At 45.8% G+C, this 72089-nt stretch overlaps 2 protein-coding genes and 1 long non-coding RNA gene across 3 annotated transcripts in view; 1 reads left to right on the forward strand and 2 right to left on the reverse strand.

Moving 5' to 3' along the window:
- Positions 1 to 4671: 4671 nt before the first annotated feature.
- On the reverse strand, positions 4672 to 47070 carry tspan33a (tetraspanin 33a). The gene is made up of 8 exons (XM_073066851.1): positions 46780 to 47070; positions 33754 to 33811; positions 30744 to 30871; positions 29257 to 29331; positions 17816 to 17911; positions 15276 to 15401; positions 13239 to 13400; positions 4672 to 5989 (listed from the first exon to the last, which is right to left on the reverse strand). The coding sequence occupies exons 1-8, from the start codon at positions 46867 to 46869 to the stop codon at positions 5888 to 5890; spliced, it is 837 nt and encodes a 278-aa protein (XP_072922952.1). The 5' UTR covers positions 46870 to 47070; the 3' UTR covers positions 4672 to 5887.
- Positions 47071 to 47078: 8 nt separating this feature from the next.
- On the forward strand, positions 47079 to 57244 carry LOC140738874 (uncharacterized). The gene is made up of 3 exons (XR_012101471.1): positions 47079 to 47579; positions 47706 to 47794; positions 56926 to 57244. It is a non-coding gene; the product is annotated as an uncharacterized lncRNA (long non-coding RNA).
- A 5471-nt stretch (positions 57245 to 62715) lies between these two features.
- Positions 62716 to 72089, reverse strand: part of LOC140738875 (legumain-like) — a 12821-nt gene continuing 3447 nt past the window's right edge. Inside the window, exons 2-5 of the mRNA XM_073066852.1 lie at positions 70998 to 71138; positions 67113 to 67283; positions 65211 to 65278; positions 62716 to 64597 (exon numbers count right to left, since the gene is read on the reverse strand). Of these exons, the coding sequence (XP_072922953.1) occupies positions 64552 to 64597; positions 65211 to 65278; positions 67113 to 67283; positions 70998 to 71123 (411 nt within the window). The 5' untranslated portion in view covers positions 71124 to 71138 and the 3' untranslated portion in view covers positions 62716 to 64551. The remainder of the gene's footprint in view (positions 64598 to 65210; positions 65279 to 67112; positions 67284 to 70997; positions 71139 to 72089) is intronic.

The following is a 72089-nucleotide window of genomic DNA, read 5'->3' on the forward strand; positions in this document are numbered from 1 at the left end:
ACAATGCAATCTCCTCATTCCAGATACCAGTCTGTCCTCAAACCTAATTTTACACCAGATCTTGAGCTATTTGGACAGGTGATCGGAACGCAATTGAAGATACGGGTTTTAGGAATTGACTTGAAGTATAGAGACAGTGATTTAGAGCACAAAAATCAGATCAAAGGAAGATGGAAAAGTGAGGAGGTCTGTTCATGGATGGATGGATGAAGTTACAGAAACAAAGAGGAATGAGGACATGGACAACATTGAGGAAGAATTTTCTTGGATTGATTGAATGTAGATCAGAGGACAAGGGATGTTCAGGACTTTTGGTGTTCATCAAGACACAGGCAGCAGAAAAATCCTGAGCCAGCCCTTTCTCCAGTTTCTCCTCACTGTATTGGGAGTTAAGATTCATAAAGTGAGCCCGAGCCTCAAGAATCTCAGTCACAGATCACTCAGTCTATCCAGTACACAGCCAACACATCACCCTGATATCCTCGGACATACCCAATATAAATGGATAAGGTCCATTATTTGCTTTGAACGGTTCTTAAAACAGAAGCTATCCAGTTCATAGGAATGTAAAAAGATGCACAGAAGTTTGCCATTTGATCCATCACGCCTGTGCCAACTTTCTGTATCCCACTTCAAAGTAAATTATATTATCAGCATACATATATGTCACCATGTACAATCCTGAGATTCATTTACTCAGCAAATCTATAGAATAGGAGCTGTAACAGGATCAATGAAAGATCACACAGAGTGCAGAAGACAATAAACCGTGCAAATGCAAATATAAATGAATAGCAATAAATGCTGAGAACATGAGATAATAGGATAAAGAGTCCTTAAAGTGAGATCACTGGTTGTGGGAACATCTCAATGGATGGGTAAGTGAGTGTAGTTAGCCTCTTTTGTTCAAGAGCCTGATGGCTGAGGTGTTGTAACTATTCTTGAACCTGACGTCCTTAATCCTTTTGCCTGACAATGGCAGAGAGAAGAGAGCATGGCCTGGGTGGTGAGGATCTCTGATGATGGATGCTGCTTTCCTACAACAGTGTTTCATGTCGATGTGCTCAGTGGTGGTGAGGGTTTCACCCGTGAGGCACTGGGCTGAATCTACTAACATCCTCCCCGTCTCCTTCTCCTTTTTTTCTTTAAACGTCCCTCTCCCTTCCTCCCCCCACTGTAGGTTATCAGTTTTAGACCTCACCTCCTGACTCTTTGAGCAATTATATTAAACTTTCCAGTTGGTGTCACACCATGACATATTTTCATCAATTTGAAAGCCTTTAAGTCTCCCCAACGCCCCTCCTAAACCCATGTTGTTCTAGATTAGGTATAGCCAGAATTTAATGAAAGAAACAGTATTACTCGGTAAGCAATAACTCTCCTGCTAACCAGGACATATATGTCAAACTCAAGGCCCGCGGGCCAAATCCGGCCCGCGGTGGAATTATCTTTGGCCCGCAAGATAATATCTAATTACTATTAAAGCTGGCCCCAGTAATCGAAGTGCCTATGGCGTATGATATGGCTAATGCTGAGTTTATTCAGGTACCAGGTTTTCAGGGTTTTTAGTGTTTATTCGGCAGTCTTGCTCGGCAGTCTTCTTCATAAGAAACGGAATTTGTAAAGTGAAACACTTTGTAGTTATAGCAGAGACTGAGACACATGAGAGCAGGCTGAAAAAATGGAGGCAACGAAAGCTGCGTTCGCACGCCTCCAACTGATCCGGCCCGCATGAAGCTGCATTTTGCTCAATCCGGCCCGTGACCTAAAATGAGTTTGACACCCCTGAACCAGGATGAGCTTAGTGATGTCTTCTGTGATGGGTCAGTACAGAGCCGAGTCCACAAGGGAGTACAGACCGCCGCCAGAGTTTCTCCAGGAGGGGAAAGCAGACATGTTCCTGCTGAGTTACACATGCCACCTGCCCCTCCTGTGAAAGAGTTTGTGGACCCCATTTGCCTCTGCACCCCCAGAAACTGATCTGAAGGAAATCATCTTGAATCTCAGGAAATTGCCTAGGAAGCAGCAGTGGCTAAATACAATCACACCCAGGAACTCCTTGGATTTGACCTGGAATTTTCAATAAGTTTCCAGGGAGTTTGGGAGTCCTCCGATTTGCTCCCACCACAAGCAGAAAGGTCCCCAAAGATTCTGCAGTTCCCTGGCTGCCTTGTACACTCTGAAAACCCAAAACACATCGGAGGCAGGAGAGAAGATTCCCCATGAGCTGCACTTGTACGTTCAGCAGGTATGAAAAATGTTTGTTTTAATTGTGCTTTGTGCATTCTGTCCTTCATATTAGGGTAAAGAATGGAGTCGCATTAAATCAACACGATCATTCTACAACAGGGATTGGGTGGTAATGCAACACATGGGCCCAGCCCAGGTCTGGCCCTGTTTACTTTGCTTCATTCTGGAGGGAAAAAGTTGCCAGCTCCTCCCACCTTGTCCCATCTGACTCCAGTTAAGTGATGGAATCAGATGAGTGGAGGTGACTGTAACTGGCAGCCTAGACTCTCACTCTTGTTCTCTGCTATTTTATCCAAAGATCACAACACAAATATATCCTGGGAGAATGCAGAAGTGGAGAAGTGAAATCTCATCTTCATGGGCAGTATAAAAATTATGATCGCCATTTCTGTCGGCTCCAGCTCAGAAGGTCGAAAAGAAATTGCAGTTGGTGGCATTCATCGGTTCTTGTTATTCGTCTCCACACCCCGTGGTGCATCAGGAGACAAACTTGCCATTCCTTTAGCATTTTGTCTTGTTTCTTTGTGTATGAGGTCAAGTTGCCTGCTCAGCGCTCGAACCAGCATGGATGGAAAGTGTGTGCGGAGCCGGCCGGATTCGAACCCGATACCACTCGCCTCGAAGTCCGGTGCGGATGCTGCCTCACCACTAGCCGGCTATTCATTCAAGGCAAGGCTTAGCGTAGCAAATTCTGAGCTATTTTAAGCAAGGCTTTAAAACTGATTAATGTATACAAGCTGGCCTGAAAGTAATTTATATTTTAACATTCCAGGAAAGAGCTTGGAAGTAAAGTTACCACCTCCACAAGGAAGTGGAGCTCACATCTCAGAATATCCACACACACTTGCATTTGCCCAGATTATTTACCCAGCATTCCAATAACCTCATTTGCCAGTCAATGGAGGTACTATATAATTAGTCTCAGGATTAGCAGAGAGTAAACACTTTTCGGTACCAAAACACCACAGGCAAGAGTTACACTTGTGGGGGTGGCAGATTTCCATAGCCAGGGGAGATTATTTACTGTGTTGTAATTCTATCACGTTGCCTTCCTGACAAGGTTGGTGGGCGGGGAACTCTGCACTGACGTCAATGGGGAACTGCAGACTGTTGCCATGCTCCCACCATCCCCACCCCCACCCCATCTCCCCATGTATAAGATTGTTCAGTGTCTGGAGATGCAGTTCCAGCTTTCTTCCTGCCTCTCTCTCTCTCTCTCTCCCTGTTCAAAATAGGGGAGCAAATGGGGAGGGAAGAGCCAAGACTAAAACATTTTAGGACAGGACTTTGAATTCAAGCTGACAGCAATAAACAAGTGGAGCACTCGTGTCTGCTGGGAGTGCCCGCCTTGGCAAGTCTTTGGGACCACACACAGACAGGGCCTCCACCCTCAGTCCCTGTGCAGACAGGCAGACTTGTATATTTAATTGCCAGTTCATCTCCTGCAATATCCATCATGGAAAAAGAGACACATTTAAACAAGAGCTTGTTTGAAATATTTTGTGGTGTGTGGAGCAGCCTGCCAACAGATAAACAGAGGCCTGTTTTTAAACATGTAGGAAGCCGGGGCCTGGCTGATCTTTGACCTCCCACCCAGCCTTTCAGCTTTTCATCTGGTTATCAACGCAACAATCACCTTTGTTCCAACACTCTCCAGTAACAATTGGTTGAGAGAGGGGTGGGGAGGGGGCTACCATCTCAAAACTAGCAGTGGGTGGAGTCTGATCACTTTAGGAAAGATGTGGATTTTTTTTAAGGGGACTTTAATTTATAAACGGGGATAGGCTCCCGTCTCCAAATTTTAAACTCTCCACTTTCAACAGAGACTCCTTTATTTATTTATTTGGAGATACGTCACAGTAACAGGCCCTTCCAGCCCATGCCGCTCATTTACACCTCCGTGACCAATTAACATCCTAACCCACAAGTCTTTGAAACGAGAGTCTCTTGAGGAAACCCAAGCTGTCATAGGGAGGATGTGTAAACTCCTTACAGTGGTGGAACTGACGTTGTAATAACCGCTACGTTACCATGTGTCCCCACCTCAGCTTCTGAACGGGAAGCAGCTAACCGAGCTGTCCAGCAGTCCCGGGGAGGGGAGCTACTGTGCAGTGGCTGACCATGTGACTGTCACAGGTAGGTTTTGTTAATGACCTTGCCCACACTCCCCACCCCCAATCCCTCACACTACTCTAGGCCTTTTTGGTATCTCCTCACACGAGCTTGGACAGTGAGCTGACCTTTGATATCCGCCTGACTTCCCTACAATCTGTGGCTGAGGAGAACGGTATCTGGGAAGGTATTACCCATCAGCCCTTTAAAATGAACCAAGGCCCAGGGATAATCATGGGCCCTGGTGTTACAGCCTGTGACCTGCTTACAGAATCATTTGTAGAACAAATTTGCTGAAGAACACTTCACCACAGGTTAATGTTATTTTTATTAAAAGACAAAAAATATCATTTACCAAAAAAATTACATTAGACATTAAGATTATATCCCAACATGTGCACATACATATTAACAAGACTCTTCAAAACATCAACTGTATATCACCAAGTACTTTCCTCTCTACAGTTAGAGGGTGGCCAGAAAGCACAATGGCCTTGAACCAAACCACCTTTGATCGGTATCTCTTGAGCAACACACACAGAAAATGCTGGAGGAAGTCTGCAAGTTAGGCAGCAACTATGGAGCGTAATAACCAGTCAACGTTTTGGGCCAAGACCTTGCATCATACATCCTGACGAAGGGTCTCAGCCCGAAACATTGACGGCTTGTTTCCCTTCACAGTTGCTGCCTGACCAGCTGAGCTCCTCCAGCATCTGCAGAATCGCTTGTGTCTTTGATGGGTAAAGATTGTTTTCATTTATCTAGAAATACAATGCAGAACAGGCCCTTCCGAACCCTCGAGCTATGCCGCCCTGCAGCCCTGACAACCCTGACCCAACCACAGGACAATTTTCAATGATCATTAACCTACCAGGTTCGTCTTTGGACTGTGGGCGGAATGCGGAGAACCCGGGGGAAAACCCTGCATTCCACAGGGAGGACGTACAAACTCCTTATAGAGGCTCGGGGTGAACTCTGAAATTCAACACCACTAGCTGTTATAGCTGTTGCACTAACTGCTACACTACGTGGCTGGGAATCCCCCACAGTGACATTAGCTGTTCCCATCCCACATCGTCCTACTTCCATCAACAGGACAGTAAACGAGAGCAACACTAATGAACGGGTTAACAGGAACAGACGACTGACTGCAACAAGCAACGGGAACTGATAAACCCAACTGTAACAGATGAAAGTTCACCAAGAACTGAACGAGAAGAGAAATGCGACTGTATCGCGGTTAGATGGGACACCGTGCTTCATACTTGGAGCAGAGAGACACCAGCACAGAACCACAGGTATTGCAAAACAGGCAGGTTTATCTCACAGCAGATGGGATGGGATGATCCATTTAAAACTGAGTTCAAAGCACCTGCACATCCAGTGGACAAAACACATGCAACCCACTGAGAACAGAGTGGCAATCTGTCGATCCCGATGGACCGCAGTCTTGTCTGAGCAATTATATTCATCCAAACTCGGGGCAGCGAAGCCTCTCCACTCTGAGGGGACGGAGACAGTGTGTTCAGTACCAGGGGTCTGCTCTGTGCTGGCAGTTGTACTTCTGGAGCTCAATCTGATCTTTGATCTGATTGATGAGGATCTGGGAGAGCAGAATTCCCACCAGCTGGAAGCAGCAGCCAAGGAGAGAAGAGAAAGAAACAGATAAACAGATTTGTACAGAGTCCACACCACTCAAAGCAGCTTGGCTGTGGCTCACTCGTATCTACAAACCCATTGATGGATTCAAATCCTAAGCACGTTATTTATTTATCGAGCACCAGCACAGAATATGCTCTTCTGCTTCTTTGCCCAGCAATCCCCGATTTAACCCTAGCCTAATCACAAGACAACATATAACAAACAATTAACCTACTAACCGGAAGAAATCAGAGCACCCGGAGAAAACCCACACATTCTATGGGGAGGATGTACGGGTTCCTTACAGATGACATTGGAACTGTACTCTGAACTCTGAGGCTCTAATCTGTAATAGCGTCACGCTAATCACTACGTTATAACAGGGTGCAATAATAACAGGGTTGTTGTGATGGGGGATTTTAATTTCCCCAATATTGATTGGCATCTTCCTGGAGCAAGGGGTTTAGACGGGGTGGAGTTTGTTAGGTGTGTTCAGGGAGGTTTCCTGACACAATATGTAGATAAGCCTACAAGAGGAGAGGCTGTACTTGATCTGATATTGGGAAATGAACCTGGTCAGGTGTCAGATCTCTCAGTGGGAGAGCATTTTGGAGATAGTGATCACAATTCTATCTCCTTTACCATAGCATTGGAGAGGAATAGGAACAGACAAGTCAGGAAAGCATTTAATTGGCGTAAGGGGAGATATGAAGCTATCAGACAGGAACTTGAAGGTACAAATTGCGAGCGGATGGTCTCAGGGAAATGTACAGCAGATATGTGGCAAACGTTCAGGGGATATTTGCATGGAGTTCTGTATAAGTAGGTTCCAATGAGACAAGGGGACAGGACGGTAAGGTACAGGAACCGTGGTGTACAAAGGCTATTAAAAAGCTAGTCAAGAAGAAAAGCTTACGAAAGGTTCAAACATTAGGTAGTGATAGAGATCTAGAAAATTATAAGGCCAGCAGGAAGGAATTTAAGAATGAAATTAGGAGAGCCAGAAGGGGATGTGAGAAGGCCTTGGCAGGCAGAATTAAGGAAAACCCCAAGGCATTCTACAAGTACATGAAGAGCAAGAGGATAAGACGTGAGAGAACAGAACCAATCAAGTGTGACAGTGGGAAAGTGTGTATGGAACCAAAGGAGATGGCAGAGGTACTTAATGAATACTTTGCTTTAGTATTCACTATGAAAAAGGATCTTGGCGATTGTAGGGATGACTACAGCAGATTGAAAAGTTTGAGCACATAGACATTAAAAAAGAGGATGTGCTGGAGCTTTTGGAAAGTATCAAGTTGGATGTCACCAGGACCCGGCAAGATATACCCCAGGATACTGTGGGAAGTGAGGGAGGAGATTGCTGAGCCTCTGGTGATGATCTTTGCATCATCAATGGGGATGGGAGAGGTTCCGGAGGATTGGAGGATTGCGGATGTTGTTCCCTTATTCAAGAAAGGGAGTAGAGATAGCCCAGGAAATTATAGACCAGTGAGTCTTACTTCAGTGGTTGGTAAGTTGATGGGGAAGATCCTGAGAGGCAGGATTTATGAACATTTGGAGAGGCATAATCTGATTAGGAAATTCCACGTGACTTTGTCAAAAGCAGGTCTTTCCATTACGAGCCTGATTGAATTTTTTGAGGATTTGACTAAACACAATGATGAAGGTAGAGCCGTAGATGTAGTGTATATGGATTTCAGCAAGGCATTTGATAAGGTACCCATGCAAGGCTTATTGAGAAAGTAAGCAGGCATGGGATCCAAGGGGACCTTGCTTTGTGTATCCAGAACTGGTTTGCCCACAGAAGGCAAAGAGTGGTTGTAAATGTGTCATATTCTGCATAGAGGTCGGTGACCAGTGGTGTGCCTCAGGGATCTGTTCCGGGACCCCTTCTCTTTGTGATTTTTATAAATGACCTAGATGAGGAAGTGGAGGGATGGGTTAGTAAATTTGCTGATGACACAAAGGTTGCGGGTGTTGTAGATAGTGTAGAGGGCTGTCAGAGGTTACAGCGGGACATCAATAGAATGCAAAACTGCCCTGAGAAGTGGCAGATGGAGTTCAACCCAGATAAGTGTGCAGTGGTTCATTTTGGTTGGTCAAATATGATGGCAGAATATAGTATTAATGGTAAGACTCTTGGCAGTGTGGACGATCAGAGGGATCTTGGGGTCCGAGTCCATAGGACACTCAAAGCTGCTGCGCAGGTTGACTCTGTGGTTAAGAAAGCGTAGGGTGTATTGGCCTTCATCAATCATGGAATTGAATTTAGGAGCCGAGAGGTAATGTTGCAGCTATATAGCACCCTGGTCAGACCCCACTTGGAGTACTGTGCTCAGTTCTGGTCATCTCACTACAGGAAGGATGTGGAAACCACAGAAAAGGTGCAGAGGAGATTTACAAGGATGTTGTCTGGATTGGGGAGCATGCCTTATGAGAATAGGTTGAGTGAACTTGGCCTTTTCTCTTTGGAGAGACAGAGGATGAGAGGTGACCTGAAAGAGATATTAGATGATGAGAGGCATTTATCATGTGGATAGTCAGAGGCTTTTTCCCAGGCCTGAAATGGCTAGCACAAGAGGGCACAATTTTAAGGTGCTGGGGAGTAGGTACAGAGGAGATGTCAGGGGTAAGTTTTTTACTCAGAGAGTGGTGAGTGTGTGGAATGGGATGCCAGCAACAGTGGTGGAGGCGGATACGATAGGGTCTTTTAAGAGACTTTTGGATAGGTACATGGAGCTTAGAAAAATAGAGGGCTATGGGTAACCCTAGGTCATTTCTAAAGTAAGTACGTGTTCAGCACAGCATAGTGGGCCGAAGGGCCTGTATTGTGCTGTAGGGTTTCTATGTTCTATGTTATCATGGTGCCCTCTGTTCTCCTAGGTGTGGCACTGCCATGCCAGGGTGCTTAGGCTCTGTTTGAACTCCTGAGTGGTACAATTTTGTGTAGCAGAAGTTCTCACTGGTGTCCTGGCCAGTATTTAATATTTAACCAATAACACTCTCCTAGTTGCTGTTTCCAGGACCTTGCTGGATACAACTTAGGTGCCAAATTTTTCTTATTGCACAACAACTGACCATTTTATAAGCTCTTGATTATAAAGCTGTTTGAGACATTGCAAGTTGAAGGATGTTTTATAAATGAAAATTAATGTATCGTTAAACTTCCAAGAGGACCACGACCTTGGTGTTGGGTTTGGAGGCTTGCGTGCCCCAGTGACCCAGAGATCTATGTTGGCTGGAATCAGGGTATGGTGCTTTGACTCTTGGTAGGGTCACCCACGCCAAACAGGTAGAGGCCAGACTCAGAGTGGCCCACCAGTCCTCCAGGTTTGGGGTTCAGCTCAGGACCAACAACCGTAACCAGTCAAGAAAAAAAGATTGTTGTGGAAACAGCAAAGAAGACTCCTTTTACATCTGTGTGTAATGATATGGACAGACAGAGATGGAGAACCTTCATTGCTGCCCTAAACACCAGCGACGTAAGGGCAGTAAGACCTTTCAATATGAAAGATTGAAAGTTTATTCATCACGTACATCCAAACATACAGTGAAATACATCATTTGCATCGATGACCACACAGCTGGGTCCAGCCTGCAAGTGTCACAATAACTCCTTAATGCAACTCTAAGCGTATGCCTTCGGCATGTAAGGACAGTCTGGAGCACCCGGTGAAAACCCACTCAGTCATGGGGAGAACCTACAAACTCCTTACAGACCCCACTTGATGATCAATTACGCTGTAAAGCCATTGCACTAGCTGCCACATTACTCTGCCATCCCTGGCACTGTTGTCTCCCCAACCTCGCTATAGATGGCCAATTCCTTGCGGAGGGCTGCTGGGTAATTTCCTGTTCATTCTGCACCCATCACTGCTACTGAACGTTTGGGCTGGCATCGCTTTTCCCCACCTACCCGCTGACCCCTATGCCAAACTTGCTCCTTTTAAGCAGCCAATGCCACCCCAAACGCAGCCAGCATTTCCAGCAGTGGGGCTGGAGAGGCACGAGAGTGAAGGAAAGGGAAAAGAAAGCAAAGCGCCCATGGTGAGGAACCTGAACAGCAACATTTGCCCTGAAAATACTCCACCACACGATTAATGTTAACTTTCTGAAGAGACCAAAATATTTCACTTAATAAATGTCATAAGGAAAGATTTCCCAATTAAGAATTGAGATAAGTTTTGAGGACTTTACTTCCACAGACTAAGCTTGTGGTCTTGACTTTAGACAAAACTTAATCACTCAGTTACATGGTAATAACCCTAAAAATGAATTTCAAAAATTCTGTATTAAAAATGTTCCTTCATAATGATGAAACCCAAGAATAATATCATCCATGAACATTGTTTTGGATATGTGGATCTTGCACAAAGGCTATGGGCCAATTGTATTTATTCAAGAGATTATACAAGTCAGTGATGTTACCTGGTGGGTGGGAGAAGGTTCCAGAAATAAAATTTGGATCAGCAAGAACATGGATAACAACAGACAACTATGAATGTAGTGTGTTATCTGCTCTTTGCTCTTGACTATAGAAACTGAAGGTGGGACACTTGCCTCAATATTTTTGTAACACCCTGGAAAAGGTTTCACTGTTAACTTAACAGTTTTGCTGTAGAAGCAGTGTTTGGGTTATGGTTAGAGATAATGGGTGCTGTCCAATCAGGGGAGCGGGTTTTATTGTGCTCCTGACTCTGGTGTGAGCTGGGCTCTTTGTTCGGCAGGAAATGGAGAGAGAAGATGGTGGGAAGAACCGGTTGTAGGGTTCGACCTGGTGGGGGACCGTGATTTGAGGTTGACTGAGGATCAGTGAATATGACTTTTGGAAGAGTTTAGATCCAAATTGTGCACATTTGACTGTTTAATCATAAAGGGACCTTTTTGCTTTTTTCTTTTTCTTTACTAGCCCTTTAGTTCCGTTAACATACATAAATATAATTTCTTTAATCATATGCAGTGTGCTGTCTATTATTTCATAACAGGGTAGCAAATTACACGGCATCAACACAAACCGGGGTTTGGGGTGGGAGGGCCATCTCAATCTCACAGACTTGGCGGGACCGGAGTGTGTACACCCTAGACTTGCGCAGCCCAAGTAAACTGAGAGTTAGTTTTGTTTTTAACTAACACAAACACCAGTCCCACTCCCATCAGGGAGGAGGCTAACTAGCATCCACACCAGGACCACCAGACTCAAAAACAGTTACTTTTATCAAGCAGTAAGACTCATCAACACTCCCACCCACTAACACTCCCCTCTATACCCCCTGCCACCACTACTTTATCATTTCCTGTCAGAGTCACCTTAAGTACAGACATGCCTGAGCCTAGAGTCACTTTATGGACATCATACATATATAAATTATCTCATATGTTTCTATTTATTGTTTTTATTATTCTGTTCTTCATCTTTTGTATTTTTTTTGTACTACGTCAGATCCTGAGTAAGTCAGGGGATTGTTTTTTGTTTTTTTTTAAAAACTTTTTTTATTGTGTTTTCAAATAGTTACAGAATAAAAGTGTGTGAAAAAGAAAATATGTGTTACCCATCCCCCTTCCTCTTAACCCCTCCCCCTAACATCCCTATTGAAAAAAAAGAAGAAAGAAAAAAAGAAAGAAAGAAAAAAAAGGAATGCCTGGATATCGGAAGATCCCCACATGCTCCACGGAGTTCATAATAACTTTAGTATATATATTTATTTCTTTCCCCAAGTAACCAATTATTTCATCTTCGGAGCACCTATATATTTAATCCTATCTTTTGTAAATAAGGGCGCCAAATTTTCAAAAATGTTTCATATTTATCTCTTAAATTATAAGTAATTTTTTCAAGTGGAATACAGCTATAAATTTCATCCTTCCAACGATCTATACTTAAATATGTATCCGATTTCCAAGTCACTGCAATAGCTTTTTTGGCTACTGCCAATGCAATTTTTATAAATTCTTTCTGATATTTATTCAATTTGGATATCGGTTTTATCCCTTCAATATCACCTAGTAAAAGTAATATTGGATTATGTGGAAGTTGTATTCCAATATTTTGTTCCAATAAAACTCTTAAATTTGTCCAAAAAGGTTGAATTTTAGAACAAGACCAAGTAGAATGTAAAAAAGTACCAATTTCTTGGTTACATCGGAAACACTGATCAGATAAATTTGGGTTTAATTTATTTATTTTTTGTGGTGTAATATATAATTGATGTAAAAAATTGTATTGCACTAATCTTAACCGGACATCTATTGTATTTGTCATACTCTCAAGACATAGTCTTGACCAATTTTTTTCTTCAATTTTAATATTCAAATCACTTTCCCATTTTTGTCTTGACTTATGGACTCCTTGTTTAATTGCCTGTTTTTGAATCAAATTATACATACAAGAGATAAATTTTTTAATCTTTCCTTTTTGAATTAAAGTTTCTATTTCATTGGATTTCGGTAATAACATTGTTTGACCTAATTTTTCTCTTAAATAAGCCCTTAGTTGAAAGTAACAAAAAAGAGTGTTGTTTGATACTTTATATTTATTCTTTAATTGATCAAATGACATTAATATACCTCCTTCAAAACAATCTCCTATATATCTAATCCCTTTTTGAAACCAGTAATATAAAAGTTGATTATCCATTGTAAAAGGAAAGTCAGGGGATTGTTGAGCAGCTCCAAGCGCTCGAAGGGCCTATCTGCACTCCATCTCAATAAATAAAAATAAATTATTTTGTTCTCCTTTACATGTGTGTACTGGAAATCACGTTAAACCATCTGGAATCTGTTGTTAAACGACGACAACTGAGAAGAAAAACGCAGAACTGAACCAAAAAGAAGCCTTAAGTTTAGAATTTTGTGTGAGGTAGGGAGGGGTGATCTGAGGAATTTATTTGATAAATGGAGTTGGTAACAGGAAATTATGGAACACTGAACGCTGAGAGGATGGGGAGAGAGGATGTTTCTCCTGTGAGTTTTTAACAAGAGAGAGTGATCTGGAAATTCATGGTGAGCCTATCAGGGATGAACTGAGGAAGCCACCCTCCATATGCAGGGCAATGGAAATATGGAGCATTTCCCCCCCCCCCCCCCAAACCCTATGGAAAATATTACCCTAATTTTAAAGGAAGGGGGATCAAGGCAGAGAAATAGAACTGAACACAAAGAGCCATGACCTAAGAGCGGTGGAATGAGTTTGAGGGGCAGAGTGGCCTGCTGAGATTGACAGGGAAGGCACTGACCTGTGGGATAGCAAGGCCCAGGGCCACCCCTCCCAATAGGAAGAGGTTGCTATGGATCCAGTTGACCAGCTTGTCGATACACCCATTGGTGTAGATAAACTCCTCAGCAGCCAGATACTCCAGGTCCTGCATGCCCTGTCCACACATGGTATTGATCACTTTCTACAGTGAATACAGAAAGAAATGGGTCAGATGATAAGATAGCCAGTCTACCAAGGGAGAAGGCAAGCTCCCACCCCCCATCTCAGACACAGCGTACTGATCTTCTTTGTCCTGAAATCACTCTCCGCCCACTCCTGGACTCAACTGTGTTCAAAGGTTAGCTTTATTTGTCACGTGTACATCGAAACAAACAGAGAGACCATAGTCTAAAATGACAACCCCTGGCCATGGAGTCGAAGCTGGCAGAAGAATAGATCAACACCTTGCTGAGCTCAGGAATCAAGATTAAAAAGTTTAAAGATTAAACAGTACCTTTTTTTCAGATCTACATCAAAACATACAGCGAAAAGTGTAACTTGTGTCAACGACCAACACGGTCCGAGGATGTGCTGGGGGCAGCCTGCAAGTGTTGCTGAGCTTCCAGTGCCAACACGGCTTGTCCAGAGCTTACCAACTCTAACCCGTACACCTTCCGAATGAGGGAGAACGTGCAGACCGCTGGCACTTGTGAAACTCAAACATGACTTGCCACATGTCAGCCCAGGCCCGGATAGTGCCAGGGCCTTGCTGCATTTGGACAGGGACTGTTTGTTATCGTGAAAGTGGTTGGATGTTGGCTGTGCCACGGACAATCACTCTGGATCTGGGACGACAAATTCAAACGTACACTTATGAAAAATAATTATTGACATCTTAAAATATTCTTACGAATTTTTGTGGAGCGCATAAGAATTTTGGATGCCCAAATACCGGATAAACAAGCACTTCCTGTATTATGAGCTGAGCCATTTTCAGGAACTGGCAGTGGGATTTAGGGGCAGCATGGTGGTGTAGCAATTAGCATAGCCCTGTCACTGCACCAGTGACCCCGGGTACAATTCCCACTACTGTCTGAAAGAGTTTGCACGTTCTCCCTGTAACCGCACGGGTTTCCTCTGGGTGCTCTGGTTTTCTCCCACAGTCTAAAGATGTTCAGGTTAGTAGGATCATTGGTCACAAGGGTACAATTGGGTGGCATGGGCTCGTTGGTCGCAGGACCTGTTACTGTGCCAAATCTCTAACTGAGGAATAAAGAAAGGTCAGAACAGGTGATATTTTGGACTTCTAGCTAAGCTTGAAAGAAAGAACATTGCAGAGAATTGCACAAGGGTATTTTGCAGAGAACAAAACCCACCCAGTTCTCAGCAAAGTGTTCTGCAGTGAAGTTCCTTTGGTGAATATTACACTCAGTGGCCACTTTATTAGGTACACCTGCTCATTAATGGAAATATCTGATCAGCCAATCAACTCAATGCATAAAAGCATGTGGACATGGTCAAGAGGTCCAGTTGTTATTCAGACCAAACATCAGGGTGGGAAGAAGTGTGATCTAAGTGACTCTGACTGTGGAATGGTTGTTGGTGCCAGACAGGGTGGTTTGAGTATCTCAGAAACTGCTGATCTCCTGGGATTTTCACACACAACGCACTTTAGAGTTCACAGAGAATGGTGTGAGAAATAGAAAAGTGAGCAGCAGTTCTGTGGGTGAGAATGGCTCGTTCAGGAGAGAGGTCGGAGGAGAATGGCCAGACTGGTTCAAGCTGACAGGAAGGCGACAGTGACTCAGATAACCACACGTGTGACTACAGCGGTGTGCAGAAGAGCATCTCTGAACACACAGCATGCTTAAACTAGAGGTGGATAGGCTACACCGGGTTCCACCCTTGCGCTAATAAAGTGAGCACTGAGTGAATATCACTGACAAGTCTATTCGTGTCGATAGAGTATTTCATTTCTTCAAAATGGGTACTGGACTGCAGCCTCCGTCTACCTCTGAGCTTTAAGAGATTATGCCGGACTGCAGCCTCCGTCTGCCCTCCCATCTCGGTCACTCACCTCCTCGGAGCGCAGACAACAGGAATAGGGCACGGAACAGCGTTCCCGGCTCGGATTCTCCAGCGTGCAATTAAAGTACATGTTGTGGCTCCAGTCCTTGTACGAAATGCCCCCGCAGCAGCTGAACTGGCGGGAGGGAAAAAGAAGAGGCAACACGATACGAGGTCAGAGCAGAAGCGGGAGGAACCTCAGACTCTGGATATAACCCACAGGAATCAGGAAAGGATACAAACATTTGCCCCCAATGAAGATGTGGACATATTTCATGCTTTCCCTCACCTTACACGCACACAGCTTGGCTTCGCCCAGAGGAAAATAATCAGATTACTCGCCAGCTCTGCACCCTCCCTCACACAGCACTGACAGACTCCACAACGACAGTCCGTACAGAACAACCCGTCACACGGTAACCAGAACAGGGTCAGAGTTCAGCAGATCTTCCTCATGCTGACCAGGACGTCAATCTGAGATAGTCTGTCACCGGCCCGTATCCCTCTGAACCTTTCCTATCCCTGTACCAGTCCAACTATTGTAATTGTACCCACCTTTATCACTTCCTCGGGCAGGTCATTACCTCCATCTGAAACAAAAGCTGCCCCTCAGGTGCTGTTTCAATGCTTCCTCTCTCACTTGAAACCTGTCCCCTCTAGTTTTAGACCTCTCCCTCCCCGAGGGGGAAAAGAAACCCCAGACCATTCACCATATCCACGCCCCCTCATGATTTCACACACCTCTTAAGGTCACCCCCCCACCACCCTCGTATGCTCCATGAAACTGGGCCCAAATCCAAGAGCTCCCTGAATGATGGCATCTTGGGAGAACCTTCATCACCAGCACCTCTGCAGTTCACAACACAACTCACCGCTGAGGGCAGTTGTGGCTCTGCCTAGAAAATAATGAGTCATGCAAAAGTACAGCGCAGAAACAGACCCTCCATCTCATCTAGTCCGCGCTAAGCCACTTAAACTCCCACCAACCTACACCCGGACCGTAGCCCCCCATGCCCTGACCAGCCAGGTACCTATCCAAACTTCTCAAACATTTAAATTGAAGCTCATTCCACTCTCACCACCCTCTGAGGGAAGAATTTTCCCCTCATGTTCCCCTCAAACTTTTCACCTTTCACCCTTAACCCATGGCCTCTAGCAGTCGTCCCACCCTACCTCAGAGGAAAAAGCCTGCTTGCATTTACCCTATCTATACCCCTCATAATTTTGTATACCTCTATCAAATCTCCTCTCAATCTTCTACGCTCCAAGGAATAAAGTCTTTACCTATTCAATCTTCCCTTTTAACTCAGATCCTCCAGACTCGGCAACATCCTTGTAAATTTTCTCCGTGCTCCTTCAAGCTTGTTTACATCTTTCCTGTAGGTCAGTGACCAAAGCTTCCCACGATACTCCAAATCAGGCCTCCCCAATGTCCTGTACAACTTCAACATAACATCCCATCTCCTGTACTCAACATGTTGAATTATAAAGGCCAATGTTCCGAAAGCTGATTTTTAAAAAGCTCAGCATCACAATGTAAAAGTGGCCCATTACAAGAGGTGATCAACATATTGTGAAAGGTGCAGAGTGCGTAGGGAAGCTGAGAGAATGAGCTGATGAAAGTTAGATGTACAGCATCGGAAACATGCTCGAAACCCCAAAGGACCTCAACCGTGGAGTTATCCAGGTTCTTATAAAATGCACGTACAACCAGATAAACAAATGCAGGGTTTGCCCAAAGGGAACACAAAGCAGATTACAGTAAACACTGTCAACGGGGAAGAAAACTAATAATTACTTTGATTTATTCATTGTGTTCCAGTATTTAACATTTCAAAAAGCATCTAAAGGCCGGAACAAAAAGACTGACAGCACCATTTGTTGGCATAACTGCCTTTAAATCTGTTACATCATCATCAGGCAGACTCGTGTTCCTTCAGCAGGTCCTCACCGACTAGAACAGTCTTTCATATCAAAGTAACACTAGGAGGTCTAGAAGATGAAGGAGCAAATTGACGGGGGGCAGGACAGGTAAACTGACGGGGGGGCAGGACAGGTAAATTGACAGGAGACGGGACAGGTAAATTGACGAGAGGCGGGACAGGTAAACTGACAGGGGGCGGGACAGGTAAATTGAAGGGGGGGCAGGACAGGTAAACTGACGGGGGGCGGGACAGGTAAATTGAAGGGGGCGGGACAGGTAAACTGACGGGGGGCGGGACAGGTAAACTGACAAGGGGACGGGACGGGGTAAACTGACCGGGGGACGGGACAGGTAAACTGACGGGGGCGGGACAGGTAAATTGAAGGGGGGGCGGGACAGGTAAACTGACCGGGGGACGGGACAGGTAAACTGACGGGGGCGGGACAGGTAAATTGAAGGGGGGCGGGACAGGTAAACTGACCGGGGGACGGGACAGGTAAATTGACTGGAGGTGGGGTAGGTAAATTGACGGGAGGTTTGACAGGTAAAGCCACGCTGGAAATGGAAAGCACTAGACTGAATAAAGTCTATCTCGTGCATAAAATCACAGAACCCTGATACCAAACCTGCTTCTGTCCGTAGTCGATGAGGTTCTGGAGATCCAGGTCATCGCGGTAATGGATTATTGCGTTATCAATTATCTCACTGACTTTTGAACGGGCCTGTATTAAAAAGCAACATTACATTTTAGAATAAAGGCTGAATCAGCTCCCACTCCCATTCACAAATCATGTCAACAACCTTTCCGTCAAAGTTAACAAAAGAGCTGGCCATTGAGTTCAGAGAGAGGGAACAGTGCACGTGGTCCCTGTGCATCACTGGTGTGAGACTGAGAGCTTCACGTTCCTGGGTGTGAGCATCAGCAATAGCCTGACCTGCTCCAAATAACTGGATGTCACGGCCAAGGGAGCTCACACCACCTCCAATCCCCCAGGAGGCCAAGGAAATTCAGCACGTCTATCGACTCTTACCAATTGTCATCAACAGCAGCTGCTCTGCACGCGACACAGAAACTGCGGAGGGGCATGGACTCAGCTCAGCTCAGCTCACCAGAGGATGCAGCCTCTCCTCCACGGACCTGTCCCCTCACGGTCTTAATGAATATCCAAAGACCCACCCGTCCTGGACGTCGTCTTCTCCCCGCTCCCATCAGGCAAAAGGTACAAAAGCCTGTAATCAGGCTTAACAGCAGCTTCTATCCCACTGCTATCAGACCCTTGAACAGAGCTCTAGTACAGTAAGATAAATGCTCGGCCTCACAATCTGCCTCAGTCGGCTAGCTCTTTATAGCTTACTTGCACTGCACTCGTTTAGTAGCTTGTGCACATTGTCACTCTGTCCTGCCTTATTCTAGCTCACTGCAGCGTGATCTGTATAAATACTTTGCAAGCTTTGCACTGTATCTCGCCACATGTGACAATAACACAGGACAACAAATGTTTTCGAAAGTCTTGCTTCCTCAGAATTATTTTTTTTTTGTTTATGATAGACCACTTGAAGCTGAACACAAATATCATTTCAGACAACTCGTATCTTGTAGGATTTTGTAGAAGCAATAATTAACTTTTATTGAATTTAATGTGTTTAACTGCATAATGGTGCTGACATTTTGCAATAGTCCAATGGAGCTCAAAAAGTTTTGTTGATGATTTTCATTTGTACTCAGTGTCCGAAGCTTCTCGCTTAAGTGTCCAACACTAATCAGCCAGCACTGACGGATTCCAGTTGCCCTGATATTGTTTCTCCACGACCACAATATCCTGGTCGTCTCTGGCAGCACCAGAATTTGCAGGGAAGGAGTCTAAATAGAAATGCAGAAAATGAATCTTTAGTGACATGTTGCACTTCATGGTTTTGTCTGCTTGAAGCACGTTGTCAACCAGCTGCAGGTAATTCGGTGCTCTGGAGTTACCGAAAGTTCAACAACATCCCTGAATGCCTTCCGTGCAATTTTCTACGGCCCCACTAAAAGTTCTTCAAATTGCCTGTCATTGATGAACTGTTTGATTTGTGGACCAACAAAAATGCCTTCCTTAATCTTGGCATCAGTTATTCTGAACTGAATTATGAATTGAAATAACAAATAAGGATGTCTTAAAATGGTGCATGATGGGAAATTTCCTGGTAATTTTCAGCCTAAAATCCTTAAGATACACTCAAAAGTATTCAGCAAATCTTTGTTGTCCACTGTATTGAGCCAATATCAATCCATCAGGCCCTGTCTTCAGGGTTGTTTCTTGTAAGTGAAAAATATTTCTAAAATCCACCATGGCAGTGATCGGTAGAAGACCCAGGAGGGTCGTGGTCCTGTACATGGGCCAAGAATCCAGTAGAAAGCTTCTTCAGTTTAAGAAGTCAAATTCAGCTTAAAAGAATTCAAAAACAAAAAGATGGTACTGGTACATGAAAGTGGTGATGAAAGGAGGGAGACTGAAAATCTGGCTGAGTGGTGCCACAACAAGAAGCTCTCACTCAAAGTCAGCAAGACCAAGGAGCTGAATTGAACCTGGAGACCCATGAGCCAGTGACATAGAGATGGTCAGTAGCTTTAAATCCCTCTGAGAGAATCAGTCCTGGGTCCACTATGCAAGTCCCATCGGCAAGAAGGCATGGCAGCTGCTTTAATCCCTTAGATTCAGTTAAAACTTCGATTAACTTCTATTTGTGTAGTGGAGAGCAAACTGAATAATTGCATCACAGCCTGATAAGAGAACACCAGTGCCCTCAAGTGGAAATACTGGGGAAAAAAAAGTGAGGTGGTGTTCATGGGTTCAATGTCCATATCTGACCATAAAATCTAGCCTGTTTACACCAATCCCACATCAATGTGAGTAACTGGATGTGAACAGTTCAACAAAACAACTATAATACCCTTACCCCAGAGACGTCAACAGTAAAAGGTGGTCAGCCGCAGCCTTCAGCTGAGCCACAAGAGGGCGCTGAAGCTCCACAGGGAACTACTAACAGCGGGAGTCACAGCAACCCAATTCGAATCTTACTTTACATTTCTCTTTCATTCGGCATCACTTTACATTTCTCTTTCATTCGGCATCACAATCTTCAGCCCCAGCAGCTCTTTCAAACAAACTATGGGATACAGCCGTATGGCTGAGAGAGACGCCGGCTGCTGAATCTGCGGGCGAGGCACCAGATCACTGGGGCTTTCACTACAGTTCAGGCTGGGCGCCTTTTACCTTCAAAAAGACGAAAGGGGGCCACGCTGGAGCTCTTGAAGATCGGGAAAGGGCGTTAATAGGGTCGGAGCAGAGAGGGAACAGATGGGTTTATGGAGGAGGATTAGACAACAGCTGCATGGAGTGGAAATGCTGAGTGAACGCATTGAACTGAAAGTCCCTGGTTCCTCAAATTGGTTTGCAAGGGAATGCTTCATGAATCATTTGTTTATAGAATTCAGAGGAAAAGAACTGGTCTGATCATGAACTAACCAGCAAGGAATTGATGTGCAGATTATCAACTGATGTGACTGTAGGCCAGCTGCAAGAAACGAGAGCCGACACTGATACCACAAATGGCTGGAAACAAGACCTGATACTGATACCACAGACACAAGCGATTCTACAGATGCTGAAAATCTTGTGCAAAACTCACAAAATGCCGGAGGAACTCAGCAAGTCGGGCAGCATCATTGGAGGGTAACTATCAATGTCTGGGGTCAAGATTCTTCATCAGGGCTCATCAAAGGTGGACACTATTGCAAGTTGAAAGTGAGCAACCAATTTGCAAACGGATAACAATGCTGTCTGATTTCCAGACTCAGCAGGTCAGGCAACATCTGTGGGAAGATAGATAGTATGCATAGTTCATGGCTTTCTGTCTCTGCGTTGACTGGCCAAGACACCTTTCTTGAAATTAGCACCGTTCACAGTTCAAAGTAAGCTCATTATCAAAGTATTTACAGAACCTTACCATATTCTACCTTGAGATTCGTTTTCTTGCAAGCACTTACAGGAAAAGAGGCAACAGAATTTACAGAAAATGATTCATTAACGAAGACTGACACACACCAATGTAGAAGAGGGAAACTGTGTGAATAATACTGAGAATGAGTTGTAAACGGCCCTTGTACACAGATCAATTGCCCTTGGCAGCATGACACTTAGCACAAAAGTTAGAGCAAAGGACACAATGTACATTATTAATAGTGCGCTCACGAGTCGAGTACCATGTTCTCCGAAGGGCTTGTCTATTGGTGGGTCCTCGGGTTGCCGCAGAGGCCGAATCCGGGATCCTAGGGTAGATTTCACAATGGAGAATCTGTGCACAACTTTGTTTAACGTGGGGAGGCTGATGCACAGACAGCCACCATGTGCCCCTGATGATTGGGATCAGGGATCCAGTGGAATGGAACGTAGGGCGACCGGTGGACCCTTCACTACCGTTGTGATGCGATATCATCTTCCACCAGGGATCTTGGTCAGACTGCTCTCTGATGTTACATTTCTGGTGACCCTACCAGGAGCTGAACTCCAGGCAGCTCTTGGGATCTCACAAGCCCCTCTACCCCAACAAGGTGACGATCCTTGGAAAAGATCTTATCTTTTCAGTGATCCTTCCTGTTCTACTCCTCTTCCATAAGTTCTGGGAGTAACTGAGGAGGTCAATGTGGCATAGATGGGGCAGAACATGCCAAATGCCTCTTCCACTGTCCCACCAAGCTTCCATCTACTCCATCTCCAGTGGTCTATATGAGCAGCTCACAAGATACAGGACTGCCAAATTAAGAGTCTCTGTTGCAGCACAGAAATCAAACAATCTTCCTGGAAATACCCTACCGGTCAGGCAGTCTCTTAAGAAAGGAAAACCTATTCACACGGGTCTGGAGAGACTGTGAAGTGACTGGGGTGAGGGAAAGGGTCTGTGTTGATCAGGAATTGTGGAGAAGAAAGAGACCACAGTCTATGACGTCAACCTTTGGTCAAAGAAACACAAGAATCAAAATTGGCAAAAGAATAATTGACATTTTGTCAAGCTCAGAATTCAATAAGATTAAAGTTTAGTTTTGTTTGTCACACATACATCAAGAGAGTGAAATGTGTCATTTGCATCAACAACCAACATAGTCTGGGGACAGCCCGCTAGTGTCCCCATGCTTCTGGCATACGTCCACAACCGATGTTCCCTCTAAACTTGCCCCCTATAGCTGCGTGGGGCAACCATTGCTCTGAGCAGGATCTCACATGGCCTGGAAACTGTACAGCACTTTAAATGTTATTTTGTAATGTGCATACTATGAATATTTAGAGTGAAAAATGAAAAGTCACATCCTTCTGATTTTATTTAATTAAAGGGTATAATGAAATACAGAACAAGGAAAATCTTTCACATTTCATAAACTTTTTTTATCTGCTTTTATTACAAACCCATTGTCTATAAACACTTCCCAGATTAATTTCACACCCAGATGAAGATGCGTTTTAATCCTCATTAGATCATCCAAATGTTCCATTTATAATCTGTTTCTGGATTTATACACGATTGAATTCGTAAGACAGAATCCACGTTCGCAGTCAGCACCAGAAGCCTGAAATGTTCCAGTGATACCAACAAGAATTGACGTTTCTTCAAAGTCTTCATTTCTAAGCATGTAGTTCAACATATCAGTAAAAATCTTAATTTGACCAGTCTTCCACAGAAATGACAAATTTGAAATCACAGTATTCCTGTGATATTTTTGAGGCAATGCTTTCATCATTGTTCGTAATAGTAGCTGAGTACATCTTTGTCAGGTGTACAACATTCTTTTCCAAACTCAAAATTGGTTGTGTTTGCAATAGCAACGGGGTCAAATGCTTATCATTCTCTTAACTCAGCAGCAGGAAATCAGTTATCCAAATGATTACACACGTTGAATGAATCAATAATCGGCGCAGTATCAACATCAGAACTAATAGATGCAGGTTTTTCACATTGTTCTCCAATAAGCAGCATCGCCAAGATACTGTGACTGTAACTTGTTAATATTTTTATTAAAATGAACTTCCATTCTGTGTTTATTGTTACAATTTGTAACATGTTGTAACTTGAAACATTGACAATGTAAGTACGTTGAAATTTTAAAATGTTTCATAGTAGTTATTAATCAGAAAATGTATTCAATCATATTAATCCTATTATATTAATTAACATATTGAACTTATATTCAATGACAATTAATTACAAGGCTCTTCACAATTATATTACATAGATTTCAAAATTATATCAACATAATACCAGAGAGCAAATTTTTTTCCAAACGTGTTGTTTCCTCAGATTTTTGTGGTTTTGATAGACTGCTTGAAATCCAACACAAATACAATTTCAGACGACTTGTATCGACTTGAACTACGCGTATCGGCCTGAAGCTGCTCCTGGGTTGTGCAGCTGGAGAACTCAAACAATTGTGCTCACACCTTCGATCAAGTTAAACCACAAAGGTGCTTCGCGGGAGCATTATCAAACAAAATGCCCGAGGATTTGAGTCCTTACGAAGCTTCAAACATTGACTGTTTACTCCTCTCCATAGATGTTGCCTGACCTGCCGAGTTCATCCAGTGTTGTGTGTGTGTGTGTCACCCTAGACTCCCAGCACCTGCAGAATCGCTTGTGCTTACGTCTGAGGACTGGGAGTGGTTTAAAATCAGAAGAGAAAAGTGGCAGAAAAAAATCCTGGAAACTGTGGTGATCAAACTCCAGGAAGTTTAAAGTAGACAGTGACTAATGATCTTAATGCGAATGGCTAAAGATCCCATTCTACATAACAGGACAGATCACTGTTCACAGATGTTTAGTGAGATACAGGATGATTTCTTCCGCTTCCTCTCAATACCAGGGCTGAAAGAGAGGAAAGCTCTCCCTCTAACCCCCATGGAAATACATGCAGATCCTGTTACACTGGACAACAACATTTTTGAAAATGTTGTTTCCCAGAATTTTTTGTCATTTTATTTGAAGCCACTTGAAGCCAAATGCAACTATAATTTCAGAATACCACATAGGAATTTGGAGAAACAAGGAACTAATTTTTATTGAATATAATGTGTTTAATTGCATGACAGTGCTGATGCTTTGCAATATTCAACTAAGCTAAAATGTTTTGTTGATGATTTCTGTTTGTACTCAGCATCTGAAACTTCTTGCACAAGTGTCCAACAATAACCTGTCACTGATTTGTGGACCAACAAAAATGCCTGCCTTAATGTTTGCATTAGTTATTCTGGGAAACATCTGTCTCAAATATCAAAATCCTTCATGAAAATGTTTGCAGCTGGTGACAGCAGATTCCATCCCTACAGTCTTGAACCCAGTAATTCTGCTCTTGCCTTTGACAAACCCGAGTCTCTGACCAGCTCATTTAACTCGGACTGAGTTATCAGATAACGTGACATAAAGGGTCAAAATCTGTTTCAGTAGCAGTGTCGTTTTCCAATCCTTCCTTATGCTTCCTCCAGACTCCATGTTCCGGTCGGTGCCTTTGGTACTGGAAGATTATCGTCATGCGGAAACTGGGGTATTCAATGGCTTTCTTGTTTGTAGCCGAGAAACCAGACACACTGGTCAGAGAGAGGTAGCAGTCTGTCACACGATCCTCTGCTCCCGCCATATCATCGCGACAGCGAACGGCGTTGACTTCCCAGTACCTCTGAGCCAAGCTCTAAGTTCAACAGCGCATGTTGTGTAACAAATGTGGGGAGCCCAGGCTTTGTCTTGGTCACCAATTTTACACCCAAAGTAGAACTCATAGGCTGCCGTAAGTCATGCTCCATCTGTGAGATTTAAGTGTATACTCACCACAAATGTAACAGAAAGCATTGCTGCTGGCAAGACATTTTGCAATCACAAATACAATTACTTCATTATAATGAGTACACACAATACGCTATGCGCGTAGAGCACGCACATCGTGACCGCAAACCGATATACATGTAAGCACAATTAATGGAACTGTGTGAGTGTGCGTGATGCTTTTTCGAGCCTTTCTAAAACCTGTCCCGCCATGCAGCATCCTCCATGTCCAAGAATGTCCAGGCGTGTCTGGACAACTTCTCAGCTTACATCGTGAGCAATGTTTTAATTGACATGAATTATGAATTGAAAAAATAAATATAGGCGATTTCAAAAAGATTGATGCGCGATAGGGAAAGTTCATGGTGATTTTCATATCAGCAGCCCAAAATCCATAAGATGCACCCAAACGTATTCAGGAAGAAAATCTTTGTTGCTCAGCGTAATACAAAAGAAAGTTCCAGCTGTGCGGCATTTCAGTCACTGTGTAGCCGTGGACGGCTAGGCTTAGAGCCCAGAATTCACCAAGCAGCCGGAGGATACCCTCACTGTCACGGGGAGAGCGAACACACTCCACTGTCAGAAGCAGCAATTGCACCCCATCGCTGGCGCGATAAAACACGACACCAGCTGATGCGCTAGAAGATTGTGTAACGTGATTGGGATGAACGGGGATGTCTCACGCTGGCATCTCGGTACCGTAGCGCCTGCAAAGTGGCGTGAGTGTTCCCGTACGTGGCAGAAGCCAGAGGACTGCAGCGACTGACAGCCGCAGACCCTACTCAGGGAGTGGCCCCACTCACAGAGCCCTCGAGGATGTGCAGGTCAGCCCACGAGGGGTAGGAAGCATTTGGAGTTTCCAGGCGTTTGGACAGAAGTCTCGGGAGCCTCCAATGACCAGGATCGGTCTGCAACATAACGAACGGCTCAGTGGCGCTGATGCCCGAGCGTTGGGGTTGCACGTTCCTCCTGTGACTGCAGCACTGCTCCTGTGCTCTCCCATGCTAACTGGCCACTAAATTGCCCTTACTGTCGGCACAGAGGAGAGTAGGGCACCTGTGATAGAATACCTTTATAGGAATGAGATTGCTGAGAAAAAGCAAAGACTCGATGGGCCAAACAGCCTCCTAAATCACTAGGGACCAAGAGACAACCAGTACACCAGCTCCTTTTGGAAATTTCGGACTCAGGATATCAGTCGCTCCTTCCTCACAGCCGCTGCTCGTTCCACTGACTTCCCCCGCGGGGCAGATCATTTGTGGTTCGGTGCAGGTTCGTAAATTGTTGGCTTCCCTGAGCCTTTCACACTTTGTTCATTTTAGCCAAAGTCCTGGCTCTGAAACCATTGCCAAATCCAACCTTGCCCAGCCGTAAATCAGCCGTTCCGTCAGCCGTAAATCAGCCGTTCGAGAGAACAGCGACTCCCGAGCTGAAAGAGGCTCACTGTCACGTGAATCTCCATGCGGTGACACCATTGCAGACACCTTTAACCATTCTCCTTTTAATAAAACCAGTGTCAATGTCCATGTTCCTTTTCCACAGCTCTCTCCCTTCTCACATTAGTAAGCACTTATTCGTCACCACAATCCCGAGCCCCCTATTTCTTCCAGTATTTGTATCCCAGTTATGTCCCCAATTACAATTCTATCATCCGATTGATGCTCCTCGCTGCAGTCTGTCTAATGAACCATCAGCTTAAACACGAGACACCAGTCTGCCTGTTGTCTCCAAGGCAGCCGACAGGAGAGTCAACTGCCCAGTTTCCATGCGTCAATCCACCCACATTATGGGCTCCCTCTCCCTATCCTACCACTAAATAATCTCCCCTCAATTATTCCAGCTTCCTGTTAACTACATCCAGCTCCCTGATCTCCCAGGGTCACACATCTCAGAAACAGGCCCCTCAGCCCATCAGGTATATGCTGGGCAGCATTCCCATCTGAGCTAGTCCCATTGGCCCACAATCCCTCTAAACCCTTCCTTATCATTTACCTTTTAAACTTCGAGGACATCAGGGGTGAAGGAGGAATCTTTCACAATATGTTCATCTGGATTAAACTTATCCTTTAGCACAAGCCCATGTCTAATCAGACTCGGTCAGCTCCATCACGGGCACCGGGGGGCATCTTCAAAAGGCGATGCCTCAAGAAGGCAGCATCCCTCTTTAAAGACCCTCAGCATCTGGGACAAGCCTCTGCTCATGACTACCCTCAGGGAGGAGATACAGGAGCCTGAATATGCACACTCAACATTTAGATAGATAGATAGATAGATAGATAGATAGATACTTTATTCATCCCCATGGGGAAATTCAACTTTTTTCCAATGTCCCATACACTTGTTGTAGCAAAACTAATTACATACAATACTTAACTCAGTAAAAAATATGATATACATCTAAATCACTATCTCAAAAAGCATTAATAATAGCTTTTAAAAAGTTCTTAAGTCCTGGCGGTAGAATTGTAAAGCCTAATGGCATTGGGGAGTATTGACCTCTTCATCCTGTCTGAGGAGCATTGCATCGATAGTAACCTGTCGCTGAAACTGCTTCTCTGTCTCTGGATGGTGCTATGTAGAGGATGTTCAGAGTTATCCATAATTGACCGTAGCCTACTCAGCGCCCTTCGCTCAGCTACCGATGTTAAACTCTCCAGTACTTTGCCCACGACAGAGCCCGCCTTCCTTACCAGCTTATTAAGACGTGAGGCGTCCCTCTTCTTAATGCTGCCTCCCCAACACGCCACCACAAAGAAGAGGGCGCTCTCCACAACTGACCTATAGAACATCTTCAGCATCTCACTGCAGACATTGAATGACGCCAACCTTCTTAGGAAGTACAGTCGACTCTGTGCCTTCCTGCACAAGGCATCTGTGTTGGCAGTCCAGTCTAGCTTCTCGTCTAACTGTACTCCCAGATACTTGTAGGTCTTAACCTGCTCCACACATTCTCCATTAATGATCACTGGCTCCATATGAGGCCTAGATCTCCTAAAGTCCACCACCATCTCCTTGGTCTTGGTGATATTGAGACGCAGGTAGTTTGAGTTGCACCATATCACAAAGTCCTGTATCAGTTTCCTATACTCCTCCTCCTGTCCATTCCTGACACACCCCACTATGGCCGTGTCATCAGCGAACTTCTGCACATGGCAGGACTCCGAGTTATATTGGAAGTCTGATGTGTACAGGGTGAACAGCATCAAGTCAAGTCGCTTTTTATTGTCATTTCGACCATAAACCGCTGGTACAGTACACAGTAAACACGAACCAACGTTCGTTCAGGACCCTGGTGCTACATGAAACAACACAAAACTACACCGGACTATGTGAGACAACACAAGGCTACACTCGACTACCTGAAACAATACAAAAACTACACTAGACTACAGACCTGCACAGCACTACATAAAGTGCACAAAACAGTGCAGGGCAGCACAATAATTAATAAACAAGACAATAGGCACAGTAGAGGACAAATTTCAATATACCGGTAATAATAAATGATGTAGATGTCAGTCTAGACTCTGGGTATTGAGGAGTCTGTTGTCTTGCGAGAAGATACTATTGCACAGACTGGTCGTGAGAGCCCGAATGCTTCGGTACCTTTTGCCAGATGGCAGGAGGGAGAAGGGAGCACCAGAGTTCTGAACGGTCCATGAACACTGTTCCTCTTTATTCTCATTTCTTCTTATTATTTATGGTTTACTTTGCTGTCACAAAACACATATCCCAGTGACAGCCAGCGTTCCCTCATAACTACACCCACTGCTTCCTGAAGAGACAGATCCCTCCCCTCTGCCCTCAGAACTACAACCACTGCTTCCTGAAGAGACAGATCCCTCCCCTCTGCCCTCAGAACTACACCCACTGCTTCCTGAAGAGACAGATCCCTCCCCTCTGCCCTCATAACTACACCCACTGCTTCCTGAAGAGACAGATCCCTCCCCTCTGCCCTCATAACTACACCCACTGCTTCCTGAAGAGACAGATCCCTCCCCTCTGCCCTCATAACTACACCCACTGCTTCCTGAAGAGACAGATCCCTCCCCTCTGCCCTCAGAACTACAACCACTGCTTCCTGAAGAGACAGATCCCTCCCCTCTGCCCTCATAACTACACCCACTGCTTCCTGAAGAGACAGATCCCTCCCCTCTGCCCTCAGAACTACAACCACACCCACCACCCCACTGACTGCCCACATCACTCTGCACAAATATCATACCTTATCCGAAAAGACGAAGCCCAGAACCCCAGCGGCCAACTGCAGCAAAAATACCAGCGTCAGGCAGATAGAGAACTAGAAAATCAAATCACATCAGATCGAGGTCAGCACAGAGCAGGAGAGGGACAGAGAAAATAAAGGTTACCTTCATTTGTCATGGCTCCACCAAGGCAGTGAAACGTGCTGCTTTGCAGACTCCCCCGACACAGTCCGAGGATGCGCTGAGGGCAGCTCACAAACTGTCACCAACATCGCATGCCCACAAATGACCAACTCTAACCTGTACATCTTTGGACTGTGGGAGGAAACCAGAGCACCCGGAGGAAACCCACATGGTCACGGGGAGAATGTTCAAACTCCTTACAGACAATGACAGGAATCAAACCCTGATCGGTGGTCACCGCCATCAGAAAGCAACTGTGCCAACCACTATGCTACGGTGTGGCTCCTTGGACAGGAGGGAGTCTGGTATCTAATGTTGAACAAGAATTGTTGCTTTATAACAGCGACTCTACAGGCAACAGCCAGTGCTTATGCAACTGTTTATTTGGGGGGGGGGGGGGGAGGAGAAGGTGAGACATGGTGGTTACTGCTCAATGTTGAACAACACAGGGACAGGCTCTTTGACCCACGTCTGTTCCAAACAATGACAAATTAAACTCTCCTGCCTATATGCGAGCCATCAGCCTCCCTGCGTATTCACACACCGGCTTAAAAGGTTCTGAAATGCCACATTTGTGTCTCCTCCTACCACTACCCCCGGCAGCCTGTTCCAGGCACCATCCCTCCGAGGAAATAAATTGCCCCACACACCCCCTTTAAATATCCCCCCTCTCACTCTGAATGCACGCCCTCTGGTTCTGGGTGAGGGTGAGGTGCAGGGATCTGGAAAGGAGCTGAGTGGCGTTCAGGACTGTGATGAAGATCGTGAGCTTTCGAGGCGCAGGTACAGCCCACTGATAAAGGGAGCCTCAGCGGCAAGTCCCACTTCTGGTGTCACCCATCCCCAGACAGAGTGAATGTGGGGGAGTCTAGGACCAGAGGGCACAGCCTCAGAATACAAGGATGCCCCCTTTCGAACAGAGATGAGGAATTTCAGAGGGTGGTGAATCTGTGGAATTCATTGCCACAGACAGCTGTGAAGGCCACGTCATTGGGGGCATTTAAAGCGGAGGTTGAAAGTTACTCGATTAGCTAGGGTGTCGGAGGTCACAGGAAGAAGGGCTGAGAGGGAAAATAAAGGGACAATGATCAGATGGTGGGGCAGAGTAGATGAGCAGAATGGCCTAACTCTGCTCCCATGTCTCATCTTATTTTAAGGGTCGCTCCACAAGTGTCGGGCAACAGGAATGCCCAGATACTGGGAACCTAACTGAGAGGGTCCTGACTGCAGGAAGAGCTGAGATTTACCGTCATTGCTCTAACAGAGAAGGCAGGGATGCTCCTCCCAGCTACCAGCCCTACCCTCCATGAAGAGCATTACTCACCATTTGCAGGAGGCAGATATTCTCCCGGAGTGATCCGATGCACCCACAGAACGTGATCAGGAACATCAGAGCGCCCACCACGATCAGGAGAATGGCAGGGTCCACAGAAAGACACGCCATGGCCGCCTCTGCAAAACACGGTATCTCTGTCATAACCCATCGCCCATGGCCACCCCTCTCCAGACCGGGTACACTGTCCAAATTAACCCTCAACTGGCCACCCCTCTCCAGACCGGGTACACTGTCCAAATTAACCCATCGCCCATGGCCACCCCTCTCCAGACCGGGTACACTGTCCAAATTAACCCATCGCCCATGGCCACCCCTCTCCAGACCGGGTACACTGTCCAAATTAACCCTCAACTGGCCACCCCTCTCCAGACCGGGTACACTGTCCAAATTAACCCATCGCCCATGGCCACCCCTCTCCAGACCGGGTACACTGTCCAAATTAACCCATCGCCCATGGCCACCCCTCTCCAGACCGGGTACACTGTCCAAATTAACCCATCGCCCATGGCCACCCCTCTCCAGACCGGGTACACTGTCCAAATTAACCCATCGCCCATGGCCACCCCTCTCCAGACCGGGTACACTGTCCAAATTAACCCATCGCCCATGGCCACCCCTCTCCAGACCGGGTACACTGTCCAAATTAACCCATCGCCCATGGCCACCCCTCTCCAGACCGGGTACACTGTCCAAATTAACCCATCGCCCATGGCCACCCCTCTCCAGACCGGGTACACTGTCCAAATTAACCCATCGCCCATGGCCACCCCTCTCCAGACCGGGTACACTGTCCAAATTAACCCATCGCCCATGGCCACCCCTCTCCAGACCGGGTACACTGTCCAAATTAACCCTCAACTGGCCACCCCTCTCCAGACCGGGTACACTGTCCAAATTAACCCTCAACTGGCCACCCCTCTCCAGACCGGGTACACTGTCCAAATTAACCCTCAACTGGCCACCCCTCTCCAGACCGGGTACACTGTCCAAATTAACCTCAACTGGCCACCCCTCTCCAGACCGGGTACACTGTCCAAATTAACCTCAACTGGCCACCCCTCTCCAGACCGGGTACACTGTCCAAATTAACCCATCGCCCATGGCCACCCCTCTCCAGACCGGGTACACTGTCCAAATTAACCCTCAACTGGCCACCCCTCTCCAGACCGGGTACACTGTCCAAATTAACCCTCAACTGGCCACCCCTCTCCAGACCGGGTACACTGTCCAAATTAACCTCAACTGGCAACCCCTCTCCAGACCAGGTACACTGTCCAAATTAACCCTCAACTGGCCACCCCTCTCCAGACCGGGTACACTGTCCAAATTAACCTCAACTGGCCACCCCTCTCCAGACCGGGTACACTGTCCAAATTAACCCTCAACTGGCCACCCTTCTCCAGACCGGGTACACTGTCCAAATTAACCCTCAACTGGACACCCCTCTCCAGCCCGGGTACACTGTCCAAATTAACCTCAACTGGCCACCCCTCTCCAGACCGGGTACACTGTCCAAATTAAACTCAACTGGACACCCCTCTCCAGACCGGGTACACTGTCCAAATTAACCCTCAACTGGCCACCTCTCTCCAGACCAGGTACACTGTCCAAATTAACCCTCAACTGGCCACCCCTCTCCAGACCGGGTACACTGTCCAAATTAACCCTCAACTGGCCACCCCTCTCCAGACCGGGTACACTGTCCAAATTAACCCTCAACTGGCCACCCCTCTCCAGACCGGGTACACTGTCCAAATTAACCCTCAACTGGCCACCCCTCTCCAGACCGGGTACACTGTCCAAATTAACCCTCAACTGGCCACCCCTCTCCAGACCGGGTACACTGTCCAAATTAACCTCAACTGGCCACCCCTCTCCAGACCGGGTACACTGTCCAAATTAACCCTCAACTGGCCACCCCTCTCCAGACCGGGTACACTGTCCAAATTAACCTCAACTGGCCACCCCTCTCCAGACCGGGTACACTGACCAAATTAACCTCAACTGGCCACCCCTCTCCAGACCGGGTACACTGTCCAAATTAACCTCAACTGGCCACCCCTCTCCAGACCAGGTACACTGTCCAAATTAACCTCAACTGGCCACCCCTCTCCAGACCGGGTACACTGTCCAAATTAACCCTCAACTGGCCACCCCTCTCCAGACCGGGTACACTGTCCAAATTAACCCTCAACTGGCCACCCCTCTCCAGACCGGGTACACTGTCCAAATTAACCTCAACTGGCCACCCCTCTCCAGACGGGGTACTCTGTCCAAATTAACCCTCAACTGGCCACCCCTCTCCAGACCGGGTACACTGTCCAAATTAACCCTCAACTGGCCACCCCTCTCCAGACCGGGTACACTGTCCAAATTAACCTCAACTGGCCACCCCTCTCCAGACCGGGTACACTGTCCAAATTAACCCTCAACTGGCCACCCCTCTCCAGACGGGGTACTCTGTCCAAATTAACCTCAACTGGCCACCCCTCTCCAGACGGGGTACTCTGTCCAAATTAACCCTCAACTGGCCACCCCTCTCCAGACCAGGTACACTGTCCATATTAACCCTCAACTGGCCACCCCTCTCCAGACCGGGTACACTGTCCAAATTAACCTCAACTGGCCACCCCTCTCCAGACCGGGTACACTGTCCAAATTAACCCTCAACTGGCCACCCCTCTCCAGACCGGGTGTTTCATAAGAAAAGGTGTCAAAGGTTACGGGGAAAAGACAGGAGAATGAGGTTCAGAGGGAAAATAAACCAGCCGTTTCCAAATGGTGGAACAGACTTGATGGGCTGAATGGCCCAATTCTGCTCCCAAGTCTTATGGTCTCTGCATCATCTGAATGCCAAGCTCAAGGATCCACCTCTTGACCTATAAAATATCTAAATTCTGCCCCTGAACATCCATGGATGAACTCTTCCCCTGACCTAGATCCCCCACCTCTACCAGCACCCCCCCCAGAGAAATCAGAACAATTTGCTGAAACCCACCAGCGTGCTTCATGACCCTGGCGTACAAACCGATGGCCACCATCACCAAGGAGATAGTCTAGAGAAAAAAGACAGACAGGTCATCATTCGTCAGGAAGGGTAAACTGTAGTTGAACTCACTCTTTTGCTCTCTGTTTGCACTATTTATCTACATGCAGTGGTCACTTTGTTAGCTACCTCCTGTACCTAATAAAGTGGCCTCTGAGTGTATGTTCGTGGTCTTCTGTTGCTGTAACTCATCCAGTTCAAGGATTGTCCATTCAGAGATGCTCTTCCGCACACTACTGTTAAAGCGTGCGGTTATTTGAGTTAGTGTTGCCTTCCTGTCAGCTTGAACCTGTCTGGCCATTCTCCTCTGACCCCTCTCATTAACGATACATTTTCACCCACAGAACGTTTTTGTTCTTCGTATCATTCTCTGTAAACTCTAGAGATGGTTGTGTGTGAAAATCCCAGGGGATCAGCTGTTTCTGAGATACTCAAACCACCCCATCTGGCACCAACAATCATTTCACAGTCAGAGTCACTTCGATGACATTTCTTCCCTAGTGTGTTATTTCATCTGAACAATTGAACCTCAGACCATGTTTGCATGCATTGAGTTGCTGCCACATGATCGGCTGATCAATTATTTGCATTAATGAGGTATACAGGTGTACCTAATAAAATGAACGTATGTCAGTAATAATGAACCCAATTCTGATACTGAGTCATTGCAAAGGTAAGCCTAACGTCTGCTCTCCAACTCAAGGCCCTGTTCCGTCTACTCAACAGTTCAGGCAACACCCCAGTCAGCTCTACACTAATCCGGTAAAATTCCACAGCTGAGGCCCGTCCCTACCCCGATCAAAAGCAGGAACAGATCTTGTTCAGCGGAATGCTACGCCACACAGTGTGGCAACCACTCAGATGCAGGACAGGAGTCTCGAATTGGCTGAGATGTTAGCAAAATCAGAAGAATTTGGAGTAACTCAGTGATGGGTTTTCTTCCCTCACTCCTCATTGAAATGTCTAGTTTCTACTCATTCATCCTTACCCGTACCATGGGGTCCCGTCCCCTTCCCCCTCCCTCCAGGACACTGAGGAATATCAACAAAATGCAGCTTCCATAAGACAGAGGAGCTGAATGAGGCCCATCAAATCTGCTCCAACCTTCCATCATGACTGATTTATCATCCCTCTCAACCCCACTCTCCTGCCTTCTCCTCATTACATTTGATGCCCTGACTAATCAAGAACCTATCAACCTTCACTTTAATTACTCCAAATAACTTGGCCTCCCATAGCCATCTGTGGCAATGAATTCACAGACTCAGCGCCTTCTGACTGAAGAACTTTCTCCTCATCTCTGTATTTAAAGACTGTGCCTTCTGGTCCTAGACTCCCCCCACTACTGGAAACATTCGCTCCATGTCCACTCTGTCTAAGCCTTTCAATATTTGGGAAGTTTCAATGAGGACCACCCCCTGTCCCCCCATTCTTCTAAACTCCAGAGAGTACAGGCCCAGGCTCTTCACATGTTAACCCTTTCATTTCCAGGATTATTCTCTGGACCCTTTCCAAATCCCTTCAACGTGCAATTCAATTGACTGAGCTCTGGACGTGGCCTGGCTCACGGTCTGGGAGTTAAGGTTGCAGCCAATGCAATTGATCCAGGTCTCTTGTCAACCATACCCCCTTCCTGCCCTGTCACTGCTGGCAAAGAGAGCCTGGCATCAGAGGAGTGGGGTGGCGTTGGTAAGAAGGTGCAAAAGGCCATTCCTGCTCCCGAAGCCAGCTTAAAACCCTGTGACCCTCTCAGAAGTTGGCATTCAAGAATGCCAGTAGTGGAACAGGGGATTGGAGAAAGTGTTTGTACAGACTTTTCATTTCAACTACCTTACTTCTAATACCCTCCTCCCTTGCTCAAAGAAAAAACAAATCAAACTATAACAAACTTCCTGTGGAGTTAAATTGAAGCCAAAGCCACCTGAAAGAACGAACTGCTGATTGGCTCAGTGGAAATACCACAAACACCAGGCCTGTAATCCTACGGCTCTCCAAAACAGTCCGACTACCCAGCAAGTTACAATCCTGCTGGACTCTGTCCTGAGTGATCATCAGTGTAACTGAGGAAACTATCCAGTCAATGACAAGCCATGGGTTCCAATCCCACGCTGGAAACAGCAACGCACACAAGCTGCTGCAGGAACTCAGCAGGCCAGTCAGCGTCTACGGAGTAAAGAATAAACAGTCGACGTTTCGGGCCAAGGCCCTTCATCAGGACTGAAAAACACAGGTGAGAGGTCAGAGTGAGGTGGGGGCAGGGGGAGGAGGAGTACAAGGTGGTCGGTGATAGGTGGAGCTGCGAGGGGTGAAGTAAAGAGCTGGGAAGCTGAAAGAGATACAGGGCTGGAGATGAAAGAATCTGGCAGGCAGGAGAGGGTAGGAGACCATGGGAGAAGGGGAAGGGCAGGAGCACCAGAGGGAGGTGATGGGCAGGTAAGGTGAGAATGGTTGGGGGAGGGGGGGGAGGGCAATTACTAGAAGTTTGAGAAATTGACGTTCATTCCATCAGGTTGGAGGCTACCCAGATGGAATACAAGGTGTTGCCCCCCCCCCCCCCACCCAAGGGTGGCCGTGTCACAGCAACAGAGGAGCCTAGTCTTACACGAAAAGCTTCCGCCTGCTTAACCATCCCATTGTGTTGTTTCTGCAAGAACTACAGCACAACCACCCACCTCCCCCAACACTGCCATTGCCAATGAACCAGACGTACAGCACTCGGTAGATTATTGACAAGGAACAGCTGCAGATTCTAGTGCACAACCCCAGCCATTTTGGAAAAGGCAGCTACAGGTTTTAATTGCTATAAAGTGTGGATTCACTGGAGCGCAAAGGACAAGGATAAATTTAATGCACGATCTGGCACGATGGACAAGGATTGTGCAAAGCTTGCTGGGAAAGCAGGAAATTTACTCCAGTAACTGTGCTTTTCTTTAATTTGAGGGCCACAAATAAAATCCCTTGTGTGACTCACTCATTCAATGTTCTAAGAAGGTGTTACTACGTGGAGAAGCATCTGCCAGAGCTGATAATGGCCTTACTGCCCAGGGAATCTTCCCCCCAGATCTTCTCCCAACAGTGGGGAAGCTGGCCACCTCTCATAGCTCAGACAAATGACGACGTCAGTCTGTAGTCCCACCAAGCACTCAGAATTCATAGCCAGTCCGCACCTTGAACCTCTCTGGCCATTTGGTTTTGATCATGGCAGACCAGAGAGAACCCTGTATAAAATGGAAATCCAGGAGATTCTACAGAACTGGAAAACCAGAATGGCACTCACAGATTGCTGGAGGAACTCAGCAGGTCAGGCAGCAACTATGAAGAGGAATAACGCTTTGAGCCCTGAGGAAGGGTGTCAGCCCAAAATGTCGATTATCTATTCATTTCCATAGATGCTGCCCGACCTGCTGAGTTCCTCTAGCATTTTGTGTGTGTTACCCTGTTTAAAGTGTCAGTGGTTTAGCAGTTAATCAGACCAGCTCAGTGATCTACATGTCTGGGTTGTTTACACCTGTTCAAGAAAATTCCTGGCATTCTTATAGATTCAGGCAGGCCCAAGCCAGTCCCCCACCATTTGAAACTTGCTGATAAATTGGTATTTAAGCAAAATAAGGGAACTGACGTCATGCTTTCAAAACCTCAGGCATCTCAATAAAAGAAAGCCTTTTGAAATTTTACCACTGTTACTGCACAGTGGAATGATTGATATTTTTATTGCAAAATTACTGCTTACTTTTTAAACTTTTGTCATAAATGCTCCTTATGCTAAATGTCAATCTTCCAGAATATATTCTATTATTTGTTAATTTATTTGTGGTAATATTACTTTATGCGTTGTGCACCCTGGTCCGGAGGAACGTTGTTTCGTTTGGTGGTTTACATGTGTACTGTTGAACAAAAATAAACTTGAGCTTGACTTTTACAATAAACTTCCCCTGCATGCCCTCCTTACAGATCATTTCATTACAACAGTGCACTGAGGAAATCCAAGGGAAAGCAGAGGTAACTGTTACAGAGAAAGAGCAGTACAGGCAGACTACAAGATGCAAGGCCATAGCAAGGTAGATTATGATGTCCTAGATCTGCTCTTAAAAGATAATGTTAATTGAGGGAATTAGATTAACCACCACACTCAATCCTTCTTCTCGAGATATTGCTATTAGATCCTGTTCATCCACCCAAGGAGCCTGCGTCTCATCCTTCACCAGTGCAGGAGGGGCTTTGATCTGGGGGTGATTTACAAACTCCAAGCTGGGATTTGAACCCGTGACAAGAGAACACAGCCACTGAATTAATACCAGGATTATCTGGTATCTGCATTATTCAGGCTTCTGAACTCACCAGTCAGGAAATCAGGAAAGTTTCCAAAAACTCTGTATGGTTTGGGACAGCAAGGTACCCTGAAACAAATTTAGTCAGAAGATAAAATAATCTTTGGAGGTACAATGGGAGCTGTGTTTTACATCACCCCTACATTCCTGCTCCCTCCCTTTCCCTCTCCTATATTATATCCCTCCAAAGACTTTTACCCCTACCTCACTGAGTACCAACAAAAATAGTTTCATCTTTCAATAAACATGAGAACTTCTGCAGATGCTGGAAATCCCGAGCAACTCACACAAAATGCTGGAGAAACTCAGCAGGTCAGGCAGCGTCTATGGCGAGGAATAGACAGTTGAGATTTCGGGCTGAGATTGTTCTTCATTCTTTAATGCCCCCTGAGACTGTACCCCATCTCCCCCCAGTTCCATAAGCACTCAGGTCCTGTAACTTGTGCTTCCCACCGTTTCTTATTCCCAACATGTCAACGCAACTAACGAAGCTGCTGCCAAACGTGCTGTGCTCGCAATCTGCAGCCAAACTGACACTCAGCCAGGGCAGAACAATAACATGGCACAACCCGAGTTTCTTAACCAGTACAGTGGTCTACAGTTCTTTCTGCACTCAAAGCCCGAGTGACTTTCAGCCAGTACACTACACAGGTTTACCCGCTGTCGGGGGAGTAGACGATGAGTGCACTAGGAGGGGAACAGGAAAACACAAACGTATCCAGCACTGTCCAGGTCTTTCATTGTCTGCGGGGAGGGGTGGGCTTCAGGGGAGAAAAGTATTTATTGGGACCTACCAAACGTAAGTCAGTCTCCAAGAGCTTGCAATTCAGAAATAACACAGTTAGCCTTTCACTGGGAGACAAATCCAGCCAGGGTCAAGGAGTTAAAGGTGAGAGGCAGCCTGCTGGGGGCGGCATGGTAACGTACCGTTAGCGGACCGTGGTTATAGTGCCAGTGACCAGAGTTCAGCTCCACTGCTCCCCGTGACGTACAGGATAGTTTGGTCATTGGTCACATGGGTGTAACTGGGCAGCGCAGGCTCACTGGGCTGTCCTGTTCTCTAAATTAAAAAATCAGCCACATTGAACGCAGAGGAAAGAGCCACCTGTTGGCATATACTGCGATTTTCCACTGGCTGCCCCCCTGGATTCCCACAGTACCACTCCCCAGTGCATCCAGGGAGACATCCCACACGTCAGCATCCTGCTTCCCACTCAGCCTCTCAAAGTTTTAAGGATAAGTGCTTGCGGCCACTCCAGCTCCCCTGCAGTGGGAATTAACCTGATCTAACCAACATAAACCAGAGGGTGAGCCAGGGTGAACTGCACAGTGGAAACTGGGCAAGGATGGGACATGATGCAATGGAGATTACATTTGCTCTCTCCCAGGAATCAGCCTGTAGAGAGCCATCGCTGCATGGGGGTGGGGGGGGAACAAATGCCACACTCCCACCCTCCAAGTACCCCGAGAGGCACCGTGGGGGTGATGTCAGCTCTCCCTCACAACCCACTGTGAGGTTACCATCCATTCCAGAGCCAACAGTAGATAGGCACCAACACACACAAAATGCTGGTGGAACACAGCAGGCCAGGCAGCATCTATAGGGAGAAGCGCTGTCGACGTTTCGGGCCGAGACCCTTCGTCAGGTGGATAGGCATAGCAGCATTAAGCTGGTGCTGGCAATATAAACGATGAATGAGTGACACTGCAACAAACTGAATGATCAGAGGAGTAATGCGATTTGAAGCCTGCTATGGAAAATCACCGTGTCCAGGAATGGAAAAGTCCACTAAAGCTGAAGGATACATCACAGGCGAAGCCCTCCCACCACCAAGCACAGTTACAACACACACTGGCACTAGAAAGCAGCATTCATCCATCACCAAGGATCCCCACCATGCCCGCTTCGTGCTTCTACCATCAGGCAGGAAGAACGAGAGCCTCAAGTCCCACACCGTCCACCCTTCCACCATCAAGCTCTTGAACCAGCTCAGTGCTGAACTGGCCTCACAACCTGTAGACTCACTATCAAGTCTTTTACAACTCAGAATTATTTAATTACTTATTTACATGTTGTCATTTACTCAATTTGTTCTCTTTTGCACATCGGAAGTTTGTCAGTCTTTGTTGAGTGTGGTTTTCATAAATTATATTGTATTTCTTATTTTCTGTAAATACCTGAAAGAAAATGAATCTCAAGGTATTATCTGATGACATGCACATACTTAGGCAATAAATTTACATTGAACCTAAATTCAGTCAGCCAGATGAAACTGCTCATCTAGTCTCAGATCATGACTGGCCGGTAGACTCCTCATCCTTACCTTTGTCCTGTGCCTGTATCCAAAGAGAATAAATCTATTGCAATTTTGAAATTTAACAAAAGATCAGTCTAAATTATTTAATTGCCTCTCGAAGTCCAACCCTGCGTCCCTGTCACGAGAGGTGGAAACCAGCCACCGGGGCTCTGGTGAAGCTGTAAAGACCGATCCCTTATACAGTGGATTACAGAACCCCAACCATACCATCGACTTTGGACAATGGAGACGGAAAGACACCAATGGCCGATGCTCCACTGGGAGCTAAGGGCCCAAGAAGAAGAATTATTTAATGACGGGAAAGGCTTCCAGAATTTCAAAGTGCTTGCTCTGACAAAAGATCCTCCCAACATCACAACTGATTTGTCAGTTCCGCCCATCCCATAGGAATTCAGCCACCTGGAGGAAATAGCTAATGAGAAACACCAACTCCTCAGCCAGCTACAGGTATTGGAGACCGTGTCTACGTGAGCTGCCCCTACAACTTAACCTCTTCCAGCTCTGGTGCACCCTCCAAGCCCGAAACACCCTCACCGAGCTACCGTGCCCTGATGAAACACAATATTTAAAATGGGCTCAAACCAAAGCTTTCCACTAATGAAAGATGATTTCCACACTTCAGCACTGTGGCCTCCCCCAGAGGAACGGTGCTCAACAGGTGCCTGGTTTCCAGTTGCTCCACAAGTGCCCATTAATAACTGCAAGTTTCTCCACTTACACACTCACTCAGACCTCGATCAACTCCCAGATCACCGGTTGTGTGTGCAACAATAACAGGTGACGAATATTCCCCCTTCTCTGCATCAACACTCAGTGGCCACTTTATTAGGTACACCTGCTCATTAATATCTAATCAGCCAATCACATGGCAGCAACTCAATGCATAGAAGCATGCAGACATGGTCATGAGGTTTGTTGCTGTTCAGACCAAACATCAGAAATGGGGGAGAAATGTGATCTGAGTGACTTTGACCGTGGAATGATTGTTGGCACCAGACGGGGTGGTTTGAGTATCTCAGGAACTGCTGATCTGGGATTTTCATACACAACAGTCTCTAGTGTTCACAGGGAATGGTGCGAGAAACTAAAACATCAGGTGAGCAGCCGTTCTATCGGTGAAAAGTCTTGTTAATGAGAGGTCAGAGGAGAATGGCCAGACTGTTTCAAGCTGACAGGAAGGTGATCATAACTCAAACAGCCACCCATTACAACAGTGGTGTGCAGAAGAGCATCTCTGAATGCACAACATGTCAAACCTTGAAGTGGATGGGCTACGGCAGCTGAAGACCATGAAAACACACACACACACACACACACACACAGACGCACACACGCACGCACATGCACACGCACAGACGCACACACGCACGCACACGCACACACACACTTCACTGCTCTGTTGCAAAGCTGCAGCTAACCGATCCCCCTTGCCCTTCTCATCACTCACAGAGGGTGATATCGAGTCCAGGAAAATGATTAGACAGTATTGTGTGAAGCTTTGGGACATATTACAAGCCCGATGACAAGACGATTAGAGTCAGATATTAACCGTTTACAATGTGCAGAGGAGAGGACAGCCATTCATTACAAACCCCATTTCCAGAAAAGTTGGGATATTTTCCAAAATGCAATAAAAACAAAGATCTGTGATATGTTAATTCACATGAACCCTTATTTAACTGACAAAAGTACAAAGAAAAGATTTTCAATAGTTTTACTGACCAACTTAATTGTATTTTGTAAATATACACAAATTTAGAATTTGATGGCTGCAACACACTCAACAAAAGTTGGGACAGAGTTAAAATAAGATTGAAAAGTGCGCAGAATATTCAAGTAACACCGGTTTGGAAGACTCCACATTAAGCAGGCTAATTGGTAGCAGGTGAGGTATCATGACTGGGTATAAAAGTAGCGTCCATCAAAGGCTCAGTCTTTGCAAGCAAGAATGGGTCGTGGCTCACCCCTTTGTGCCAAAATTCGTGAGAGAATTGTTAGTCAGTTCAAAAGGAACATTTCCCAAAACAAGATTGCAGAGAATTTAGGTCTTTCAACATCTACAGTACATAATATTGTGAAAAGATTCAGAGAATTCAGAGACATCTCAGTGTGTAAAGGGCAAGGTCGGAAACCACTGTTGAATGCGCGTGATCTTCGAGCCCTCAGGTGGCACTGCCTAAGAAACCGTCATGCTACTGTGACAATTATAGCCACCTGGGCTCGGGAGTACTTCGGAAAACCATTGTCACTTAACACAGTCCATCGCTGCATCCAGAAATGCAACTTGAAACTGTATTACGCAAGGAGGAAGCCATACATCAACTCTATGCAGAAACGCCGGCGAGTTCTCTGGGCCCGAGCTCATCTCAGATGGACCGAAAGACTGTGGAACCGTGTGCTGTGGTCAGATGAGTCCACATTTCAGCTAGTTTTCGGAAAAAAACGGGCCTCGAGTTCTCCGTGCCAAAGATGAAAACGACCATCCTGATTGTTATCAACGAAAGGTGCAAAAGCCAGCATCTGTGATGGTATGGGGGTGCATCAGTGCCCATGGCATGGGTGAGTTGCATGTATGTGAAGGTACCATTGACTCTGAGGCGTATATTAGGATTTTAGAGGGACATATGTTGCCATCAAGGTGACGTCTCTTCCTGGGACGTCCATACTTATTTCAGCAGGACAATGCCAGACCACATTCTGCATGGGCTACAACAGCGTGGCTTTGTAGACACAGAGTGCGTGTGCTTGACTGGCCTGCTGCCAGTCCAGATCTGTCTCCTATTGAAAATGTATGGTGCATCATGAAGAGGAGAATCAGACAATGGAGACCACAGACTGTTGAGCAGCTGAAGTCTTATATCAAGCAAGAATGGACAAAATTTCCAATTGCAAATCTACTACAATTAGTATCCTCAGTTCCAAAACGATTAAAAAGTGTTATTAAAAGGAAAGGTGATGTAACACAATGGTAAACATGCCTCTGTCCCAACTTTTGTTGAGTGTGTTGCAGCCATCAAATTCTAAATTTGTGTATATTTACAAAATACAATTAAGTTGGTCAGTAAAACTATTGAAAATCTTTTCTTTGTACTTTTGTCAGTTAAATAAAGGTTCACGTGAATTAACATATCAGAGATTTTTTGTTTTTATTGCATTTTGGAAAATATCCCAACTTTTCTGGAAATGGGGTTTGTACATTCGCTGGAAAGAAAGTCACATTTTGTTAGCATGACCTCCAAACTTCCCTAAAGAGCCTTGGGGCTGTTTCTGTAATTTTTAAACACTGGAAGGCAAACCTTCAGCACAGCAAGAACACACAACTGCTGACATGTTACTGAGAGCTTAGTTGGAAAGGGGGTAACTATGGAATGTATCAGCCAGGGATTAAAAATCATCAGGTGTCAGGGAGGATGGACGTCTTTGAGTAAGCACCAGGTGATGTCATCTCAGGGAGCAGAGGTCAGCCATAGTTCAGTATGTGGTCAGAAGTAATTCCAGTCAAGTCCTGCAGAGACTGACTAAAGGGCCTTTCACCGTGCTGCACAGCTCAATGACGTGACCACACAGCAGGCCACAACGTAACTTCTTATAAACACCGGAAGGTCTGTAGCTGCTGGAAATACAGAGCAACCCTGAAGAACTCAACGTCTCGGGCAGAAACCCTTCTTCAGGACTGAAAAGGAAGGGGGAAGAAGCCAGAATAAAAAGGTGGGGGGAGGGGAAGGAGGATAGCCAGCAGGTCAGAGGTGAAGCCTGGTGGATGGAAAAGGTCAGGGGCTGGAGAGGAAGGAATCTGATCATTGATAGGGGAGGAGAGAGGGCCATAGCAGAAAGGGAAGGAGGGTGGGGGGGGGGGGAGAGATAGGCAGGTAAGAGGTAAGGGGTCAAAGTGGGAAATAGAGAAGGGGGGGGAAGAAGAGAAACATATTTACCAACAGGAGAAATTGATATTCATGCCTTCAGCTTCCCACATGGAATACACAGCCATGCAGGGAAGGAATATACAAGCTTCTGACAGCTGTATGCAGCAGTGGTCAGCTAACATCCTGAGAGCTGAATAAAACACCACGAAACCCAGACTTCTCACTGCTTCCATCAGGAAGGAGGTGCAGGAGCCTCAGGACTCACACCACCAGGTTCAGGTTCAGGAACAGTTATTACCCCTCCACCATCAGGAAGGAGGTGCAGGAGCCTCAGGACTCACACCACCAGGTTCAGGTTCAGGAACAGTTATTACCCCTCCACCATCAGGAAGGAGGTGCAGGAGCCTCAGGACTCACACCACCAGGTTCAGGTTCAGGAACAGTTATTACCCCTCCACCATCAGGAAGGAGGTGCAGGAGCCTCAGGACTCACACCACCAGGTTCAGGTTCAGGAACAGTTATTACCCCTCCACCATCAGGAAGGAGGTGCAGGAGCCTCAGGACTCACACCACCAGGTTCGAGTTCAGGAACAGTTATTACCCCTCCACCATCAGGAAGGAGGTGCAGGAGCCTCAGGACTCACACCACCAGGTTCAGGTTCAGAAACAGTTATTACCCCTCCACCATCAGGAAGGAGGTGCAGGAGCCTCAGGACTCACACCACCAGGTTCAGGTTCAGGAACAGTTATTACCCCTCCACCATCAGGAAGGAGGTGCAGGAGCCTCAGGACTCACACCACCAGGTTCAGGTTCAGAAACAGTTATTACCCCTCCACCATCAGGAAGGAGGTGCAGGAGCCTCAGGACTCACACCACCAGGTTCAGGAACAGTTATTACCCCTTCACCATCAGGAAGGAGGTGCAGGAGCCTCAGGACTCACACCACCAGGTTCAGGAACAGTTATTACCCCTTCACCATCAGGAAGGAGGTGCAGGAGCCTCAGGACTCACACCACCAGGTTCAGGAACAGTTATTACCCCTTCACCATCAGGCTCCTGAATCAGAGGGAATAACTTCACTCATCCCAATACTGAACTGTTCCCAGACCCATGGACTCACTTTCAAGGACTCTTCATCTCAGGTTCTCGATATTTATTGCCTATTTGCTATTATTCTTTCTTTTTCTATTTGCATAGTTTTGTCTTTTGCCGTGTTGAATGCCCAAGTTGGTGCAATCTTTCAATGATTCCATTGTGGATTTAATGAGCGTGTCATAAGAAAATGGATCTCAGGGCTGCGTATAGTGACATGTGTACTTTGACAATACATTTACTTTGAATTTAATGCACAGGAATTGGGCAGGCACCAGTTTCTGCTGATTGGAATCACATCACTTTTGAAAGTTTCATTCTGAAAGTTCATGAGCAGCGCCCTTGTGGGTTTAAGACCTGCGACAGACTTGCCAGAATCGAGGTTGGTATTCAGTTCCAGCCCCAGGGTGGTACTGCACTGTCCTTGGTACTGTACCATCCTCAGACAATTCATTAAACACCCTATGACCTACCAGCTTGTCTCCTTACCCTCCTCCCGCCACCCAGCCCCACCCTCTTCCCCCTCCTTTCCGGTCCTGATGAAGGGTCCTGGCCCGGATTTGTTGTTCGGCAGTTGCATTTCTCTCACGAATACAGCAAATAAACTGTAAACAAGTTCATGCAAATCTCTCGTTCCCAGAATGGTCAGAGGTTGACAAAAGAAATTCTATGGGTCAGACTGTGGCCACGGCGCGATTGAGTGGTTAGTGTTAATTCGGCGTCCAATGAACGGGCCACTAGAACTAAAGGGTTTGGAATTATTTTGGCAACCTTTCCTTGTTAGAGCGGCAGAAAAGTGCGCTCGGGGTCCTGTTCAGATCTGTGCTGGGTAGCGGCCCGGGGGGGGGGGGGGGTGTAGAATTTGGAAGTCGGCGTGTTTCAAATCTTCCAGAAACGCTCTTCATTAATTGTACTCAGAGTGGTCAAGAGGGCCGAAGATACAGAAACACACGCTCTTGAAAGCAACAATACTTGAGGTTTGAATGGAATCGGGAATTCCCTGAAAATTTGTCAAAATTCCAAACGGGTTTATAATTAACTTTTTAAAAATGCGATTTCCCCCAACATCGTGGGGGACCTCCAATGTTGTTTTAGAAAGACAACTCTTTTTTTAAAAAAAAGCCTCTGTTGCTAGGAAAGCCCCGGGTGGTCGAAGGGATGCGAGGCGATGATATGTACTTAACGGCCTGTGTTTGTCTCCTCGCTGTGTAACATGCTTTGCACTGGGAAGAGAGGAGCAGGTTGCTAAGCTGCAAGTTTGCGGGCTACTCTAAAAACTGAGCACGCAGACCCACATACATTTTCCCTCGGGACACCGGAAGCAAAACAGATGCCAGGCGAGTTTACCAAAAAATAACAATCAGTAATGACTTACCCAGAACAGCATGTTAAACAAAAACAGTAAATATTTAACCACGGGGTTGACGAAGGTGAAATCCTCCCCCAACGTGCGACTACGAGCCATGGTTGGTCGGTGCAGATTGCCCTGAATACAAGGTCCAGACTGAATCACTCAGGGTTTCGCTGGAGCCGATTGACTTGTGTCACGCCGGGCTGAGGGTTGCATCCACGTTATTTCATGGCGGGATCATTCTCCAGCCGGCAGCCCCGCCGTCTGCCCCAGAAATTAACGCGAAACGGACGCGCCGCCGCTGGAGGTCAACCCAACCTGGAGGGGGCCGGGCCGGCTGTGGCGCCGCCTCCTTCTGTTGGCCAAGACCATTCGCGCCTCTCGTTTCCTATTGGTCGGCTCTGACAATACGCGCACCCTATTAGCTGGTTGCCCGTGCCCATCACGATCTAGGCCAGCACGTTAGGTTGCCCCCTCACGGTGCGAGTGTTACAGGTGGAGGGAAGAAACCCGGAAGTCGGGACCGGCGCGGACAGGCGAACCGGAGAGGAAATGGACTCAGGCGTTCAAAATGATTTGAAAAGAATAAACAGTGAACTGGGAAAGGGACCGAGTCTGCGGAAAGGGGGAATTATCTGATGACGCGGAGATGCAAGGACTGGCAAAGATAGTTTTAGCGAGGGAGTACATTGGAACTACAGAATTGCAGTGTCGTGTGTGAGTTATATGTACCCTGGTCCGGAGCGACGCTCTGTTGTTTGGCTGTATATGTGTGTAGGGTTGAATGACAATAAACTTGAAGAATCAACTGAGATTGGTGAACGGTAGGTATTAATTAGTATGTATGTATGTAATTAGTTTTGCTACAACAAGTGTATGGGACATTGGAAAAAAAGTTGAATTTCCCCATGGGGATGAATAAAGTATCTATCTATCTATCTATCTATTAGGGGGAGACGCATGCTTGGCCGCCTCGTGCTATTAAAAAACTTCTACATGTCTTCCTTCGATTTGCTAAGGGTTTCTTCTGGTGCTGCTGGTAAGAAAATAGAACAAAGCGCCGAGAAGCTCCCTCGAATCGTGCACTATTTTATGAGGGACAGCCCCCACGCTATATTAGCTGTTGTATTCATACTGTGGGTTCGATTACTGTTAAACATATGTTATAATTCATTGATAGCAGCCCTTATTCCCAAAATTGGTCCAAGGCACTGGAAAATCCCCAAAGTAGCCCTCAGTTGTAATCACCCTCGTAATTAGAGAGACAGATATCTAATAGATATTCATTGATCCCAAAGAAAGTTACAGTGTCAAAGTGGCATCACAAGTGCGCATTTATACAAATATTAGAAGAGAAATAAGAAAGAATAAAGATAAGTTACCTTATAAATAAGATGTGCAGTACACGATTTACACGTTAGAGATTTCAAGATCGCTTACCCGGCGATATACTCGACTCATTATAGAGCCTAATGGCCGAGGGTAAGGAACGCTCTTGGAGGAGCGCAGTTGCCCTAGCCTGGTAACTAGAAGTGCTCCTCCATTCAGCCAAGGGGGCATGCAGGGGGTGAGAAACAGTGTCGAGAATTGCCAGGATTTTCCGGAGGGTCCTTTGTTCTACCACAGTCTCCACCCTGGGTCCAGTTTGACTCCTATAATACAGCAAGCCTTTCTAATCAGTTTATTGAATTTATTAGAAAAAACGAGTGATTTAAAATATTAAGCGTCACCCTGACTATAAGAAACCGAAGACTGACTGACGGGCAAGATAAAGGGAGAATTATAAAGGACAGTTTAATAACGGGAGGGGTGTGGGGTGCTGAGATAATAAATAGAAAGTAAAATTCAGAGAAACAAGGGGGTTGGGGAAAACACGCTTAGAGTCATGTGGCTCAAGAAGAAGAGATGCAGAGGAAGAATTTCAGAAACGTGTCTGACCACACACCCAGCACGGGAAGTTTAACTTCGGAGAAGGATAAGACGAGGTTCCCGTATTGTGATCGAATTAAGTGGCAATGGGCAACCTGGAGTTCACCTCTTGACAAACTCTGACCCCCAATCTCAGGAAATTGTAGCTAGCGCTGTTGATTAATGGTGCTTTTACCATAGTCATAACCAAATTATATACAGACTCGTCAAGCACAAGCTGTTTGCATGTGCTCGATGGGCCGAATAGCCTGTTTCAGTTCCTATGTCTTATGGTCTTATTAATCTAAGAACAACAAAAACGGGAACAGGAGTAGGTTTATTAGCCCCTTGTGACTGCTCCCAGCTCCGCCATTCAGTAAGATTATGGTCAATTCAGTTCTGGCTCCCTCCCCCCCTCACACCTAGTTCAACTGCCCATCACTCGCCCCCTTGAACACGAGCAATGATTCTAGTTCAACTGCCCATCACTCGCCCCCTCGAACACGAGCAATGATTCTAGTTCAACTGCCCATCACTTGCCCCCTTGAACACGAGCAATGATTCTAGTTCAACTGCCCATCACTCGCCCCCTCGAACACGAGCAATGATTCTAGTTCAACTGCCCATCACTCGCCCCCTCGAACACGAGCAATGATTCTAGTTCAACTGCCCATCATTCGCCCCCTTGAACACGAGCAATGATTCTAGTTCAACTGCCCATCACTCGCCCCCTTTGAACACGAGCAATGATTCTAGTTCAACTGCCCATCACTTGCCCCCTTGAACACGAGCAATGATTCTAGTTCAACTGCCCATCACTCGCCCCCTTGAACACGAGCAATGATTCTAGTTCAACTGCCCATCACTCGCCCCCTTTGAACACGAGCAATGATTCTAGTTCAACTGCCCATCACTCGCCCCCTTTGAACACGAGCAATGATTCTAGTTCAACTGCCCATCACTCGCCCCCTCGAACAGGAGCAATGATTCTAGTTCAACTGCCCATCACTTGCCCCCTCAAACACGAGCAATGATTCTAGTTCAACTGCCCATCACTCGCCCCCTCGAACACGAGTAATGATTCTAGTTCAACTGCCCATCACTCGCCCCCTTTGAACACGAGCAATGATTCTAGTTCAACTGCCCATCACTCGCCCCCTCGAACAGGAGCAATGATTCTAGTTCAACTGCCCATCACTCGCCCCCTCGAACACGAGCAATGATTCTAGTTCAACTGCCCATCACTCGCCCCCTTGAACACGAGCAATGATTCTAGTTCAACTGCCCATCACTCGCCCCCTTGAACACGAGCAATGATTCTAGTTCAACTGCCCATCACTCGCCCCCTCGAACACGAGCAATGATTCTAGTTCAACTGCCCATCACTCGCCCCCTCGAACACGAGCAATGATTCTAGTTCAACTGCCCATCACTCGCCCCCTTGAACACGAGCAATGATTCTAGTTCAACTGCCCATCACTCGCCCCCTTTGAACACGAGCAATGATTCTAGTTCAACTGCCCATCACTCGCCCCCTCGAACACGAGCAATGATTCTAGTTCAACTGCCCATCACCCGCCCCCTTGAACACGAGCAATGATTCTAGTTCAACTGCCCATCACTCGCCCCCTCGAACACGAGCAATGATTCTAGTTCAACTGCCCATCACTCGCCCCCTTGAACACAAGCAATGATTCTAGTTCAACTGCCCATCACTTGCCCCCTTTGAACACGAGCAATGATTCTAGTTCAACTGCCCATCACTCGCCCCCTCGAACAGGAGCAATGATTCTAGTTCAACTGCCCATCACTCGCCCCCTTGAACACGAGCAATGATTCTAGTTCAACTGCCCATCACTCGCCCCCTTTGAACACGAGCAATGATTCTAGTTCAACTGCCCATCACTCGCCCCCTTGAACACTAACAATGATTCAGACTCCCTGTTCTTTTGTTTCTCAAGCTGGTTTAGTAGTTTGCTCTAATAGCTACAGAATTTGCTCTGTTGGGATTTAAACAATAGATACACAATGTCCAGTGTGGTGTAGCATGTGATATAAGCAAGGACTGGACACACCAGCGTTGGTTCTGCATTTAGAAATCATGGTCCTCCAAAGGACCACAACATTGTTGTTGGGTTTAGAGGCTTGGTGTCTCAGTGACCCAGGGAGCTGTCTGGGCTTTACGCTTTGGCTCTTGGTAGAGTTGCCCAGGCCAAACAGGTCAAAGGGTAGAGGACAAACTAAGAGTGTTCCACTGGTCCTCCAGCTTCGAGGGTTCATCTCAGGCCTAACAACCCTGAGTGGTAAAACAAAACAGTTGCAGAAACAGTAATGAATTATCCTTCTGCATCTGAGTGTGACGGTACTCCTGAGTCTCCACCAGGGACTTGCATGACTGACAGTAATGAAAACTGAGCTGCTGATAAGATGAAAGAAACCCTGGGCGCCATTGAGTTAGATGTCAGCAGTGTGACGGGCAGTAGAGAGCATCACCATTGTTAACCTGACTCGTGAGATTAAAGAGGCCACCAAATCAGCCGAAATAGGCAGACTGAAACAGAATGCTGAAATAAGCTCAGAGTTCTGGGCAAAGAGAAGGATGGCTCACAAATGCTGCCTCAGTTATGGTTCTCTCTTCGTTTCACAAGGAATCGGGCAAGGTGGGAGCTGGAGGAATAGCAAGAGAAGTTCCAGCTCAAAATTCAGATGACGTGTTGGAGACACAGTTGTAACTGTGCCACAAAGGACAATTATCTTCCTATGTGTCTATGTGTTGTAACAGCATGACCAGCAAGGATCTGGCTATTCACAACCTATATCAACAAATTGCCGAGGGGAGAGAGGAGATTAGAGTAGCTGATTAAATGAGCAAGAACAAGCAGATTCAATATAATGGGGGGAATGTGAAGTTATTACTCCAGTACACAGAACAGGAAAGCAGAATATTTTTAGATGGTGTGAGTTTGTGTCATGCTGATGTTCAAAGACATCAAAGTGACCTTGTACACAAGATATAAAAAACAACATCCTGGTGCAGAAAGCGATTAAGAAGGCAAATTCTATACAGGTTTGCTCTGATTAACAAACATTCAATGAACGTTTCATCTCGATAAATGGTTTTAGTTCATTTGTTGTTGAACAAAGATTTTTGTTGCTTTCAGAAACATTTGCAAACTGTCCTTCAAACACCGATCCATGAAAAAAAATGGTAATATTTAATTGCTCTTTAGATTGGTGAATGGGAATGTGTCTATGCAACTATTACACAATTTAAAATGCAAAAGAATTGAGCACGTCCTCTTGCATGTGGGAGCAATGGCCATGGGGTGATGGCAAGTTTGTTCCAGCTTATTGAAACAAGCATCTGATTCACTGTATCCTTACAGGGAAAGGGTTACTATCTCTGTTTTCTTTTATTCTTACTATTTATAACTCATATAACCCAAAAGTTAAAGATTTATTGCAATACCCGCTATATACATTTTATTTAGGGGCTTAGCATACTTGTAAATATGGGAGACCTGTACCATGGTAAAAGTGTCTTGCTGTTATTACATAGGGTCTAAGTGAGATTGACACAGTACAGGTTGACACAGTACAGTCTGACACAATATGGTTTGTCAAGTACAGTTTGTCATGGTACAGTCTGAAACAGTACAGTTTGACAGTAGTTTATTACAGTACAGTTTGACATAGTACAGTCTGACATAGTACAGTTTGACACAGTACAGATTGACACAGTACAGTCTGACACAATATGGTTTGTCAAGTACAGTTTGTCATGGTACAATTTGAAACAGTACAGTTTGACACGGTACAGTCTGACACAGCACGGTATGACACAACTCCACTCTTGGTTTCCAAGGCACCTTGATGCACAGACAAGAAAGCTCGTCAACACCTCCCCTTCCTCAGGAGGCTACAGAAAGTCATCACGTCCCCCTGAACTCTGACCAATTTATATTGCTGCACCGTAGAATGCATTCTGTGTGGATGTATCGTGGTTTGGTTTGGCAACTCCTCTGCGTGAGACTGTAAGAAACTTCAGCAAGTTGTAGATACAGCTCAGCACATCGCAGGAACCAGCCTCCTGTCTGTACCTCCCACTGCCTCAGTAAATCTGACAGCTTAATCAAAGACCCCACCCACCCCAGACATTCCCTTCCCTCCCTCTCCCACTGGCCACTCCTTCCCATTTTCTCTGGATGGTTCGATACGTGCCATGTCGTGTGATGTGGGCAATCATGGTCTTTCCATGGCCATGATTGTTCTTGGCAAAGTGGTTTAACAATTCTCTGGATGGTACCTGGGCAATTCATGGTCTTCTCTGGGTGGCAGGAGTGGCCAATCTGCACTGACATTGAATCCTGTCCTGGCAATGGAAGATCCCCTTCAGCCCACTGGATCAATGATGGAGAGAAATCCCATCACTTCCACTACCCCCACCTGCCTACACCCCTGCAACTTAATTTCCATCAACCTTCATTTGATTCTTTTGCACCTTAAGTCCACCAAAGGGTAATTTGACTTGCCAGAATGTTTCTGGGACATGTGAGGAAACGAGCCCCTGCCAGAAGCCCACACAGTTACTGGGAAACTTCCAGTTTTACACAGACAACAGCTCAGGGCAGGGTTAAACTTGGCACTTTGACACCGTGAGGCAATAAGCACGGCACCATTGTTGATGCTGACAAATTCTTCTCCACAGAAAGTATCCTGCAAAGGAGGATGATGAGGATTTTGATGGAATTCCAGAGAGTAGGATCTGGAATTCATGTGAATCAGGATTGAATAAGAGCATAAAGACAGAGATATGTGCATGTTTGGGAGGAATTATGGCCTCGACAAGTTACAGCGTTAACATCTTTAAAGATTAAAGATTAGCTTTATTTGTTACATGTACATCAAAACATGCAGTGAAATGGTTTGCTTACGTCAACTTGAATCAGCGAGAATTGTCACTGCACTTTGAATGCCAAAAAAGCTTATCCACGACTCGCTGCCCCTAACTGTAGGTCTTTGGAACGTGGGAGGACCCTGAGGAAACGGAGAGAAGGTGCAGAGCCCTAATGAACAGTGGCAGGAATTGAACCCTGACCTCACAGCTGGTGCTGTGAAGTGACTGTGCTCACCACCCTCTGACGAGCAAGTTGAGGGAATCAGGCATTGGGTCAAACGGGCCACCATAGTTTTCTGAGTATATACAGTTCTCAACAACCTGATGGAAATAACTTAATCATCAGAAATAATTTTCAAATATTCCAGGACTGAGTTCTGTAGCAGCCACTTCATGTCAGCTTGCTGGTTGGCCCTTTGAAATCCTTGCTCTGCTTTTAATGTTCTTAATATGTGTTTCTGATACCTTTTAAAGTTCAAGCAGGAATGAATGAAATCAAAACTGCATTTATTTTCCTTTTTTTCCCTTGATAATTCTGATAGATCTTTATGTTAGGCACCGATAGGTGAAGAACTATGTTCTTCTGAAAAAGCACAACAGGTAAAACCGTGCCTTGATGTAATTGGCCTGTTTGAACAGGAGGGTGTAGTGACCTCTGTCCGTGCCCTGATTCACGTGATCCTATGATGAGTATTGCAAAGGTTGTCTACTCATCGCTTTGCCTCAGTGCCGAGAGCACAGCTGCACCTTATGGCTGGGAGAACATGATAATAGTTCACTTGTTGTCGGGTACGAGCCTTCAAAGGGAGTTGCTGTTAGAGGGGAGCAAAGGGGATGAGGCTGGCTGAGCTATTCCCAATGGAATGGACACAATCCCAACTTGTATCAGTGCGGCACCTTTAATAAAATACTATATAGTACGTATTAAAATGTGCCCTGGGTATCAGTGAAAATTGACAGAGCCAACTAAGGAAATAGGAATGCAAACAAAACCTTATATTTAAAAAAACATCCTAAAAGAAGAGAGTTAGAATCAAGGTCTTAAAAAAAGAAGATAATGGAACAGTCGGCAGGCCAGAAAGCATTTGTGAAATAGACACCCTTTGTGTGAGTCTGTGACCTCTGTGGTTCTTGGCTCCTTCTCTCAGCATCTAATCAGTCAAACCCTTCTTATGGGTTTGAATAAAATCTCCTTTCATTGTTCCAACCTCCGGAGAAGACCATAAAACACACAAGCAGAATGAGGTGCTTTGGCCCATGGAGTCATGACAGATTTATTCTCCTTCTCAACCCCATTCTCCTGCCTTCTCCCTGTAACCTCTGACACCCCGACTAATCAAGAACCTATCACCCTCCGCTTTAAATATACCCAATGACTTGCCTCCACAGCCATCTGTGGCAATGAATTCCACAGATCTGGCTCAAGGTATTCCTCTTCATATAGACCTTACATAGAATACAGACCTCATCCACTCGATCTCTCCCCATCCACCATCCCTGGGACCCATCTGCTGAATCTTCGTGCTCCCTCACTGGCTCGTACATCCTTCCGTATATAAACTGAAGCATTAATATACCTTCCATCCAATGGTCATCCCTCAATCTAAACCCGATCATTCATCTAGTAATCCAATACTTGTGAAACTTTATGGTGCAAATTCCTACACTGTCATTACACTTCAAAGTACCTGATTGCTGTAACAGCTCTTGGCTCAGCTTGTGAAGGGTGCTAACTAAATTTAATTTCTTTTTGGTATAATTTCTAATGCGGGTATTCTGAAAGACTCATAGTGCAGTTACGTGGTGCCTGAAAGGGCTTTGAGCCCTTGTGGTTGATGCCAGATACTGTACGTCATTCAAAAATTGTGGGAATTATTTCAGCATCCTCCCTCTCCCTGTGTCCCCAGCTTGCCAAAGATTGCTCCTTGAGGTTACTCAGCACTGGGGAGTTTAGTATGCAGAGTTATCTCTTGCTGGGAAAACAACTCTTATACTCTGAAGTGGTTCCAGAGCTCAGGCCACGTTCCCCCACGAACAGCAATTTTCCGGGATTACGTAAAGATGGACATGCAAGTGGCCATTTTGTTTTTGTAAACTCAAAGTTCGAGATATCCTACAACAAGGAGCCAAACATATAGATTGTCCTGCGCCAGCATAATTGGCTATCAATCGGGTCAGGTGTCATTATAAAATACAACTTTTAATTAATTTATTTATTGATATACAGCGTGGAATTGGCCCTTCTGGGGTGCACCACCCAGCAACCTCGATTTAATCACAGGACAATTTACAACGACCTAGTATTGTGGGAAGAAACCGGAGGACCAGGGGAAAACCCGTACGTTCCACAGGGCGGACGTACAGAGGACGCTCTGAATTCCAATGCCCTGAGCTGTAATAGCATCACGCCTACTGGTCCCCATTGTTACTATTATAATCATAATTAGCTGATGTTCTGACACCACTCTCGCACTTAAAGATCACAGTCTTACTGTGGTACATTTCTGCAAACATCAGAAGTTATTCAGTAATTGATATTTTGATATACACACACAATCTGAGTGCCCTGACTAGATTCTGGCATGTGTCTGACGCTCAGGTACTGATTAATTGATACATAAACCAACTGAATGCCTTGATTAGATTCAGGACTGTAACTTACTCCCAGGTATCAATTATTCAAGACATAAATGTCTGAATCTGTTGATTATATTTCAGCCTGCAAATCACTTCGTCCCTTGGATTAACTGATTTACTTAGTCACCCAACATACTCACAGGTTTACCCAGTTGTCAGTTTAACAAAGCCAGCTATAATGGCTTTGTGTTCTTTGGGATACTGATATGTGTCTACAACAGCTCCTTACAAACATTTGAACTTTTGACTGCTGTATCTTAGAGCAGTTCACAGAAAGCATTGGGTTGTCACACTGAGGACAATATTGTAATGAGAAACAAGTTATGTGCATATTTGATTCTTCTTTCAGGAGGGCCTGAGATTAGAGGTTACAGTCTGTCTTCTTTGGTCACCTGACGGTAGATTGGCACAGATACCCCAGGCCAATCATTGATCACAGCAACCTGCATAATCTAGAGATGCTACGATTTTCGTCTGTAATGCCCATTGGTGGATAAAAATACAGCCCAGAGTAACGGTGTTGTGACACGGCAGGCCTCTTCTCCATTTGCCATCACCTCTGTCCAGGCGACATGCACTTCACCTGCTGTTGCCATGGAGAGGAAGGATTTACTTGCTTCTCAGCATCTCAGCTGGGAATAACAGGACTGTGAACAAGTTTATTGAGGAATGTACAAACTTTGTTTTTTTCCAACCAGCAATTTTGTTATTTCAGCTTCTTTTTGCAGGTCAGCTGACTGGAAAAAGAGGACTAATTGCAGGACCACTTAGAGCATCAGCAATGGGTGAAAGCCAGTTTGGGGGAAAATTTTGTTTATGGAAATGACCCATTTCACTGTATGTTTTGATGTGCATCTGATAAATAAATTAAATTAATAAATTTATTAGAATGTTACCTGGGTTTCAGCACCTAACTTACAGAGAAAGGTTGAACAAGTTAGGTCTTTATTCTTTGGAGCGTAGAAGGTTGAGGGGGGACTTGATAGAGGTATTTAAAATTATGAGGGGGATAGATAGAGTTGATGTGGATAGGCTTTTTCCATTGAGAGTAGGGGAGATTCAAACAAGAGGACATGAGTTGAGAGTTAGGGGGCAAAAGTTTAAGGGTAACACGAGGGAGAACTTCTTTACTCAGGGAGTGGTAGCTGTGTGGAACAAGCTTCCAGAAGTGGTAGAGGCAGGTTCGATTTTGTCATTAAAAAAAAAAATTGGATAGGTATATGGACAGGAAAGGAATGGAGGGTTATGGGCTGAGTGCAGGTAGGTGGGACTAGGTGAGAGTAAGCGTTCAGCACGGACTAGAAGGGCCGAGATGGCCTGTTTCCGTGCTGTAATTGTTAAATGGTTATATAATGTGCATCGGAATGAATTTTATTTTCTCATCATAATGAGAATGATCCAGAAGGCTGAACTGGATACACTTCAGAGAGAAATTTGCAGAATTACATTTACCCCACCCAGCCTCGACACTGTCCCAACTGCCCCACTGCAACTGCAATAGTGCCATGCGTCCGCTTTCTCCGATGAGACTCCTGTCCCTGGGTAGATGTGGATTTTGTCCTTTGCATTGACTGCCCCACTCACCAAATTCACACCTCCTCGAACTTCTCTGCCTGCAACAGCCGGAGACCGGAGGGCAAACTGTGGTGAACTACATATACCTCTCGGGACACGCCCCCCCCCCCACCCCGCTGACTGCTCCCGTGGCTCCTCCCACAGACCCCGGTATAAAGGCGATTGGGGACACTGCCCCGGCCTCAGTCTCCAGGATGTAGCATGGTGGTCAATTGCTGCTTGTTCTTTCTTCCAGTCAATAAAAGCCAATATCTCACCTCACATCTCAGAGAGTTATTGATGGTGCATCCCACACACAGTAAAACAATACGAAATCCCACTGACCAAACATCATATATACGGTAAAAAGTTGGGAAATTCCTTTCCACTAGTAGAAAAAGGGTAATTAATGAGAAAAAATTCTGCAGATGTCTGGGGACAAAATAAAGGAGGGTGGGGGGGAGAGAGAGAGGGAGTGTGGGAGAGGAAGAGGAGGAGGGAGGGGGAGAGGCAAAGGGATGGAGGGAGGAGAGGGAGAAATATTAGTCTGATGTCAGATATATATTTATTTATATACACATCCCTTGGCTAGCACAATTCGTTACAGCACCAGTGGTCACCTTTTGGGGTTCAATTCCCACCACTGTCTATAAGGGGTTTGTACGTTTAGTATGTTTAGTACAGGTGTGTAGTACTCCCGACAGCGTGGGTCTGTACGTTCCCCTGTGACCGCAGGCTGCCCCAGCACAATCCTTGGACTATATTGATCATCGATGCAAAACATATTTCACTATGTTTGATGGTGTGATGTACATGAGACAAATAAAACTAATCTTCTCATTTATTGAACAGTCTGAGATCAGCAACGCAGAAAAAAAATTTGTGATTTATCAACTTGTAATAGTAATATGTAACTACTTTCAGACTTGGAATTGCATAGATATTTGAGACAGACGACTACTGGAGCACGTATGCAGAGTGAGAATGTAGCACTCTGTGTGTCTCTGTGAACAGAGTCCGAGGGCAGTGAGCATGCCTGGACAAGGGGGCTTGGGGTATTAAACCCCTGATGAGTTGGTGGCAGGGTTCCAGGCTCAGCCCTGATCTGGAATGGATTTGCTGGTGTGATGTGTAGGGGCGTATTTTGGAGTTAGGGTATATAATAAGAATAAGCACAACAGCAGCCATTCTTCAGACCTGAACGTGGGTTGTAGATTGAATTGAAAATAGTTTTCCTGGAGCTGTTTGTAAATGAGACAACACTGATTAACATTCACTTTGCGCGTCTGGAGTGTGGGAGTGAAGGTGGTGTGTGAAAACTACATGAAATTCAAAGGAAGCATTGTAGATACATGGTAACTATGGAATTGTCCTTTGATCTTCAGCACATAAAACGCCAGGTCATATTAGGTTGGGAGGCTTCTGCCTCCAAGAGTGTCTCAGTCTGTTGTATTAAAACATTTCTGTATCCACTAGCTTCAGCATCTTTCCAGTGATGTCACATCACAATGGTTACGTTACTGGATTGGTGACATGCTCATCAATCTCTCTGTGACAGAATGAGTATTTGAAGTTCTTAATGTTTCCGTTTTATTAAAAGTGACCATGAAACTGTTGGAGCAGCAAAAATCGAGTTTGCCCATGTTCTCTGTGAAATCGAGTTTGCCCACGTTCTCTGTGAGGTCCACCCTTGTCCAGTCAGGCTTACAGCCTCCCCAGCCCCACAGGAATAAGGTCACCAGCAGCTCCTCCCTGGAGCACCACAGTGTGAGGCAATTTGCATTTATTTGCTGTAAAGAGTAAAACATCTCAGCCAAGAGATCCAGTCACCCTGATCGAAAGTCGATAGGGGATGGGAAAAATTAAAATTTTTGAACTCTCATTCGGACAGTGGGTGCACTGGAAAGAGAGTTAAAGCCAGCTATGACAATTATCCCAATCTCTCTGCTTGTGTGCAGAGCCTAAATGAAGACTGGAGTTACTCCACAAATGAATATTGTGCCATTTTCTTGACTATTAGCTGGAAAACAGCCACTTAGGCAATACTGACACTCAGCACTTACCAATAATGTGGCAACTGAGCGAACCTCCTGCAGATAATAAAGTGAGCATTGAGTGTACGTTCGTGGTCTTCTGCGGCTGTAGCCCGTCCACTTCAAGCTTCGATGAGTTGTTCATTCAGAGATGCTCTTCTGCACACCACTGTGGTAATATGTGGTGATTTGTGTCACTGTTGCCTTCACATAGGCTTGAACCAGTCTGCCCATTCTCCTCTGATCGTTCTCATTTGTTTGGCATTTTCACCTGTAGACCTGCCACTGACTGGACGTTTTGTTTTTTTTACACCATTCTCTGTAAACTCTAGAGACTGCTGTGTGTGAAATTCCCAGGAGATTAGCAGTTTCTATGATACTCAAAACACCCCATCTGGCACCAACAATTATTCCACGGCTAAAGTCACTTAGATTGTATTTCTTCCACATTCTGATGTTCAGTCTGAACAACAATTGAATCTCTTGACCACAAATGCATGCTTTAATGCATCGAGTTGCTGCCACATGATTGGCCGACTAGTTAATTGCATTACCGAGCATGTGTACAGCTGTACCTAATAAAGTGGCCACTGGGTGTATATGGTAGAGATGATAGTTAACAAATAAAACATTAATTTAACATCAATTTCCTGCTGGATCACTTTCTCAGACAAACAACTGACAGTTCATTCCTTGAATTTGTCATCTACCTTGGAGTAATTGGATTGCTTTTTTCTCGGTTATGCTCCCAGCTCTGATATCAATCATGCAAGAATTGAGCTGACCTTTGGTTACAGAAGGTGAAGAGCACCAGATCTTATTACTGCCACTGACATTGTACAAGGGTCAGACTTCAGTTACACATGAGGTAATTCGAAGGCAGCATGATGGAATGTGCGAGGTTTAATCTCACATTGCTAACGACGCCTTCTTAGAACTAACCCACCAAGAGGTTATGTTTTGGGAAAAACACAGAGGCTGAAGTCACTGCTTCTGTTCACCTGCAAAACTCTATCTCCTTGCCATTCCTGGACAGCCTGCAACCTGATCTTCATTTCACTTCCAGCCCCTCTTTATGTGTCTGAACCTAGAACTAAGCCAAGTATGACTAAAGATCAAAGACAATTATCTTCAAAGTACTGCCTTGAGGTTCATTGGGAAAGAAAAAGGTTTGATCAAAGCAAACACATTTAAATAATTACATTTAAAAACTCTCACTATTTGAATTTGCATCGACAGATAAACTACTTACACTGACATTTGCTTATCTACGAGAGCTGTGGGATGAGACCAGGGGTTTATCCTAAACTTCGTGCTGAGATGCATCTTTCTGTTATTTCCGCTGGCAAGGTTCACATGGTCATCTGTAACGTACTGGGTGCGCAGGATCCTGATTGGCTCTCAGTTATTCATTTCTTTCCCCGCTGTGGGTACAGCTGCCAGAGCCACTATTGACTCCCCATTCCCATTTGGCCTAGGGACGGTGGCTACGAGCTGCCTTCCTGACCATTGCAGTTCTTCTGGTGAGCGTACTCCCACAACAGCGCTGGGCGATTTCTTCGCCAGGCAGGATGGAGGTGGCTTTCAGGGGAACCTGCAAGTTTCGCTCCTCAGCACCAGCTGCCCTTGGCCATGATAGTAGAGACGGCATGTTTGGGAAGTACCACAGCTATCTAACAATTTGCACCTACAGTTCAGTTTCCATTCCATGATGGCACATCTTCTCCAAGGATTGTCACTTTGTCGTGATACAGGGTCTGTCAAGTGTGTGGTGGCTTCCTGTACTTCAGCTTCCCCACGTTAAACAAAGCCACGCACAAGCGTTCTCCATTAAGGGAATCCATCCCAATGGTATATCCAAAAATCACAAATTATGAGCAGGAATAGGCCGGTCAAACTGTCCATCTTAAATGAGATCATGGATATCTCCCTGTAAAATTACCTCGACATAAAATTAGTCAGATTAGTCATGATATTATTTTTGCTTTGGAAGGATTTATGTTATGGTTCCTCTTCATGCCTTGTGGTGAATTGGGTGGAAAGCTTGGCGTTTGTTTACGAGGCCAAGTTGCTAGCTCGATGCGCAACCCAGCACAGCTGGGAAGTGGGCAAGGAGCCGGCCGGATTTGAACCCTGGACCACTCTCCTCGAAGCAGATACCACTACAGCACCGGCTGGTAAGGATCTATGTATAATTTGTCTTTAAAAAAACATTTACAAATTGTCTGCCTTTACTGTCCTTTGGGGAAGAGTTTCAAGACACATCTGAGAGAAAAATATTTCTCCTCATCCATCTGAAAAGGTGATCCCTTATGTTTAAACAATGATCCCTCGTTTTAGATTCTTTTACGGAAATATCCTCCACCCCTGTATCCTATCCAGCCCCGTCAGGATCTTATGCATTCTAATCAAGTCCCCTTTGATCTTCTAAACTTACAGCCTGGTCAACCATTTATCCCAAGGCAACTCACCCATTCCAAATACTCGTCTAGTGGGCCGAAGTGGGCTATAGATTAACCCTCTCTGAATCACACCACTCCTTAGGACTAAATGTGTACACAACACCAGTCTCACCTGTACCCCGTGTTTACTGTCATTTAACTTTATACTTGTAATATAATGTATGTAACCATAAAATATATACACATGGAAATGAGACATTTCTCTGAACCAGGGTGGAAAGTACAGTAAGACCTGAACCCTCAACCTTCTGACTTAGACACAAGTATGCAACAAGTGGCCCTACTCATGGATAAACAGGCCTCAATCTTACTTCTTTTCCGTCTCTTCTATAAGAAGTAGTAGTGCTCGGTATTGGAACATTTTAATTTTCGCAATGATAACGTGATCAGAATCTAACACAGCGGACAAATAAAACCTTAATCAAATGACTTAATCATCCCATTTATCTAAAATTAAAGCAATGATAAGAAATATGAAATTTACATTTATTTAACACCAATCATATCTTGGGTATTAACGCAGAGACCTTCCCAGCCAATTACTTCTGAAATGTAGACACTATCAGGGTTGTTTGCATACATGATCTTCAACAAGAGGTGGACCAAAAGATTTTGCGTACAGGTAAAATGCTAGAGGAACGTCAGAGTCAGTGCCGGAGACGTTAGAGCTGTCCTCAGTGGAGGACAAGCTGTGTTGTGTTCGGCTGCAGCGTTCCTGAACGCAGGGACTTGGACTGCGTCCTTTTTTGAGTGACTGTGGTTTACTGCTGCCTTGTACGCGCTGTGCGGATGGTGGGACAGCTGGACGACCTCATTCATGCAAGGACTCGGCCTCGGGCGGGCAGTGGTGTTACCCATATGCAGCCATCCGGAAGTGTTGTATCGGTGCTGCCCTCCAGTGTTTGCTCGGCAGGAGACAAGTTGTATTGTGACTGCTGCAACTTTCAAGGACCTTGTTTTTGTTTGTGACCGTATGTTTACTGCTATCTTATACATAACTATATGTGCCTTGTGCTGAGATTGTCTGGTACTGGGTTTTACACTGTGGCCCCGGACTATGCTGTTTCATTTCAGATTCAGTTCATTGTCATTTAGAAACCACAAATGCAATGCAGTTAAAAAATGAGACAACGTTCCTCCAGAATGATATCACAAAAGCACACAACAAAACAGACACCACCAGAAAATCCACATAATGTTTGGCAATCCCCAATCCAGAGTCCGGAGAGGCTGCTGCATATTAATATCGCGCTACCGTCTTAGCGCATTCCCCGGAAAGGAGCTCCAAATCCACCAGACAAAACAAGACCAAAAACTAAAGCCACAAGACCTGCACAAAACCACATAGTTATAACAGTGCAAACAATAGAATAATTGATAAAAAAAAACAGACTATGGGCACAGTAAAAATAGTCCAAAGATGTTAAAGGACCGTAAGTTCAAAACAGATCAGCACACAGTTTCCACAAGTCCCCAGGGTCCTGACAGACTCGTCATCCCACGCCGGCGGCAGAAGGGAATACCCCCACTATGGACTTCCACAGCGCCGCCCGACTCAGCCTCGCAGACGCAGCGCACAACGAAAGCTCCGTCGAACCCAGCCTCACAGACGCAGCACACACTGAAGGTGACGTGACCGCAGCGGACTCCGAGTCCATCGAACCTCCGAGCCGACGACCATCCCCTCCGGCACAGCTTCTCCGAGCATCATCCTCTGCCGAGCGTATTAAGACGGCCCTGCCAACGGCCATCGGCAACGCGACCCCGAGGACTGGGGGCCTGTTCTTCCCAGCAGAGACCCGGACCTCACAGCAGCAGCAGCAACGAAGAAGGTCTTCCTGGAGATTTCCAAATGTTCCTCTGTGCTCTCACGTCCATTTTTCATCCAATTATGATTGCGCACGGCACCCCACTTCACAAATAACAGATAATCAGCTCCGGAGTGGCCGCTGCAAGCTACGTCGCGCCGCCATCTTGGATCGTACTCATGGCCGTATTCATGTATGGTTGAATGACAATTGAACTTGAACTTGAACTTGAACCAGAAGCAGCCACTTCTCAGCTGCTGTCTGCATATTTTCCCTGTGACTCCTCTCTCATTCCAAAGATGTGTGGGTTGGTAGGTCAATTAGACATTATAAATTTCGAGTGGTAGAATCTGGTGCAGAGCAAATGAGGATGAGGGAAGAATAAAACAAAGCGAGGTTAATGTCGGAAGGAAATTGGGCAGTTGATTGTCGGTACAAACTTGGCAAGCTAAAGGTCCTTTTCTCTCTCCTGTACTGGGGCAAGGACTTTCAATCCCTCAGTTCTTCAGCTTCTCACTCACTTGGTCAATTGCTTCCTTAATCCTGTTTAAACATAAAAATAGTTATTTCAATGCCGCCCATGGACAGAAGGATTGTACAGTAAAAAGACTTGGAAAAAATATAATATACACCACTCAAGAAAATTTAGAGACAGATTAGCTATAAATTAGACAATTTCCTTCCAAGACAAAAGTTAAAGAAAAACATTTTGATTCAAGATGTCAATGCCAATGTTCTTTCAAGTCTTCCGTATTCTAAAGGAAAAATACTCTGATCTGTCCCTAATCATGGTTCAAGAAGCAATCCTGTACTCTTTCCCCAGAAATGCACAATCTGCATGACCAGCATAAATACATGCTAGTATTTATTACATTTTATTCCATATCCGTACGTTAACTCTAACTATATATTTACGTAATTCAAAGTTCAACGTAAATTTATTATTAAAATACATAAATGTCACCATATACAGCTGTGAGGTTCAAACGGAGCCTTTCATCAAATATTTGATTATAACTAACTCTTCCTACTTCGCTGTTCTTCAGTCAGGGATTCCGGTTAAGGAGATTAACAGCCTGCTGCAGTTACAGTTAAACCTCAGATGGTGTTTACTGCAATTGCTTAGGTAGGGAGGAAGAGTTGGGTATTACTGTACCGTGTCAGTGGGACCTGCTCCACGCATAAATTGGCGAAAGGCCCCAGCTGGTGAAGAGCATATTCATACTGAAACAAGAGCACAGAAAAGCAATTATTCACAGTGCACAGTTATACAGACGGATTCTCCCTTCTACACCACTTACAGCAGCAACAGGCTCCAAAACTCTCAACTTCCAACCAGAACTTTTGTCCCTATCGCTGCAACTCCCCAATTTCCCGTACAATAAAGCTGGAACATTAACAGGCAGTACTGAGATACCAATCCTTCCCTTCCCCAAAACTCTGCACATTTTCCGATTTTGTTTATGTTGATTGATTCAGTTTAACCTTTCATCTCTCAGACTAGGTGTTGGTGCTCTCTACACCACGACTTCTAAATGCAGAAGTTCAAACACAAGAAAATCAGCAGATCACACAAAATGCTGGTGGAACGCAGCAGGCCAGGCAGCATCTATAGGGAGAAGTACTGTCGACGTTTCAGGCCGAGACCCTTCGTCAGGACTAACTGAAAGAAGAGATAGTAAGAGATTTGAAAGTGGGAGGGGGAGGGGGAAATCTGAAATGATAGGAGAAGACAGGAGGGGGTGGGGTGAAGCTAAGAGCTAGAAAATTGATTGGCAAAAGGGATACAGAGCTGGAAAAGGGAAAGGATCATGGGATGGGAGGCCTAGGGAGAGAGAAAGGGGGAGGGGGGCTTCCCGTCCCATGATCCTTTCCCTTCTCCAGCCCTTCATCTCTTTCACCAATCAACTTCCCAGCTTCACCCCTTACCCGGTTTCACCTATCACCTTTCACTTCTTCCTCCCCTCCCCCCCACCTTCTCACTCTGACTTCTCATCTTTTTCCCAGTCCTGATGAAGGGTCTCGACCCAAAACTTCAACTGTTTACTCTTTTCCAAAGATGCTGCCTGACTTGCTGAGTTCCTCCGGCATTTTGAATGTCGAAGTTGCTTTCCCATTGTACTGCTGTCGCACGTAACAATATACACGCTTGATATCCACTGCACCCTGTGTAGATAACATCACTCAGCTCAGCTCAGCTCTAGTCTAATCTGCTGTCACACGTAACAATATACATGCTTGGTATCCACTGCACCCTGTGTAGATAACATCACTCAGCTCAGCTCAGCAGAGAGAGAGACACACACACACACACACACACACACACACACACACACACAGTGGTATATCGGATACCGGATGTACGAGTCGTCTTCGGGGTAACTGCAAGTCTGTGTCTTTGCTGTTGCTTTGCTCACACTCGAGTGCTCGGAGCGGGTGCAGATGTTTGTTTTGCCGGTGGGGGAGGGGGGATCGTTGCTTGCTGCCGCTCAGACGCGGGAGGGAGGGGAGCTGGGGGGGACTTTGGGGTTCTAACATTTAACTGTCATTCACTCTTTGGGGGCACTCCTCTGTTTTTGTGGATGTTGTGAAGAAAAGGCAATTCAGGATGTATGTTGTATACATTTCTCTGACATTAAATGTACCTTCAAGACCTCTGAAGCTGTGGAATTCAGCTGTGAAGGATGTCACTGAGTATATTTGAAGTGGAGTTTGATAGATAATCAGGGCACCAAAGGTTAGGGGGAGAAGGCAGAAAAGTGGGGTTGAGAGGGATAATGAATCAGCCATGTTGGAATGGTGGAGCGGAATGTGTGGGCCAAATGGCCTCATTCTGTTCCCATGTCTATTGGTCTTAAGAAAATGAATCTCAAGATAGTAAATCGTGAATTACACATACTTTAATATGACATTTACTTTAATACTCTGCTCACTCCTGGACATCTCTGCCACTCTCCCCACCAATTCTGACCTGTTGCTCCTGGCCCTGCATTAATGGTTATAGCCCTACAAGCCCTGGGATCTTTCTCTGCACTGTACAAGTGTGCTGATGACGAACCTCCGGCTTGTGCCAGTCGAAGCAGCGCATTTGGAAATGCTCCACCGCGGCGCGGTAGTTCTCCCGCTCTGTCAGGCGTAACTTGGCGGTGAGCACACGGTCAGCCTGCTCGGTGGAGTCGGTGGCCAGAGTCACAATCTGCCGCACGGCCTGCACGATCTGTTCTCTCACCTGCAACATCACAGATCCGTCAGTTACGCACCACACATCCATCAGATACGCACCACACATCCGTCAGTTACGCCATCACACATCCGTCAGATACGCATCACACATCCGTCAGATACGCACCACACGTCCGTCAGATACGCACCACACGTCCGTCAGATACGCACCACACATCCGTCAGATACGCACCACACATCCGTCAGATACGCATCACACATCCGTCAGATACGCACCACACATCCGTCAGTTACGCACCACACATCCGTCAGATACGCATCACACATCCGTCAGATACGCACCACACATCCGTCAGTTACGCACCACACGTCCGTCAGATACGCACCACACGTCCGTCAGATACGCACCACACGTCCGTCAGATACGCACCACACGTCCGTCAGATACGCACCACACATCCGTCAGTTACGCCATCACACATCCGTCAGATACGCATCACACATCCGTCAGATACGCACCACACATCCGTCAGATATGCATCACACATCCGTCAGTTACGCAGCACACATCCGTCAGATACGCAGCACACATCCGTCAGATACTCCCCGAACGCCCGGGACGGAATGATTCTTCCCCGTCTCAGGACCAGGTTCAATATCACCCATGTATGCCGTGCAATATTGTTTTGTGGCAGCAGCACATTGCAAGGCAAAAAACTACTATACAGTTACGATATATATAAATAGCGCAAAATAGGAACAGTGAAGTAGTTTTCTAAAATCCGATTGCAGAAGGAAACACACAGTACCTAAAGCATTGAGTGGGTGTCTTCAGGTCCTGTATCTCCTCCCTGGTGGTAGTAATGCCAAGAGGGTGTGTGATCCATTTGGATGGTGAGGGTCCCAGGTTATGGATGCTACCTTCCTGAGGCACTGCCTTTTGGATTACCTTGATGGGGGTAAGACTTGCTGGCTGAGACTACAATCTTCTGCAGCCTTTGATCCTGTGCACTGGAGCCGCCAGACCAGCAGTGATGCGAACAGTAAGAGTGCTACCCACGGTACATTATAGACACCAGCTAGAGTCTCCGGAAATAGCAAATCTCTTCAGGCACCTCATGATGTAGAGCCACCTTATGGTCGCATCAATGTGCTGAGCTCAGGATCAATCCCAGTGAGATGATGAAGCCCAGGGACTTGAAACGGGTTTCCCCAAAAGCAATGAAGTCATCCTGGGAGCAGGTGCCCCATTTGACAGCAGTGTCACCCTGAAATGTAGTGAACCTGTCTGTACCACACTAACTGTGATCACCTGTATTGTAGTGAACCTGTCTGTACCACACTGTGATCACCTGTATTGTAGTAAACCTGTCTGTACCACACTGTGATCACCTGTATTGTAGTAAACCTGTCTGTACCACACTGTGATCACCTGTATTGAAGTGAACCTGTCTGTATCACACTAACTGTGATCACCTGTATTGTAGTGAACCTGTCTGTACCACACTAACTGTGATCACCTGTATTGTAGTGAACCTGTCTGTACCACACTAACTGTGATCACCTGTATTGTAGTGAACCTGTCTGTACCACACTAACTGTGATCACCTGTATTGTAGTAAACCTGTCTGTACCACACTAACTGTGATCACCTGTGTTGTAGTGAACCTGTCTGTATCACACTAACTGTGATCACCTGTATTGTAGTGAACCTGTCTGTACCACACTAACTGTGATCACCTGTATTGTAGTGAACCTGTCTGTATCACACTAACTGTGATCACCTGTATTGTAGTGAACCTGTCTGTACCACACTAACTGTGATCACCTGTATTGTAGTGAACCTGTCTGTATCACACTAACTGTGATCACCTGTATTGTAGTGAACCTGTCTGTACCACACTAACTGTGATCACCTGTATTGTAGTGAACCTGTCTGTACCACACTAACTGTGATCACCTGTATTGTAGTAAACCTGTCTGTACCACACTAACTGTGATCACCTGTATTGTAGTGAACCTGTCTGTACCACACTGTGATCACCTGTATTGTAGTGAACCTGTCTGTATCACACTAACTGTGATCACCTGTATTGTAGTGAACCTGTCTGTACCACACTAACTGTGATCACCTGTGTTGTAGTAAACCTGTCTGTACCACACTGTGATCACCTGTATTGTAGTGAACCTGTCTGTACCACACTAACTGTGATCACCTGTGTTGTAGTAAATCTGTCTGTACCACACTAACTGTGATCACCTGTGTTGTAGTAAACCTGTCTGTACCACACTAACTGTGATCACCTGTATTGTAGTGAACCTGTCTGTATCACACTGTGATCACCTGTATTGTAGTGAACCTGTCTGTACCACACTGTGATCACCTGTATTGTAGTAAACCTGTCTGTACCACACTGTGATCACCTGTATTGTAGTGAACCTGTCTGTACCACACTAACTGTGATCACCTGTATTGCAGTGAACCTGTCTGTACCACACTAACTGTGATCACCTGTATTGTAGTGAACCTGTCTGTACCACACTGTGATCACCTGTATTGAAGTGAACCTGTCTGTACCACACTGTGATCACCTGTATTGTAGTAAACCTGTCTGTACCACACTGTGATCACCTGTATTGTAGTAAACCTGTCTGTACCACACTGTGATCACCTGTATTGTAGTGAACCTGTCTGTACCACACTGTGATCACCTGTATTGTAGTGAACCTGTCTGTACCACACTGTGATCACCTGTATTGTAGTGAACCTGTCTGTACCACACTAACTGTGATCACCTGTATTGTAGTGAACCTGTCTGTACCACACTAACTGTGATCACCTGTATTGTAGTGAACCTGTCTGTACCACACTAACTGTGATCACCTGTATTGCAGTGAACCTGTCTGTACCACACTAACTGTGATCACCTGTATTGTAGTGAACCTGTCTGTACCACACTAACTGTGATCACCTGTATTGTAGTGAACCTGTCTGTACCACACTAACTGTGATCACCTGTATTGAAGTGAACCTGTCTGTACCACACTGTGATCACCTGTATTGAAGTGAACCTGTCTGTACCACACTAACTGTGATCACCTGTATTGTAGTGAACCTGTCTGTACCACACTAACTGTGATCACCTGTATTGTAGTAAACCTGTCTGTACCACACTAACTGTGATCACCTGTATTGTAGTGAACCTGTCTGTACCACACTGTGATCACCTGTATTGTAGTGAACCTGTCTGTACCACACTGATCACCTGTATTGTAGTAAACCTGTCTGTACCACACTGTGATCACCTGTATTGTAGTAAACCTGTCTGTACCACACTGTGATCACCTGTATTGTAGTGAACCTGTCTGTACCACACTAACTGTGATCACCTGTATTGTAGTGAACCTGTCTGTACCACACTAACTGTGATCACCTGTATTGTAGTAAATCTGTCTGTACCACACTAACTGTGATCACCTGTATTGTAGTGAACCTGTCTGTACCACACTAACTGTGATCACCTGTATTGTAGTGAACCTGTCTGTACCACACTGTGATCACCTGTATTGTAGTGAACCTGTCTGTACCACACTGTGATCACCTGTATTGTAGTAAACCTGTCTGTACCACACTGTGATCACCTGTATTGTAGTAAACCTGTCTGTACCACACTGTGATCACCTGCACTATTCTTGCCAGTTCCTCATAAGTGAGGAAGTCTCTGATGTGACCCGTGTGGGGAAACACACCTGCCATTACCTTAAGGAGATGGTCCAGGTCTTTCTGCAGCTTTTCCCTCTGCTCCAGATCCGTTGCAGCTTTGATCCTGTTCTGAAGGACAACAACAGGTACATCGCACTGTGGCACAGCGTCCATTCCTGCCATCCGACACTGCTCTGCCTACAGCAGGTGCCAGATCAAGAAAAGGTTGCCCTTTGAACAATGAAACAGCTCTCTTACTCCAATCGAGAAGCACAGAAAGTCAAAGTAAAATTATTAGCAAGGCACGTATATGAGAATAGGTTGAGTGATGTCGGCCTTTTCTGCTTAGAGCGACGGAGGATGAGAGGTGACCTGATAGAGGTGTACAAGAAAATGAGAGGCATTGATCATGTGGATAGTCAGAGGCTTTTCCCCAGGGCTGAAATGGCAGCACGAGAGGGCACGGGTTTAAGATGCTGGGGAGTAGGTACAGAGGAGATGTCAGGGGTAAGTTTCTTTACGCAGAGAGTGGGGAGTGCGTGGAATGGGCTGCCGGCGACGGTGGTGGAGGCAGATACGATAGGGTCTTTTAAGAGACTTTTGGATGGCTACATGGAGCTTAGAAAAATAGAGGGCTATGTGTAAAGCCTAGGTAGTTCTAAGTTAAGGACATGTTCGGCACAGCTTTGTGGGCCGAAGGGCCTGTATTGTGCTGTAGGTTTTCTATGGTTTTGTCATCTTGAGATTCATTTTCTTGCAGGCATTCACAGAAGTACAATAGAATCAGTGAAAAACTACAAAGACTGGCCAACCACCGATGTACAAAAGGAGTTAAACTGTGCAAATTAAATATTACCGCAAGCATGAGCTGTAGGGTCCTTGAAAGTGAATCCAGAGGTTGTGGAGTCTAAAAATCAGGTTGTGATATGACAACAATGAGACACTGATTAGACTGCACATGGAGTATTTTGCCTGTTAAATGATGGAGTGGGGTTAATGAGAATGCAGAGGAGATTCACTGGCAGTCTTTGGATACAGGGAGAAAGTGGACAGGCTGGGCTGGGTTTCCCTAGAGCAAACGACACTGAGGGCTGATTTGTGAGGGGTATGGACATTTTTCTTAAGAAAGAGGCACAGATAGAGTAGATA

This window comes from Hemitrygon akajei, chromosome 14 (assembly GCF_048418815.1).
Source record: "Hemitrygon akajei chromosome 14, sHemAka1.3, whole genome shotgun sequence".
NCBI classification, from domain to species: Eukaryota; Metazoa; Chordata; class Chondrichthyes; order Myliobatiformes; family Dasyatidae; genus Hemitrygon; species Hemitrygon akajei.

Coding starts and splice junctions, on each gene's coding strand:
- tspan33a (XM_073066851.1), bottom strand. CDS start 46,869: ATGGCTCGTAGTCGCACGTTGGGGGAGGATTTCACCTTCGTCAACCCC. Junction 15,402..17,815: donor TCGACTACGGACAGAAGCAG/GTTTGGTATCAG, acceptor CCCTCCCGCCAG/TTCAGCTGCTGCGGGGGCAT. Junction 5,990..13,238: donor TGGGCCTTGCTATCCCACAG/GTCAGTGCCTTC, acceptor TGCTGCTTCCAG/CTGGTGGGAATTCTGCTCTC.